Raw genomic sequence first — 72,089 nt, forward strand, 5'->3', positions numbered from 1 at the left:
CCACATTCGGGGAGTCATGCATGCAGCCTCTGAAAACCTTTCTCAGAAGACTAAAAAGGCGCAAAGAAGGTTATATGCACCAACTGTGCAGAAGCCATACCAACTTTCAGATGGGCAACAGAGGAAGAAAATGTTTGGCGCATCGAGAATGTCACAACCTGATCCATTGCATGCAGAGACACCACCATCAAAAAAGTTGAAGAAAAACTGATGATTTTTGGATAAATGCTCTTAAAATATTTTTTTTTGCAAACTGTTAGACCAAAGCTCAACATTTTTTACTGTGTTATTAATAATAATATGAATTTTTGGCATATATGAATTTCAGATTTAACCACATTTTATAAAGTATATAAGAGAATTTGGATAGTGCCAGGTGGATGGTTTAGATGCGCCATATCTGAACGGCTTAGAGGCGTCACACGCGTAATATACACGCTTCGAGATTAATTGGCGTGGATAAACATAACATAAAGACACATTAAGCAGATATAAATTGGCGTGGCTAAATATCATATAAAGCCACGCTATATGGCGTGTCTATAGGTTCTCCGATGAACGGCTCCCAACGTTACATGTGGACGGTCAACGTTACATCTGAACGGTCAATATTGCATCATCTTAAACGAGATCCAATGGTACCTAATACATCCACGTGGATGAAGTCAATTGTAAATTGGCGTGGCAAAATATCACATATAGCCACGCTATATGGCGTGTCTATAGGTTCTTCAATGAACGGCTCACAATGTTACATGTGGACGGCGTAGGATGCATATAATTTAACGGTCAATATTCCATCATCTAAAATGAGATCCAACGATTCCTAATACGGCCACGTGGATCAAGGTAATTGTAAATTGGCGTGGCTAAATATCACATATAGCCACGCTCTTTGGGGCGTGTCTATAGGAAATCAGTGAACGGCTCACATCGTTACATGTGGACGGTGAAGGATGCATATAATTGAACGGTCAATATTGCATCATCTTAAATGAGATCCAACAATTCCTAATACGGCCACGTGGATCAAGGTAATTGTAAATTGGCATGGCTAAATAGCACATATACCCACGCTATATGGGGCGTGTCTATAGGATATCCAATCAACGGCTCACAACATTACATCTGGACGGTGAAGGATGCATATAATTTAACGGTCAATATTGCATCATCTTAAATGAGATCCAACGATTCGTAATACGGCTACGTGAACCAAGGTAATTGGAAATTTGCGTGGCTAAATATCACATATAGTCATGCTCTATGGGGCGTGTCTATAGGATATCCAATGAACGGTTCACAACGTTACATGTGGATGGTATTCAACGGTTCCTAATGCAGCCACGTGGATGAAATTAAGTGAAATTGACATGGCTAAAACATAACGTATAACCACGTTAAACCTATATGGCGTGTCTATCGGATAACCAATGGCTACGCCAAAAAGCAATTTGCGTGTCTAAAATGAACCAAATAGGCACGCCAAAACAAAATTTGCATGTCTATAGTGAATCAAATAGCCACGCCAAAAGCAATTTCCGTGTCTAAAGTGAACCAAATAGCCACGCCAACAAGCAATTTGTGTGTCTAAAGTGAACCAAGTAGCCACACCAAAAAGCAATTTGCGTGTCTATAGTGAATCAAATAGCCACGCCAAAAGAAATTTGCGTATCTATAGTGAACCAAATAGCCACGCCAAAACAATAAATCGTGTGTCTATAGAGTACCAGTACTTAAGTTTTTGGGACCCTATATAGCAACGCCTATATGGCTCTGGCGTGTCTATTTCATGGAGAAATAGACACGCATCGCAGGCGTGGCTATAAGGAACCTAAAACCACGCCATTTTACCTAAAACCACGCAAGCAGAAGTCACGCCTAGTCCAAACCGAAGTGGTGTGACAAAACCCTTATGGAAACGCCAATTTGGCGTGGCAAAAGGGTCTCTGTGTACTAGTGTATCTCAAGCATGTTTGTCAATGTTAGTGATCAAAACTATGAGTCTTAATTTCTAGCCTACATAGCTAAGTCTCGGACTTGGATATAAAAGTGTAGTTGACCTCAAGGACTTCATGGAAATTCAACGACAACGACGAAGATCTACATAAGGAACCGTGGAACTTCATCAACAAAAAGGTATGTGGAGACTTGAACTTATATATCACTCAAAAGTCTATCTATTTTATCTCCTACTTGTTATGAGACAAAAGTCGTATGCTATATAGACTAGATCATACACATTTGACATTTCGAGCTGAGCATTCGTTGCTTATCTTTTATCTCAAAATCGTGTGTTGGTAAAGCGTTTCGTTTTGATCAAGTTTATCTTCACCTAGTGACGAAAGTCATGAAAAGTTTCAATCACTTTGAGAATTGCTCTGACGTGAATCGGTCTATGAATAACAGCTACATGGCGTCCTCTGAGAATGTCTCAATGATTAAAATGAGAGTTTAGATTACATAACCATGTATTCCTTGAACCGAAGTTTTCGAACTTTGATGATCAAGAGAAATCGGGAGGATTATGGAATTGTCTTGCCAAGTCCGCGAACCCAGTCCGCAGACTCAGTCCGCAAACTGTCGGAAGTTCTCGACCGAGAATTTTTGTTGGGTTTTCCAAAACTCGTTTATGTGCTAAGTCGGCGAACTTAGTCCGCGAACTGGCGGAAGTTCTCTTTCCGAGCGATTAAATTAAGTCCGCGAACTTGTTTGTGAACTTAAGAGGTTATGATCTAAAGATGTGCTCTGAACATGAAACATTAAAATTACTAAGGAATGCTTTATGCGAACCGTGGCTATAATGTTCATGAGCCGATTCAATCGAATCGAATCATCTTTGTTTCAATTGTGTCTTGTGTAGTTACATAAGATCTCATAGCAATTGAACAACTCTTTAACTAGTTCATTTGAGTCAATTGAACTAGTTATGGAGAAGAAGAACAAGGTTAATATGAAATTCTCATATGGTTAACCTTTTGGGTTACTATGTTGAACCAACATACACGTACACGTTTGGTCATGGTTTTCACAAACCCAGTAAACGTCTACCCAAGTGTGTGTGACAAGCTAAGTTTTCGATCTAACAGTTGAGAAATATTAGCTTGAATGTAAATCAGGTTTTCATCTAACGGTGAATAAGGATTGCTTTGTAACTAAGGCAAAACCCTGATTTGAAGGTTATATAAAGGAGACATCTAGCATTGTGCAAAACTAATCCCCACACGTTTTTGTGATACTATTGCGCTCGCTAGAGTCGATTCTCCTTTAACCTTTGGTTTTCTTCTCGAAAACCAGGTTAACGACTTAAAGACTTCGTTGGGATTGTGAAGCCAGACCGATACTACTTTTATCATAGTTGTGTGATCTGATCTTGCATCTTCTATCGTACGAGTACAATCTATTGATTGGCTTGAGATCGTGGGAGTTCTCCGATAGGCAAGATAAAGAAGTTACAAACATCTTCGTCTCACTGTTTGTGATTCCTCGACAATCCTCATGTGTAGTCAGGAAGGATTGTAGAGAGGTGATTGATTAATCTGGGCTGTTCTTCGGGAATATAAGACCGGATTATCAATTGGTTCCTGTTCACCTTGATTTTATATCTTAAGACGGAACAAAACCTAGGGTTTATCTGTGGGAGACAGATTTATCCTTTGATAGACTTTTCTGTGTGAGACAGATCTGTTTATTAGCAAGTCTGTGATTTTGGGTTACAACAACTCTTGGTTGTGGGTGAGATCAGCTAAGGGAATCAAGTGCGTAGTATCCTGCTGGGATCATTGGCGTAGGAGTAAAACTGTACCTTGGATCAGTGGGAGACTGATTGGGGTTCAACTATAGTCCAGTCCGAAGTTAGCTTGTAGTAGGCTAGTGTCTGTAGCGGCTTTATACAGTGTGTATTCAATCTGGACTAGGTCCCGGGGTTTTTCTGCATTTGCGGTTTCCTCGTTAACAAAATTTCTGGTGTATGTGTTATTTAGTTTTCGCATTATATTTTTATATATTGAAATAATACAGGTTGTGCGTTCGTGATCATCAATTGGAAATCCAACCTTTGCTTGTTGATTAATATTGATTGATCCTTGGACATTGGTCTTTGGTACCGTCCAAGTTATTCCTTGTATTTGATAAAGACTCGCTATTGTTTTTAGCTTGAGTAAAAATCAAATCAAGAGAGAGATATTAACTCCTTGAGATACTTTTATCTAGATTGAGTCTGACTGTATAGTTGATTCTCTAGCAAAGTATTTCGGAGTTAGTCCATACAGATTTCTAATCGAAATATTGGGTGGTGGTATTAGACCCCCGCTTTTTCAATTGGTATCAGAGCAGGCAAACACGGTAAAGACCTCAAAAGTCTGTGTTTGTGGCGATATGACTCTATGGAAAAGAGTACTATCTCTGATAAACGCGTCACCAGTAATAAAGTTTCTCTCTCATCTAAATCTATTAAAGAGAATAGTTCAATCTCGAATATAGAAAAACCTTGTGGTTCGACGAGACAGACAAACTATAACATGAGTGGTCATGATTACCCTTCAAAAGAGACCTTCTCCTCTAATGAATGGGATACAACTGAAGAGAGTAAACTGATTCTAAATCTTGTTAGAATTCAAGTTGTTAGAATGAAACACCATGTCAATGTTCTTATTGGAATTGTTAAAGATTGCAAATTCCATGGCAACGCTGAAGATCAGTCTTCATGCCTGACTCTTGAGGCCAGCTTCGAAAAGGATGCCTTGGAAATTGAACGCCGCTTGAATAAACTCTCCATTCAAGGACATTCAAATCAGTCTAATGTACCAAGAACTTATGATGCTTTATACTCAGAAGTCAATACAAATGTTCCTAATGTTTTCTCCAATCATGAATTTCGGACATTCTGTAAAAGAGACAACTCCTATGACGATGACATTAAGACTATGTCCTACAATCATTCTTATGATCAAAAGGTATGTCTTGTTTGTGAGACCAAGTATTCTGTTAGACAAAAGAGAAACTCCAATTTGAATAAAGACTCCTTAACTCAACTTCAACACATCCTAGATTTGATTCTCAAAGGTGTGACTGACATTTGTATGATTGAACCAATTGGTTTTCGTACCTATCCTGTGTATGCAACCAGGAAAGTCAGTACAGTGAGTTTCTCCAATGTTCAAGCGAAGAATAGACGTCTTAATAAAAATCGTCCAAAGGAAGTTCAATGCCTTGTATCTAAAAGCAACATTGTTCCTGTTGAGAAAGCCATTCTAGAAGATAGGAAGATTGATAAGATAAGAAAAGATATTAAAGAGATAATTGTAAGGTACAAAGAGCTTGTCAACATAATATCTTCTTCCTCATGTCAAGACACTTATGTTAAAAACTCCAACTATGTCTCTTATTTTGATGACAATAAATTTTATGATAATTTCTCATGTCAAACGGGATCCCTCTCTAAGACTAAGAGGAAAGACAAACTTAACCAAAGACATAAAGCTCGTAATGATCCTGTGGGTCGTACTTGTGCTAATTAATCACAAGGTTCGAGATCTTACTCATATAAAATCATGCTGAGTAAGTTGTGTTAAAAACAGGTATACTTGTTACTTGCATCTGTTAAGTTAAGCTGTTTTCTTATCGTCCATAGCTAAACTTGTGTTGACAGATCCGCTAAGATCAAGTATTGGTTAAGTCAAAAGAAGATGTTGCATACTGTCTTAAAACTTGTTTTTAGGTCCTATTTTCAAATTGTTTGAAGGACTTTATCTCTTGGGTATTCGTTGTACTCGAACGGATTTCGTTCTGTCCCGAGTCAATAGTTTTTTTGAAAACCTAAATTGTTTTCCCCAAGGATAAATATTCAACCTCTTAGGGTTACAAGTCACGTAAGTGTACTCCGGGTAGTTTTAGATTTTGGAGAATGTCGTCCTCCTCATCTTGCTATGGTGGCTTTGGAAAAGGTTGTGTCTGACCTTGGTCTCATAAAATCTCAAATCAAGGATCTTTGAAAAGAGAATCATCTCTCCATTGATGCAGAGAAGGTTGTAGATCACAAGCTCATTGATTTCATGTCTCGTGAGGATCTCGAACCTCCCGTGTTCCTGTTCGTTGTTGAGGATACAACGGAATCCGTTTAAGCGTGTCATCTATTTTTAAATCCTAGTATGTCTTCATTTGGATTAGTTGGAAGAATAACTAGTGCTTTGAATAGCGATGATTGTGACTACACAAAGCTATTTTTGTTTTCATCTTCTTATGTTTATGTTTTAGTTTTATTGGTTTTAAATTCTAAAAATATTTGGAGGATGATGTTATTGCAGTATTGATCTTTATGATTTTGTGATATTGCAATATGTTTATGGGATATGTATTGTTTATGTCCGTGAAATTAAACGTCCCATATTACGGTCAAAAGTAAAGTCATTCATGAATCGGTATTCGTATTGATGAAAGGACGAATTGACTTTTGACATTTACATAAGTTATGCCTATGCAGTCATGTATTTGATGGAAAATAAGATAGAATCTTTTGTTTGACAAGGATAAAGTCTATTATGTTGTTATGATGGAAAATAGAATAGATCCTTGTATGTTATCCACGGTATTGATCTTCATTGATCCATCTTTTTATGTTTTACCGTGAAGGCTCCATTGTGTATCTTATGTTGAGCACTATACATCTAAGTCGATTATTCTTATTGGCTTGTTGGTTGTTCCATAAGATGTTATACGTCGAGCATTAGGAACTAAGTTAATCAACCAGTTTGGTTATTTAGTTTGTACTCCATAAGTTCTCTTTCTTATGTCGAGTACATGTATGGTTAAGGTTGTCATATTCTATGATGAACTTAGTCGGGGTTCCATAAGTTCTCTTATGTTGAGCCCAAAATAATTAAATTGATTACCTCGGTGATTAGTTTGGTTGTTTGTATTCCAATTAGATTAATTATAGGTTCTCTTGTAATTAATCGAGTTGAGTTTTCATATATTCCACAAATTCTTGTGTTGAGTATATGAACGGCTATACTAATCATGTTCTATTGGTTAACGTAGTCGTATATTCCGTAAGGTATTTCCTTATGTTGAGTATGTGAACGATTAAGTTAGTCATCTCCGTATGATTACCTTAGTCGTAGCTCCGTAACTTTACTTATGTTGAGCACTTTAAATTAAATTGATCAATTTTGTGGTTTGATTTAGTTGCGTTTTCAATTGAATTAATCATGGGCTTTCTTGTGATTAATTTGGTTGAGCTTTGGATATAGAAAATCATTCCTATGGTTTTTAGTCCAATTTAAAAATCCTTCTTTTCCTTAGAAATTAAGGTCGCTCTTGTTGTTCTTTCGGGAATGACATCAAATGGGGGAGAGTTCTTTTGAGCTTGTGTTTAATGGTAATATCTTGCGGGGTGTGCGGCTGTGGAATTTTATAGGGGTTATCTTGTATCTTAAAACTCCTTGATGAATGCATTTAGCTTCGGCTTTATGATTGCATCTAAATTAAGTTGGTATGTATTTTTCTTTTAGTCTATGAAATGTCTCTTGTGGAAATTTCATTATGATCCTGTTCTTGTACCTTTGCCAATTTTATTGATAAAAAGGGGGAGAAATAATGTAGTTCACACTACAAATACATATGGTTTTCGGATCATTGTGTAAGGGGGAGTGGTTTCCATGATCGAGATGGAGTATTGACTAAGGGGGAGTGATACATATCACCGTAGTATTATTGTTAAAGTCGTGATACAATTGGACTTTGATATTACATAATAATACTAAGACACTATATAATAATGATCGAGAATCTCGATTTCTCTCATTGTTATAGCTACGGATCTTCAACAACGGTGATGCTAAATTTACAACCTTTGGGATCATTGGAGTACTTGGAAAGACGAAGATTTCAGGGAACGTTGAAGATTAGACTATGGAATAGGAGCCACTAAAGTTTATCTTTTTTGAATTCCATATGTATTAATAGTTTTGTCACTAAAATTGACAAAGGGGTAGATTGTTAGAGCATAGATCGGTCAGCCTCGCATGCATTGCTATCTCAAGAATGTTTGTCAATGTTAGTGATCAAAACTATGAGTCTTGATTTCTATCCTACATAGCTAAGTCTCGGACTAGGATAGAAAAGTGTAGTTGAGCTCAAGGACTTCATGGCAATTCAACGACAATGACGAAGATCTACACAAGGAACCGTGGAACTTCATCAACAAAATGGTATGTGGAGACTTGAACTTATCTATCACTCAAAAGTCTATCTATTCTATCTCCTACTTCTTATGAGACAAAAGTCGTATGCTATATAGACTAGATCATACACATTTGACATTTCGAGCTGAGCATTCATTGCTTATCTTTTATCTCGAAATCGTATGTTGGTAAAGCGTTTCCCTTTGATCAAGTTTATCTTCACCTAGTGACGAAAGTCATGAAAAGTTTCAATCACTTTAAGAATTGCTCTGACGTGAATCGGTCTGTGAATAACGGCTACATAGCGTCCTATGAGAATGTCTCAATGATTGAAATGAGAGTTTAGATTACATAACCATGTATTCCTTGAACCGAAGTTTTCGAACTTTGTTGATCAAGAGAAATCGGGAGGATTGTGGAATTGGCTTGCCAAGTCCGCGAACTCAGTACGCAGACTCAGTCCGCGAACTGTCGGAAGCTCTCGACCAAGAATTTCTGCTGGATTTTCCAAAACACGTTTGTGTGCTAAGTCCACGAACTGGCGGAAGTTCTCTTTCCGAGAATTTCTGCTGAGTTTGGAAAACACAACCGATTAACTTAAGTCCGCGAACTTGTTTGTGAACTTAAGAGGTTATGATCTAAAGATGTGCTCTGAACATGAAACATTAAATTACTAAGGAATGTTTTATGCAAAATTTGGCTATAATGTTCATGAGACGATTCAATCGAATCGAATCATCTTTGTTTCAATTGTGTCTTGTGTAGTTACATAAGATCTCATAGCAATTGAACAACTCTTTAACTAGTTCATTTGATTCAATGGAACTAGTTACGGTGAAGAAAAACAAGGTTAATACGAAATCCTCATATGGTTAACCTTTTGGGTTACTATGTTGAACCAACATACACGTACACGTTTGGGAATGGTTTTCACAAAACCAGTAAACCTCTACCCAAGTGTGTGTGAAAATATAAAGGAGACATCTAGCATTGTGCAAAACTAATCCCCACACGTTTTTGTGATACTAGTGCGCTCGCTAGAGTCGATTCTCCTTTAACCTTTGGTTTTCTTCTCGAAAACCAGGTTAACGACTTAAAGACTTCATTGGGATTGTGAAGCCAGACCGATACTACTTTTATCGTAGTTGTGTGATCTGATCTTGCATCTTCTATCGTACGAGTACAATCGATTGATTGGCTTGAGATCGTGAGAGTTCTCCGATAGGCAAGATAAAGAAGTCACAAACATCTTCGTCTCACTGTTTGTGATTCCTCGACAAACCTCATGTGTAGTCAGGAAGGATTGTAGAGAGGTGATTGATTAATCTAGGCTGTTCTTCAGGAATATAAGACCGGATTATCAATTGGTTCCTGTTCACCTTGATTTTATATCTTAAGACGGAACAAAACCTAGGGTTTATCTGTGGGAGACATATTTATCCTTTGATAGACTTTTCTGTGTCAGACATATATGTTTATTAGCAAGTCTGTGATTTTGGGTTACAACAACTCTTGGTTGTGGGTGAGATCAGCTAAGGGAATCAAGTGCGTAGTATCCTGCTGGGATCAGAGGCGTAGGAGTACAACTGTACCTTGGATCGGTGGTAGACTGATTGGGGTTCAACTATAGTCCAGTCCGAAGTTAGCTTGTAATAGGCTAGTGTCTGTAGCGGATTCATACAGTGTGTATTCAATCTGGACTAGGTCCCGGGGTTTTTTTGCATTTGCGGTTTCCTCGTTAACAAAATTTCTGGTGTATGTGTTATTTCTTTTCCGCATTATATTTTTATATATTGAAATAATACAGGTTGTGTGTTCGTGATCATCAATTGGAAATCCAACCTTTGGTTGTTGATTGATATTGATTGATCCTTGGACATTGGTCTTTGGTACCGTCCAAGTTATTCCTTGTATTTGATAAAGACTCGCTATTGTTTTTAGCTTGAGTAAAAATCAAATCAAGAGAGAGATATTAACTCCTTGAGATACTTTTATCTAGATGGAGTCTGAGTGTCTAGTTGATTCTCTAGCAAAGTATTTCGGAGTTAGTCCATTCAGATTGCTAATCGAAATATTGGGTGGTGTTGTTAGACCCCCGCTTTTCAGATCTCACCCACAACCAAGAGTTGCTGCAACCCAAAATCGCAGACTTGATAATAAACAAATCTGTCTCACACAGAAAAGTCTATCAAAGGATAAATATGTCTCCCACAGATAAACCCTAGGTTTTGTTCCGTCTTAAGATATGAAATCAAGGTGAACATGAACCAGTTGATAATCCGGTCTTATATTCCCGAAGAACAGCCTAGATTAATCAATTACCTCTCTACAATCCTTCCTGACTACACAGGCGGTTTGTCAAGGAATCACAAACAGTGAGACGAAGATGTTTGTGACTTCTTTATCTTGCCTATCGGATAACTCTCACGATCTCAAGCCAATAAAATATTGTACTCGTACGATAGAAGATGCAAGATCAGATCACACAACTACGATAAAGTAGTATCGGTCTGGCTTCACAATCCCAATAAAGTCTTTAAGTCGTTAACCTGGTTTTAGAGAAGAAAACCAAAGGTTAAAGGAGAATCGACTCAGCGAGCGCACTAGTATCACACAGACGTGTGGGGATTATTTTTTCACAATGCTAGATGTCTCCTTTATATAGCCTTCAAATCAGATTTTTGTCTTAGTTACAAAGAAATCCATATTCACCGTTAGATGAAAACCTGATTTAGATTCAAGCTAATATTTTTCAACAGTTAGATCGAAAACTTATCTTGTCACACACACTTGGGTAGAGGTTTACTGGTTTTGTGAAAACCATTCCCAAACGTGTACGTGTATGTTGGTTCAACATAGTAACCTAAAAGGTTAACCATATGAGCATTTCATATTAACCTTGTTCTTCTTCACCATAACTAGTTCAATTGACTCAAATGAACTAGTTAAAGAGTTGTCCAATTGCTATGAGATCTTATGTAACTACACAAGACACAATTGAAACAAAGATGATTCGATTCGATTGAATCGGCTCATGAACTTTATAGCCACGGTTCGCATAAATCATTCCTTAGTAATTTAAGTTTCATGTACATAGCACATCTTTAGATCATAACCTCTCAAGCTCACAAACAAGTTCGCGGACTTAAGACAACCGGTGGAGTTCTCCAGACTCAGCAGAAAATCTCGGCAAAGAGACTTTCTCCAGTTCGCGGACTTACACGCAAACGAGTTTTTGGAAAATCCCAGTAGAAATTCTCGGTACAAGAACTTCCGTCAGTTCGCGGACTGAGTTCGCGGACTGGGTTCGCGGACTTGGCAAAGCCAATTCCTCCGGTTTCTCTCAATTAACAAAGTTCGAAAACTTCGGATTAAGGAATACATGGTTATGTAATCTAAACTCTCATTCCAATCATTGAGACATTCTCAGAGGACGTTATATAGCCGTTATTCACAGGCCGTTTCGCATCAGAGAAATTCTCAATGTAATTGAAACTTTTCATGACTTTCGTCACTAGGTGAAGATAAACTTGATCTAAGCGAAACGCTTTACCAACACATGATTTCGAGATATAGATAGGCGAGATATACTCGGCTCAAAATATCAAATGTGTATGATCCAGTCTATATAGCATACGACTTTTGTCTCATAAGAAGTAGGAGATAGAAGAGATAGACTTTTGAGTGATAGATAAGTTCAAGTCTCCACATACCTTTTTGTTGATGAAGTTCCACGGTTGCTTGAGTATATCTTCGTCGTTGTATGATGAATCGCCATGAAGTCCTTGAGCTCAACTACACTTTTCTATCCTAGTCCGAGACTTAGCTATGTAGGCTAGAAATCAAGACTCATAGTTTTGATCACTAACATTGACAAACATGCTTGAGATAGCAATGCATGCGAGGTCGACCGAGCTATGCTTTAACAATCTCCCCCTTTGTCAATTTTATTGACAAAACTATTAATACATATGGAATATAAAAAAGATAAACTTTAGTGGCTCCTATTCCATAGTATAATCTTCAATTTTCCCTGAAATATTCTTCCTTCCAAGTACTCCAATGATCCCAAAGGTAGTAAGTTTAGCATCACCATTGTTGAAGATCCGTAGCTATAATAATGAGAGAGATCGAGATTCTCGATCATTATTATACAGTGTCATAGTATTATTATGTAACATCAAAGTCCAATTGTATCACGACTTTAACAATAATACTATGGTGATATGTAACACTCCCCCTTAGTCAATACTCCATCTCGATCATGGAAATCACTCCCCCTTACACAATGATCCAAAAACCATATGTATTTGTAGTGTGAACTATAATATTTCTCCCCCTTTTTGTCAATAAAATTGGCAAAGGTACAAGAACGGGATCATAATAAAATTTCCACAAGAGACATTTCATAGACTAAAACAAAAATACATACCAACTTAATTTAGATGCAATCATAAAGCCGAAGCTAAATGCATTTATCAAGGAAATTTTAAGATACAAGATATCCCCTATAAAATTCCACAGCCGGACACCCCGCAAGATATTACCATTAAGCACAAGTTCAAAAGAACTCTCCCCCATTTGATGTCATTCCCGAAAGAACAACAAGAGCGACCTTAATTTCGCAGAAACCTTCTATCCCACTTCATGAGACGCCCTTAGTAGCAGAGGCAGGGACCATTCTTAGTTGTATTAAATCTTTCCCTAAGGGTACGTCGTGTGGCAAGGATGTCCTTCGTGCACAACACCTTTTGGATGATTTTTGTGGGGAGGGGTCGATTGTTGCTGCAGATTTAGTCGTGGCTATAACATTGGTTGTTAATTTGTGGCTTTGTGGGAGATGTACACTCAAGCTTGCGGAGTTCATTGCATCATCTCCTTTAACACCCCTTCTTAAGCCAGACAACAACATTCGTCCCATCGTTGTTGGGACGATTTGGCGTCGTCTTGTATCCAAAGTGGCTATGAAAGGGGTAGGCAAGGACATGGATGAATACCTACAGGACTATAAGTTCGGGTAGGTGTTTCTGGGGGCACAGAGGCAATCCTTCATGCTGTGAACAGGTTTGTATACAAACACCACATGAATGATAAGCTTATTATGTTAACAGTGGACTTCACAAATGATTTCAACCTTGTTGACCGCACGGCTATGTTTCTTGAGGTGCGTAAGTCATGCCCGTCCATATTACCATGGGTTGAATACTTATATGGGCAGCCCGCTAGACTGTATGTGGGGGATTACTACATCTTTTCCTCGGCGGGGTACAACAGGGTGACCTATTGGGGCCGTTGTTATTTTCTCTAGTGCTCCACCGGCTTGTGAGAAAAATAAACGTGGAATGTACATTATCTCTACAGGCTTGGTACCTCGACGATGGCACTATTATTGGTGACACAGCAGAAGTAGCGAAAGCTCTTACGATTGTTCAGACGGAAGGGCCGGCATTAGGGCTTATTTTGAACATTAAGAAAACGGAAATTTTCTGGCCTTCTTGTGATGGACATAAGGTAAGAGATTGGATGTTCCCTGCTGAAATTTCAAGACCAAAAAATGGTGTTAAATTATTGGAAGGAGCAGTCAGCTTAGATGATGTGTTTGTGAAAGGCCTTGCCATCAAGAAAGCAGAGAAAGCAGTAAAAACTAATGCAGGTTTTATCCAAGCTTCGCGATCCTCAATGTGAATTACTACTTTTACGTGCATGTATGGGTATTTCCAAGTTGCTTTTTGGTCTTCGTATTTGCCAGCCAGAATTTATTATGGAGGCAGTGGACATTTTTGATAATGGCTTGAGAGAGGTGATTGAGGGCATAGTGGTTTGTGGGGGTCCGTTTTTTTGGGATTTACAATGGAGGTCATCTACATTGCCAATTAGATACGGAGGTTTGGGCATATATACTGCTAGGGAGGCGTCCAATATGCCTTCCTAGCATCACGTGTTCAAACTTGTGGGTTGCTGGATCATATATTAAGGAGTGGGGAGGTGGAATACATGGATGACAACTTCAACAAAGCTTTGATGACGTTACAGGAAACTCTCCCTGATTTTGACTTTAGCAGTTTTACCAGCAAAGACACCGCCCCCCTAAAACCCAGAGTACTTTGGCGTCTGCTCTTTTTGGTAAAGCAGTTAAAGACATGGATAGGGTTTACGAGTTGTCAGGTATACAAAAAGCAGTTTTAGGTTGTATGCAAGCCGGGCATGCTCAGGATTTCCTACTCGCTATTCCAATTGAGGGCCTTGGGCAGAAAACGTCACCTATGGAGTACCGTACTATCCTTAAATACAGATTGATGATTCCTTTATACCCATCAGACACTCGGTGTCCTTCTTGTATCACTGGATGTTTGGACGCTTATGGGGAACATGCAGTTCACTGTAAGGTGAACCCTGGTTTTAAATATAGACATGATCACGTGAGGGATATTTTATATGATATACTGTGGAGAGCTGGTATTTCTGCAAAGAAAGAAGCGTCTGTCAACTTTTTGACTGATCTACTCGAGGGGAGATCGACGCTCAGGCCAGCAGATGTTTTAAATTTTGGGTGGGCTAACGGAAAACATGCATGTGTGGATATTACTGGGGTTTCTCTGTTAGTAGGAATCAGACATGGTGCGTTTACAGTCGGGCAAGCGGCGTTGAGGGCTGCCTCAGGTAAGATAGCAAAACATGAGAAAGTGTGTCTTGATAATGGGCATGCCTTTATTCCTTTTGCTTTTGATACTTTTGGTTTTTTAGCTTCAGAGGCGGTTGGACTCCTCAAAAGAGTCCAGAAAGTCATGCACAATAATGTCATGACTCCTGGTTCGAGGGAGCTTATTTTCCATAGGTTAGGATTTGCAATTCAAAAAGGACTTGCGGCGCAGCTTGTTGCGCGTTTGCCTAGTTCGTCGATGTAATGATTTCGAAAGAAAAGAAGGATTTTTAAATTGGACACCAAAAAACCATAGAAATTATTTTCTATATCCAAAACTCAACCAAATTAATCACAAGTAAACCCATGATTAATTTAATCGGAATACAAAACTAAATCAAACCACAAAAGTGATCAATTTAATTGATTGTTCTCAACATAAGAAAACTCATGGAGCTACGCCTAAGATAACCACACGGAGATGACTACCTTAATCGTTCAAATACTCAACATAAGGAAAACCTTACGGAATATACGACTATATCAACCAATAGAACATGATTAGTATAGCCGTTCATATACTCAACACAAGAACTTGTGGAATATATGAAAAACTCAACTAAATTAATTAAAAGGGAACCTATAATTAATCTAATTGGAATACACAACCAAACTAATCACCGAAGCAATCAATTTAATTGTCAAAAGATTTGCTCGACAAAAGAAGACTTTCGGAGCAAATAACTAAATAACCAACCAAGATGATTAATTTAGTTCATAATGCTGAACATATAGCATCTTATGGAACAACCAACAAAGACAATAAGAATAATCGACTTAGTTGTATCGTGATCAACATAAGACACACAATGGAGCCTTCACGGTAAAACATAACAAAATGGATCAATGAAGATCAATATCGTGGATAACATACAAGGATCTATTTTATTTTCCATCATAACGACATAATAGACTTTATCCTTGTCAAACAAAATATTTTATCCTATTTTCCATCAAATACATGACTGCATAAGCATAACTTTTGTAATTGTCAAAAGTCCATTCGTCCTTTCATTAATACGAATATCAATTCATGAACGACTTTACTTTTGACAACATATGGGACCTTTAAGTTCAAGGACGCAAACAATACATATCCCATAATCAAATTGCAATATCACAAAATCATAACGATCAATACTGCAATATCATCATCCTCCAAATATTTTTAGAATTTAAAAACCAATAAACCTAAAAAATAACATAAGAAGATGAAAACAAAAATAGCTATGTGTAATCACAATCATCGCTATTGAAAGCAGTAGTTATTCTTCCAACTAATCCAAAAAGAAGATATACTAGGAAACAATTCCTTTGATAAATTCTTTATCATTCCCGAACTCCTTGTTATCGACAACCATCGGGACATAAGGTTCACGGAGATAAGTGTCAATACCCACGAACTGTCTTGGCTGAAGAGGTCGAATTAGGGTCCTCCGAATTTCCAAAGATTTAGATACGAACGTATTTATTTCATAAATCTCCCTTCTTATTTCCTTTAACTCATCAAGAACATCGGAAAACTTCTGAGAGTTAGAAGGAACAACCCTGGTTTTTCTTGTATTCCTTCTTTTTCTTTTCAGGGACTTAGAGACAGGAGATTTTTCTTTTTCCTTGATTGAAGACTTAACAATCTTGTTGACATCCTTTCCATCTGACGACATAGTGCTTTGAGAACAGTTATAAACAACTGGATTTGTGTGATTGAATCACTTAACTCAACAAGCAGTCTTATATAGGATGTCAAGAGGAAAAAGGAATGTAGGGTTCGAAACCTATTGACAGGTTCGTATACGCCCAACTCTAAAACCCTATAAAGAGTAGAATTGTCGATAATAACCCTTTCTTTTATTTGATAGACAAAAATAACAAAACTAAGAAAATAAGGAAAAACTCTTCTGAAGCATGGATCATCACTCAATCTTGTCTCTTTTCGAACATGCACATGAGACAAGATTTTCCCAACAACACAATCAAGTTGTGTTGCGATGAACAATGATTTGTCCATCTTTTTCCTCATGGGAGAATCCTATGATCTTTGTCTATTAAAACGATTTGACCATATTTTCTTTTCAAATGGTCTTATTCTATCCTTGGAAACCAACTTCTTAGACGAAGATAAGATCCTACATACCTCGACGGTCTTCTGAGCAAGTTTCAGCTTCCTTGCTAATCGATCTGCTCTTCGTTGAAGTTTGCTGACGTGCCTTATTTGGTGCTTTTATTTGTAACACCTTGATAGTGCGTGTCCCTTAATCGAACAAAATGAGCACGTCAAACTTGGATAGTATTCAGGCATCTGAGATGTGCAAGCAGACAAACATACAGTTGATCCTGAAACATCATTGACAGGTTTTCCAGTTATCGTATTCAAAGAATCTTCCAGGTTGATTGGGTTTCCCTCTTCTCTGAACCCATTGAGGTTGATATATGTATTGCTACAAGTATCAAAATCGATGTTTTCACAAGAAATCCCTACACTTGATTTCCTATATTCATCGGAATCATAGGTTTCAGACATTTCATCAAGTGTTACAGTTAGACCTTTGTTCCCAGTGTATTTTCTACGATTTGGGAATTCGTTAGCAAAATGGCCAAAACCCTTACACTTAAAGCACTGAGGCATGTCCTCGTCATCAGCCTCGTCAGCATCCTTGTTTTTAGGTGGTACGCGACCGTGAGGTTTGTCTGATGACTCAGGTTTGTCTCCTGAAAACCGTTTACTTCTCTTCAACAGAATATCCCTAAACTGTCTTGTGATCAAGGAGACTGATCTGTCAAGATCTTCATCCGAAAAATCATCCTCAGACTGATCATCCTCAGAGACATGAACACTCTTACCTTTGACCAGTAATTTAGTGTTCTTCTGTGCTTTAAAGGCAACATCCTTACCGACTTTGGATGTATGCTCATGGTCAAAGATCTTAAGCTTTCCAACCAAGGTGTTTCTGGAAAGATTATCGAGGTTATTCCCCTCAACGAAGGCATGCTTCTTAGACTCGTATCTAGATGGCAGCGATCTGAGAATTTTCATCACAATGTCCTTTTCAGGAATAGTCTTACCCAATGCAAAAGATGCATTAACAATTCCAGACACTTTGTGATTAAACTCATCAAATGTTTCTTCATCTGCCATACGAAGGTTCTCCCAATCGGATTTAAGGTTTTGAAGCCTAGCATCCTTTTCACTGGAGTTGCCTTCAAATACAGTTTCTAAGATATCCCAAGCATCTTAAGATCTAGTGCAGTTTTTCACATGATGCTGAAGATTTGGGGTAATGGCATGTATGATAGCATTCAAACCGTCGGAATTTTGCTTTGCAGCAGATATCTCAACAGCGGTGTATTCACCAATAGATTTGGGAACGTTTACATCACCGACTGCCACAACAGGAGTATCATAGCCATTAACCACATATACCCATGATTGAAAATCATGCGATTGAAGAAAAGCTCGCATAGCAATTTTTCACCATAATTAATTGGAGCCATCGAAGACTAGTGGTACGTTAATAGAGATAGTACCTCTGTCCATAGAGTCAGATCGCTACAAACACAGACTTGTTAGGTCTTAAACGTGTTTGCCTATTCTGATACCAATTGAAAAAGCGGGGGTCTAACAACACCACCCAATATTTCGCTTAGCAATTTTTATGGACTAACTCCGAAATACTTTGCTAGAGAATCAACTAGACAGTCAGACTCAATCTAGATAAAAGTATCTCAAGGAGTTAATATCTCTCTCTTGATTTGATTTTTACTCAAGCTAAAATCAATAGCGAGTCTATATCAAATACAAGGAATAACTTGGACGGTACCGAAGACCAATGTCCAAGGATCAACCAATATCAATCAACAACCAAAGGTTGTATTTCCAATTGATGATCACGAATGCACAACCTGTATTATTTCAATTATATAAAATATAATGCGGAAAAGAAATAACACAGACACCAGAAATTTTGTTAACGAGGAAACCGCAAATGCAGAAAAACCCTGGGACCTAGTCCAGATTGAATATACACTGTATTAAGCCGCTACAGACACTAGCCTACTCCAAGCTAACTTCGGACTGGACTATAGTTGAATCCCAATCAGTCTCACCGATCCAATAAGTACTCCTACGCCTCTGATCCCAGCAGGATACTGCGCACTTGATTCCCTTATCTGATCTCACCCACAACCAAAAGTTGCTGCAACCCAAAATCGCAGACTTGATAATAAACAAATCTGTCTCACACAGAAAAGTCTATCAAAGGATAAATCTGTCTCCCACAGATAAACCCTAGGTTTTGTTCCGTCTTAAGATATGAAATAAAGGTGAACATGAACCAATTGATAATCCGGTCTTATATTCCTGAAGAACATCCTAGATTAATCAATAACCTCTCTACAATCCTTCCTGACTACACAGGCGGTTTGTCGATGAATCACAAATAGTGAGACGAAGATGTTTGTGACTTATTTATCTTGCATATCGGAGAACTCTCACGATCTCAAGACAATCAAAGATTGTACTCGTACGATAGAAGATGCAAGATCAGATCACACAACTACGATAAAAGTAGTATCGGTCTGGATTCACAATCCCAATGAAGTCTTTAAGTCGTTAACCTGGTTTTAGAGAAGAAAACCAAAGGGTAAAGGAGAATCGACTCTAGCGAGCGCACTAGTATCACACAGACGTGTGGGGATTAGTTTTACACAATGCTAGATGTCTCCTTTAAATAGCCTTCAAATCAGGGTTTTGCCTTAGTTACAAAGCAATCCATATTCATCATTAGATGAAAACCTGATTTAGATTCAAGCTAATATTTTTCAACCATTAGATCGAAAACTTAGCTTGTCACACACACTTGGGTAGACGTTTACTGGGTTTGTGAAAACCATGCCCAAACGTGTACGTGTATGTTGGTTGAACGTAGTAACCCAAAAGGTTAACCATATGAGAATTTCATATTAACCTTGTTCTTCTTCACCATAACTAGTTCAATTGACTCAAATGAACTAGTTAAAGAGTTGTTCAATTGCTATGATATCTTATGTAACTATACAAGACACAATTGAAACAAAGATGATTCAATTCGATTGAATCGGCTCATGAACTTTATAGCCGCGGTTTGCATAAAGCATTCCTTTGTAATTTAAGTTTCATGTTCAGAGCACATATTTAGATCATAACCTCTTAAGCTCACAAACAAGTTCGCGGACTTAAGACAACCGGTGGAGTTTTCCACACTCAGCTGAAAATCTCGGCAAAGAGACTTTCGCCAGTTCGCGGACTAGGTTCGCCGACTGAGTTCGCGGACTTACACGCAAACGAGTTTTTGGAAAATCCCAGCAGAAATTCTCGGTACAAGAACTTCCGTCAGTTCGCGGACTGGGTTCGCGGACTTGGCAAAGTCAATTCCTCCGGTTTCTCTCAATCAACAAAGTTCGAAAACTTCGGATTAAGGAATACATGGTTATGTAATCTAAACTCTCATTCCAATTATTGAGACATTCTCAGAGGACGTTATATAGCCGTTATTCACAGACCATTTCGTGTCAGAGCAATTCTCAAAGTAATTGAAACTTTTCATGACTTTCGTCACTAGGTGAAGATAAACTTGATCAAAGCGAAACGCTTTGCCAACACATGATTTCGAGATATAGATAGGCGAGATATACTCGGCTCGAAATATAGCATACAACTTTTGTCTCATAAGAAGTAGGAGATAGAAGAGATAGACTTTTGAGTGATAGATAAGTTCAAGTCTCATCATACCTTTTTGTTGATGAAGTTCCACGGTTCCTTGAGTAGATCTTCGTCGTTGTATGATGAATCGCCATGAAGTTCTTGAGCTCAACTACACTTTTCTATCCTAGTCCGAGACTTAGCTATGTAGGCTAGAAATTAAGACTCATAGTTTTGTCACTAACATTGACAAACATGCTTGAGATAGCAACGCATGCGAGGTCGACCGAGCTATGCTCTAAAAGTTCCAGACTTGATTCGGTCACAAAGTGAAGTAGAAGGGTTGGTCTTAGGGAGGGAAGCGAAGAGAGTGTTCAAATCAGAATAGTTGATTCTGGAAGAGTAGTTGTTTGACGACTTGTATCAGAAAGTGAAACGCTAGCAGATTGGGAAGCTAACAAGTGATTTTTGAGTGTGGTATGTTCCTGACCAAAAAACTTGTCCTTTGGTGGAAATAGGTGAGACATTTGATTGGGAAGCTAACAAGTTAAACCTATTTATACAAGTCATAACAAAACGTACCCTTGGTCTCGTAAGAAGTGGAAACGGTTTGATTAATGGAGGAGAATGGTAATGGGTAACGCCTGGAATTGATGTTTCCATAATGAAGAATACGTTCACCATTATTTCTTGCCATTACTAACCACTTCACTTTTATGAAACTTTCTTATAACAGGCGTATTGCACGTCGCACGTTGTAAACCGCCAGACCAATACCCTGATGAGCATCCCCCAGTTTGTGACATGTTTTGATGTCTCGAATGTTTTTGTGTAACATGTTGTTATTGGTTGGAAAGTTAAGATTGGGAGGCTTGCCGGCTCGGTGGTCACCTTCGACGGTCGAGATTTTGCATCTTGAGAGGAAAGGTAGCCGTTGATTGTTGCAACCTTCCGTTTCGCAGCCAGTGGTATGTTTTAGGCGCGACCAAATTGGGGGTTTTGGCATAAACCGTGGAATTTGGCATTGGTCCAGAAGTTGCCATGCGTTTGGTGGCGAACTTGTATGGCTGAGATTTACATCTCAGGAGGAAGGGTGGCCGTTGATTGTTGCAACCTTTCGTTTGGCAGCCAGTGGCATGGAGGCGGGGCCGGCATGCTCATGCATGCTTTAGGCGCGACCAAAAATTTGGGTTTGCTACAAACCATGTAGTTTTGGCATTGGGCCAGAAGTTTCCACGCGTTTGGTGGCGAACTTGTACGGATGAGATTTGTATCTCATAAGGAAGGATAGCCGTCGATTGTTGCAACCCTTCGTTTGGCAGCCAGCGACATGGAGGCATGGCAGGCATGACTTTTGGGTGCAGCCAAGTTAGGATTTTGACATAGTTTAGGCGCGACCAAAATTAGGGTCTTGGCATAGTTTGAGCGCGACCAAAATTAGGGTTTGGTGCCGTGACCAAAGAATTGGCATCGTAGCCAAGTTGGTGTCGTGACCAAAAGTTGCCACAAGTTTGGTGGTGAACTTGTACGGCTGAGATCTTGCATCTCAGGAGGAAGGATAGTCGTTGATCGTGGCTACCTTTCGTTTGGCGGCCAACAACATGGTGGCATGGTCGACATGCTCGTGCATGCTTTAGGTGCGGCCAAAAATTAGGGTTTGGCATAGTTTAGGCGCGGTCAAAATTAGGGTTTTTGGCATTGGGCCAGAAATTGCCACGCATTTGATGGCGAACTTGTACGGCTAAGATTTGCATCTCAGAAGGAAGGGTAGTCGTCGATTGTTGCAACACTTCGTTTGGAAGCCAGCGGCTTGGAGGTATGGATGGCATGCCTTTGGCGTGGATGGTAGGGCTGGCATGCCATTGGCACGTTGGTGCGGCTGGCATGGTTGGCATGCCTTTGGCGCGGAGGTGCGGCTGGCATGGTTGGCATGCCTTTGGCGCGTGTCTGGCATGGTATGCCATTGGCACGGTGGTGCGGCTGGCACGGTTGGCATACCTTTGGTGCGGAGACGTGGCTGGCATGGCATGCCATTGGCGCGGAGACGTGGCTGGCATGGCATGCCATTGGCGCGGTGGTATGGATGGCATGGTTCGCATGCCTTTGGTGCGGAGACGTGGATGGCATGGAATGTCATTGGTACGGTGGTGCGGCTAGCATGGTTGGCATGCCTTTGGCGCGGAGACATGGCTGGCATGGCATGTCATTGGCACGGTGGTGCGGCTGGCATGATTGGCATGCCTTTGGCGCTGAGACGTGGCTGGCATGTCTTTGGCGCGGAGATGTGGATGGCATGGCATGGCATGCCATTGGCACGGTGGTGCGGCTGGCATGGTTGGCATGCCTTTGGGGTGGAGACGTGGTTGGCATGTCTTTGGCGCGGAAACATGGCTGGCATGGCATGCCAATGGCACGGTGATGCGGCTGGCATGGTTGGCATACCTTTGGCGCGGAGATGATGCTAGTCAGCACTGAAGGCTCTGCCGTGGAGAATAGTATAAAAAAAAGGTGCACTAGTAATTTTCTCTTAGAAGTATTGAAAATCTCAATAAATGCGCTAGTGGAGTGTTTGATACTCATGGATCCGTTTCTTTGTAGAGTGACGTCATGTTAGATTAAGGATTTACAATTTTAACCCTAAGATAAAAACCACCATCAACAATATGTAATAAAGAATAGTGGGTTACTCGGATCAATTTTGTAAATTTGGTCTTTAGTTATGAATACTAGGGAAATTTTTATGGCAATGTCCAAATAATTTTTTTTGTTGAGCAAGGTGGATGGACAAATAGGTTTTCCACTATGATAAATGCACTATGCAGACTAACATTTGACGCGCGGATTAAGTACAACCGCTGGCGGGCGTACGTAATCCGCTGGCGGGTTTTCTCGGACCGCGAACGTCTACTTTTTAACGGTCACTGGAACAGAAAGTTTTTCTACCCTAATAAATACTACTCGAGCTTGATCTCCCAATAATCTTTCATCCAATCAATCTTTTCGAAATTTCAATTGTTTTTAATTTTCAACCATGAATCCTAATTTTGTTTCTTCTGAGGATGATATGGAGATGGATGAAACCTTATATGAAGAAGATGAAGAAATTTAATAGAGATTTTGAGTTAAATGGATGAAAACGCAATTCAAGATAGAAGGAGGCGTAATTTTATGTTGAGACGCGCATCTCATGTCGGTCCGCAGTGTACAAACCACCAAATTTGTTGATTTAACCACCCGTTTTTCATGTTTGCTGAGTCCATAGTGGGAGCAAAATGAACAAACTTTTAAATTTGTTCATTTAATAGAATTGCTCTTACAAATACATGATTTCTGAACACTGGGTCCCTTCCGAGTGCGTCATATATAAAGCATTTGGCTGGAAGAAAAATAATTTAAATGAATTCAAAACAAATTAGAGATATTATACACAAAATAAATAAGAACAGTATTGTTACAACACGAGTTACTTCTTGTTATATTACATTTACAAATAATTTTGTAGCATGTTTATTTTCGTTATTTGTCGTATCACTAGCATTTTAATATTACAACTTACCAAATACCCCCTCCATCCCAAATTAGATGAGCTAATTGTAGTTCGCACAATTCTTAAGACAAGGAGGAAAGGAGAGTATGTTTAAGTATTTTTTACAATTATACCCTTATGGATAATAACTAGTAAAACTTAGATTTATCTCTTAAACTATACCACGTTTTTTTGTAAACTTTATACCGTTGAAAAGCGTTTTAAAACACCTACCTAACGAATATAAAGATGACTATCAAATTGTACATATTTGTTATAGTAACAATAATATCAATTAAAAGGGTAGTTTTAAAAATATCCACTTGATTAGAAATATAACTCATCTATTTATGGGACTAAATTTAATACCAATTAGCTCATCTAATTTGGGACGGAGGGAGTAAAACTTATCCTTTTGTTATTTCACAGCACTTTACATATTATCGCCTAGTCAAACTGTTTTATTCTCGTAACAAACATAGCAAAACACAATCCAGCACGCAGAATAAAGAAAATATTATTCTAACACTCACGGCAAAGCAAACGGACCTTTATATCCAGGGAAATAACTAAACTAAAAGAAAAGTCGGCCCACAAAAAATGTGATTACAAATAAAAATGAATGTTTTGCATAAATCCTCAGGACATGGTAGCAACAGCTCTATAATGACCCGTGTCCTCCTTATTAGAATGTATAAATCCGTAAGACATGGTAACAATAGCTCTATAATGATCTGTCCTTCTCCTTATTAGCGCAGCAAAACCGAACCCCTTGCAGACTGTGCATGCCCAGTATGCAAGAAAAAATTCTCCGGAATTTATATCTATCCTAACCCTCAGCACTGGCTTTCTTAACAGAAGTGAACATAACTTGAGGACACAATAGTGAGGATCATAGTTCAACCTTAAATGAGTCGTACCGGAGAAATAACTCCACCACCAAAATCCTTGAGAGCAACACCACAAGATCCTTCCTTCCATGCACACAGTTTGCTGTCCACAGTTGGACCTTCAGTCTCAAGTCCATTAGACCACACCACATACTTTAAAGAGCTTCTCTCCCTCAGCTCCTACAAACTTGTCTGCTACAAATTCTTCAGCTCTCTCGAAGACCTTAGGATCTTTGGTCACGATTGGCTGATAGCCAAACAATATCTCCCCTTGTTTAACTTCAAACGATGATTCATGGCTTTCTATCACCAAGTCTTTTTTGGCTTTAGCATACTGGTACGGCACTGCTGGATCTATCCTCATAACTTCATAAATCACTGACTTCACCAGTGGCATCTCTTCCATGGCTTTCATCGTCACGTTTCCGTCACTGGACTTTACTGCTGATCTTATCTCGTCTATTAACTACTTTTATACCTTTGCATCTAAGCGACTGATCAATTTTATGATGCTTGGGAAAAGGACCTTCATTCCTCTGAAGGCATTAAAGCACACAATAAAAAGAATATTATGGCAGACTTCGTCTATTTTTAAACCCAGCTTCCCACCTTCATCGAGAAACCCAACTGCACTTTTATAGAATAAATTGTATAGCTTCTGATAACAACACTTTATCAAACATGGAGGAAGACGAATGATGTGGAAAAGTGGATCTTCCACAAAACAAGGTAAGCCTACTGAAACAATTGGATAGGTTGTGAAAAAACCATGAAAGAATTTTCAATGCTGCACCGTCACTACCGATATTTATGTTAACTGGGTTTGTTGAGAGAAAGGAACGAGCTAGGAAGTTAAAACATGCAGTTTCATTTGGACCACCAGTTGGAGCACCAAGTGCTTAATTCACTATTCATGGCCGTAGGCAAGGCCGAGTCTCGTGATGCGCCATGGTGGTGCATTATCGAGTTCTGGTTAGTAGGCTAACTTGGATGTTATGCCATGATGGCGCTACTTTCCTTTAAGCCAGCCACTCAACTAGCGTGATGCACAATGGTGATAAAAAATTGGACCTACGCCAATATAGCTTATGCAATGTGCCATAGTGGCGCGATATTGACTCTAGGCCAATGTAACCATGTATGTACCATAGTGGTGCATTATTAGGCCTAAGACAATGTTCCTATTAATACGCAAGTAAGCTTGAGATGAAGCTTCGTCTTAAGCCAATGACGCATCTTTGAGCATATGAAAGTGTGGGTGCTACAATATTTACCCATTTAAAGAATTTCGTCCACGAAATTCAAAACAAAACTATTGTGGACAACTTCTTCATTTGGATTTCCTGAGAATATGTCGCATACCATGATGCTCAAAAATCGCACCAGGTTACTTTAGCTTGTTATGAACAAAAATTAAGACCTCCTGAACAATTGCCTCATACCGCATACCTAAGAATCCAAAAGGAGACCATAATAACGTTACCGAGAATATTGTTCGTCTCATACTAGATATTTAGGATTGCTAGAAGTATATCTCAGCCACATGATATCAGTGTATGTCCCCTTACTACAACACTCAATCAACCCCGAAGTTCACAGGTTGCCAAGGGTCATCGAATTTGACAATCAATTTTTAGCACATTACTGCGAGGACCCAACTCTAATGCCAGTATAGTCGGATGCAAGCCATCGTCCCATGCATATTTCCAGTTACCCATTGTAATGAGTTTCTAGAAAACATAACAAGCACACCTCGAACGGCTTGATAGGAAGTACCCAAGTACGGAAGCAATTATTTCCATTATCACATCGCGATCCAGATGATATATCACCCCACAATTTGATGATATGAGCGACAAGGTGTTGGACCATCAATGTTGAAACTCATTGTGCTTGCCTATGAACCCTACAGACAAGGGATCAAGCAATGATTGTAGTTCATCCTCATCGGGACAAGCAACTAAAGCCAGCTCGTGTTGTTAGGCTAAGCCAAGTAAATGCCTAGTACGTATAGGCCAAAGGGTCCTTTGAAAATAATGCGCAAGAATGTGCATCATTGGCCTTTCCTTAATGTTGGTGGCGTAAAATTAATTCTGCACGTCGCAACGATAATGCCTAAGCATCATGAATCTCTCTCGACAAAGCCACGCGCCATAATAATGCCTTATCATCATTTGGGCTTTATCGGCTGATCTATATAGCTTATTAGTGCATCTTCGTTATGCACCTTCAACCAACTACCCCTTCTTATGTATGTCTTATTGACATTTCTGCAGGGAAGCACTTTGACACTCACCAAGTGCTTGATTCACTATTCATGGACGTTGACATAGTAAAGTCTCGTGATGCGCCATGGTGGTAGGTTATCGAGTTCTAGCCTATTATTGCGCCATGCTGACGTTACTTTTCTCTAGGTCAGCTACCCAACTGGCGCGGCGCACCATTGTCCCTAGGCCAATGTTGCCTACGCACTGCGCCATAGTTGCGCGATATTGACTCTAGGCCAATGTAACCTACGTAATGCACCACCGTGGTGCATTATTGGACCTAGTTAATGTTCATCTTAATAAGCAATGTAAGCCAAGCTAATAACGCATCTTTGAGTATGCGCCACGCGAGAAGCGCGAGTGTTACAGTAATTCAGGCTAAGCTATGGCTCTAAAGAACAATCTCAATCTAATTTCTTATCTCTCTTATTCTTAAAGAACCCCACCTTCTTCATATCTTAGCCTGATAATATAGATGAAAGTGTTTATAAAATTAAGTCATAGATTTAAACGCATACACACAAGTTGTTTTGTTCTCGGCGAGAGGTGCAGAACGAACTCTCTAGTTTGTTGTTCCCGAAATTCTTCTTGTAGCTCCCGATATCTTTCCTGTCCCGACACGAAATGTAGGTTGTGTTGCAAGTCTTCACATTTTCGGGGCCCACCTTGTTCTGATCTTCTGGTCACTTCAGGGTGCTTATCAATGAGATTAAATGCCTGGTCTTCCCTTACAAACTCGACGGTTTCTTTGTTACTTTCACGTGTCGCACTTATGGACGGATGTGGTAGATATCTTGGTTATCGTGTTAGACTTCATGGCCATTACTTGGTACTTCGCTCTTATCCTACTTCAGTAGGTCGCCTTCTCAAATGCTTCCACGTGGCTATACACGTTTACCATTATATTTTTGCGCCTTTCTTTCTATATTTACCAAGGATACAATGGGAATATACCCTTCGTCTTCTCTGCAACCGCCTCCAAGTCATAAAATGTCTACCACGTCACTCACTTTCCTTCGGTTTATGACTTAAAACTGTCAGTTCCCCTTCTTTCTCGAAACTCCCCCCTTTTATAAGGAGGATTGGCAATCGACTTCATTATTTCCTTTAGTATTCTCTGTAACCTTCTGTTTCTTCACCATTAAACCCTTGAAACATTCTCTGCATTACCTTTAACATTTTCGGCTTTATCTTTTTGACTTCTCCTATTTTTCATTTTTACAAGTATTAATAATTATTTATTAGTATTACTTTTTTATTTAAACATCATCGAAACTAAAAATTGTATTATTAGATAATAATATTTTAAGGACCAATGGATGGACAATATTTTGAAAGACATATATTACAACCAACATCTCTATCTCATCTTATGTATAAACAGTCGACAATTGTAAGATTTGTAACCACTTATCATTATGAATTTACTTAAACAATCATCAAATGAATTACGCGTTGTTACACAACATAAGGTCAATTTTGTACTTCCTCATTAAAACCTAATGAAAATAAAGTTTGTATTTAATTGCTTCTGTTGCAAGTTGAATTACGGATACAACCCTTATAATTTGATTGTATGTTTTAAGTTGAACTAGGTTAATAAAGTAATTTTACCAAAGTGGCAAAATATTAACCACCATAAAAACCTATTAAAACTATAGTGAATGGGTCAATTTCCCAAGTATCCTTGAAATATGGTTTTAATGGACAAGTAAATATTAGAAATGGACACCAAAAATTCTAGACAATTATATCCATCATCTTTATGTTTTTCTTTTTTTTTTTTATCCTTTCTCTCTCCAATATTAAAAACAAATCACAAAAAAATCATAACATCCAAAATATATATCCAATTTTAATAAAACGTGTATTTTCGAAAGAATTTTGGATGATCTACAAAAAAAGATCCATTGTTGGCAGTAAATTCAGAAGTTTTTTTTTCGAAAAAAGATAGCTATGATGAAAATGGTTGCATCCTGGCTTAAATTAATATACAAAAAATTATTCGAAAATAGCTTGGATGAAACTGGATGCGTCCTAACTGAATCTAAGAAAAAAATAAATTATTTAAAAAACTTCTAGGATGAAACTCATTGCATCCCGATTTAAAAAAGATAGGAAAATTATTCGAAAATAGCTAAGATGAATTTGGTTGCATCCTATTTTGAATTTGTTTCATCTATATTTAAACTAGTATCATCATGTTTTAGTTCAGTTGAACTTATTTTTATCCATGTTTAAACTAGTTTGAAAACAGTTTCATCTTATTTTAAATTATGTTGAATATATTTTTATTTATGTTTAAACTAATATGTGACTAGTTTCCTCCAGATTTCATCTGTAATTTATACTCAGATGAAACTAGTTCCATCTGAGTTTAAACTAGGATTAATTTCATTGGGATTAAAGCGAGGGAGCCTAAACCCTTGTATTAACGGTTGTTTTTCATTTAGTTCGTATCGCTGGGTATCTACATGTGCTGCCAAGACTCCTAACCAAACCAAATAAGTGTTTACCAAAGCCCAATCTGAAATAATTTTCTGAACTTCGACAACGGACTTTGACCTTCCATTTTCTGTTCCAAGAATTTTCTCCAGCGAATTGCAAAACCTTCCCAGAATCGAGCATAACAAATCCCACGCAATACCCATATGGACAAACACATACACTAGTGTCGAAATTAGAATCGAAATGCAAAGACCTCAGAATCACATCAAAACCCCCCAAAGTCCACTAGTGTCGTCGTTGTTTTAAGATGCTGTAAAACGAGAATCGACTGGATACTAATGTAATACTAACAATTAGTATCTCCATCAAGCTTGATAGTCATCTCTTTTAATCTCTGAATTCTCAAAATTTGGCACCATTATTTCACGACAAGTTTTGGTAAAAACACATCACTGCTAGCCACCATCTAAAGAATTAGGTTCAAGGATTGAATGGCGGCTCCGAATCAATATTTCAAAGTTTGTACGCATAAACAATTAGGTTTAAGGATATTTTAGATAAAAATATTTATTTTATTTAAATTTTTCTGGGCAGAATATCCAAAATGGATAAAAAAATGTACCCTTTTAATCTATGGTTATTTAAATAGTATCAAACTTTACTCGTCTTTTATACCCAGAATTTTTCATTTTAGGGTTAATTAACCAATTCGTTAAAACTATGAAAAAATACCTACGCTATAACTTCTTTAAATTAATAATTTTTCTAAAATAATAAAATATCCTGGTCCCATCAAGGGGCTTTTGGGTGCTAAAAATAATAATTTCAATAATTTAACATATTTTTATAAGTTGGTTGAAAATCATTATCATAAGATTTTATTTGTTCCATAAATTTTTAACATCAGTTTTCCTTGAAAAGTAGTTGTGGTTTACTCGCATCAGCTTTATGAATTCAACCTTAATTACGCATAATACCAATACAGATTTGGGCTCCCTTCCGAATACATCATCCTTAAAACTTTTTGATGGAAAAAAAAACGTAATTCAAACGAATTCAAAATAATTTAGAGATATTGTACATAAAATAAATGAAGACAGTGTCATTTTTTAAGTTTAAGTCAGGATGAATCCAGTTTCATCCTTTCTATTTTTCTGGTGTCCATTTCACCCATAATAATTTTTACTCGTCTATTTGAACCATGTTTTAAAAATATTTGGACAAATGACCCATTTTCTGAAGAAAAAAAAAACGTAATTTAAACGAATTCAAAATAATTTAGAGATATTACTCAAAAAATAAATGAAGACAATGTCATCATTGCATTAGTGCTTACTTAAAAATAATATTCCCAACTTGTTTATTATTTCGTTATTAATCATACCAAATAGCATTTCAATAATACAATTTACCAAACATCAGTTTAGCATTTTCACAATACTTTACATATTATCGTTTACCCTTTACCAAACGTCAAACTGTTTATTTCCAGAACAAACACAGCAAAACATGCCTTTATATTTAGGGAAAGAACTATAAAGCAAAGCCAGCCATAAAGATAAGCCACAAAAATATGAAAAATGCCGTCCCACCAAGAATGCGATTACAAACAAAGCAAATATGGCATAAACCCGTAAGACATGGTAACGACAGCTCTATAATGATCTGTCCTCCTCCTTATTAGCGCAGCAAAACGGAACCCCTTGCAGACTGTGCATGCCCAGTAGGCAAGAAAAAGTTCTCTGTATTTTGCTTCTATCCTAACCCTCAGAACTAGCTTTCTTAAGAGAAGTGAACGTAACTTGAGGACACAGTAGTGAGGATCCTAGTTCAACCTTAAATGAGTCATACCGGAGAAATAACTCCACCACTAAAAGCCTTGAGAACAACACCACTAGATCCTTCCCTGCACACTGTTTGTTGTCCACCGTTGGACCTTCAGTCTCAGGTCCATTAGACCACACCACATACTTCAAGAGCTTCTCTCCCTCGGCTCCTACAAACCTGTCTGCTACAAATTCTTCAGCTCTCTCGAAGATCTTAGGATCTTTGGTCACGATTGGCTGATACCCAAACAACATCTCCCCTTGTTTAACTTCAAACGATGATTCATGGCTTTCTATCACCAAGTCTTTTTTGGCTTTAGCATACTGGTACGGCACTGCTGGATCTATCCTCATAACTTCATAAATCACTGACTTCACCAGTGGCATCTCTTCAATGGCTTTCATCGTCACGTTTCCGTCACTGGACTTTACTGCTGATCTTATCTCGTCTATTAACTGCTTCTGTACCTTTGCATCTAAGCGACTGACCCATTTTATGATGTTTGGGAAATGGACCTTCATTCCGCTGAAGGCATTAAAGCACACAATAAAAAGAATATTATGGCAGACTTCGTCTCTTTTCATACCCATCTTCTCACCTTCATCGAGAAACCCACTAGCATGTTTGTAGAAGAAATTGTATAGCTTCTGATAACAGCACTTTATCATACATGGAGGCAGACGAATGATGTGGAAAAGTGGATCTTCTATAAAACAAGGTAAGCCAACTGAAACAATTGGATGGATTGTGAAAAAAAGCCATATAAGGGATCTCAATGCTGCACCGCCACTACCGAGCTCTGTTTCATCGGGGTTTGTTGAGAGCAAGGAACGAGCTAGGAAGTTAAAACATGTCTTCTCATTTAGACCACCAGTTGGAGCATCAAAGTTGGCCTTACCTTTGGCAGCAATATTACTGTCAAGAGTATCGAACAACTCACCGAAACTTTTTCTAAACTCTGGAATTATAAACTCCCTACGTGAATGAATAAGGGAGAGCAGTAGCTGTTTAAGCTTGGAATGATTCGGTTCAGACGGATCGAGATATGCAAGGACTCTGTAACCACCGGTTAGTTTGGTGGAAGGTATGTACGTACCAGTGAAAACATCTTTCTTCTCTACCTTAGAGACATCGAAAAGGATTGGAAAGCTCTTGGAATCAAGAAGGGAAATCACCTTAGAGTTTGATGAAATGAAGGGACCTGGTGGCATATTGGCTCGAAGTACGGTGGATTGATATTTCTGAATTCGAGACTTGAAGTATTTTTCTTGACCTTGACAGTAGAAAAAGCAAAGTCGATCGAATAAAGGACCAAAAAAAGGGAGTCCATAATCACCTGGGATCTTTCGCAATGGAAGACCACCACCAGCTTCTTGGCCAGTGCTCCTACTGGATGATGTTGGAGGGTCTTCAAGGAGAGGGGATTCAGACATGGATGGACAGCTTAATCTAACAAAGAGTCGGAGGATAAATGAGTATACTGAGTTTGCAAAGTGATTGAATAACCAGTGGTAATCGAGTGCATAATTAGCACAATGGATGCCATTATGTTTGTCCTTATATAGAGTGTAACTATATTTAATTATTCTTTTTCTATGGTTCTAGAATTTTTTGGGATCACATAATCATCTAGATGCGCTCTAACTAACAGACTAATAAGAGTTGTTTGCAACTAACAGCAAGCAAAAAATTCCCTTTTCGGTTTAACAGCAAGCAACATTTCATATATGTCACTGAAGTTCAGTTGGAGAGTAGTCCCAGGATACCCCATTTTCTTTGTTGTCACCAGCGTTCCCGCTAGAGAACGGCTGGACAATCTACGGGGTGAGATATCTGAAAGGCCCGAGTAACCATCCAGACCGGCCCGTTTCTTGTAAAATGTAGCTCGTCTTGTGTTTTAATTAACCCACATACACACGGCAATACAGCATCCATAATCTGCGCCTCTGGTGCTAACAGAAAAAAGGGGTTTAGGGTTTAAGTCCGCAAGTGGTCGGAAGTGTTGGAGAACCGACAACAATGGAGTTACAGTCCGTTTGTAGTTTGCGTCCCATTTCGAACCCTAAAAGATTATCCATTAATCCTTTCTTTTCTCACTCGATTAACAACCATCAACGAATTCGATTAGATACAAAAACATATAACCCAATTTCATTATCCAAATCGAGATTATTGAGAGTTGTCACTAAAGCATCGAATTCTGATAACAAATTGACGACGAATGGTTCAATAATTGGAACGAGTAGTAAATTTGATGATAAACCAGAACCATATAGTGGTAAATCTGGTTCAATTTCATTTTATGGGTTAACTCATCAGTCTGTTGAAGAAGGGAAATTGGTTTCATCTCCTTTTAAAGATGATATTGGTTCTTCGTTTCTATGGGTTTTAGCTCCAGTTGCCTTGATTTCTTCTTTAGTGCTTCCACAGTTTTTTCTAAGCGGTTTCTTTGATGCTCTTCTTAAGGATGAGATACTTGCAGGTACTTCTGAACCCTCAGTAAATTATTAACTTTTATTTTTTTGTTTATTATGTATGATTCATGGTTGGAAATGTTTTTAATTTACTGTAATGTAGCTTAATAGTTAATACTTGTCAAATATTGCTTTGTATCACTACTGATAAACCTAATATTCATGTAATTCTTAAGGCTTCTAGTGCTTACTGTTTAGTGTGCCAATGATTTAGAACAAGATTGTGTCACTCTTTTTTTCTCTGTGCATAACTATCACGAAAATGCTGGAACTCGACTTGAACTTGGAAGTAGGAGGTTTAAAGATGAATGTTTCGTTTGGGATTTTCTTTTGCTTCTGCACTTCTTCTGGGTGCTAATCTGTAACCATCAATAAAAATTCTGGAATTTGGCTGAGGAAACCTTAAAATGACCAGTGTATTCATTCTCGAGAAAAAAATATGTATGGGTGGATTATTTTATTTTCTTCTAAAGCTCTAGCCATCACAAAATTGTAGAATTTCAGTCAGATATCTCAGAATGACTATTCTGTTGGATACTCGAAAACAGATAGAATAGTTTTCAGAGTTTTTGCTGTTTCTGTTTGGTCTTAGTGCTAAAATAATGTGAGTAAGATACTGTAAACTCTAACAAAAAAATGTAATTTTATTTTGGGAGGTATTGACGGTCTTCGTGGAAATCGACTCAAAATCATATACAATGTGTTGCTTGATGTAGCAGAGATTAGTTAGTATCTAGTGATCTCAGAACGCTCACCAAAATTCAAATTTAGTATCCCGTTCTCCAGGATTGTTAGCAAGATTATAATCACCATTAACATCAATTATGCTTTCATCCGCATTATAGTTTATGGTCAACCTACTTAGGTTCTCTGTTTTCTCAATGCAATTAATATGCATGTGTCATTTAACCAGTTGTATCATAATGATTTTGGATCGGGAAATGCAGTAAGCAAGTTCGTGGTTTTTAACTTCGACTTGTTTCATCTTTCTATGACAACCGCAGAAATCGTGATATCTTTTTCATCGGAGGCCATGTTTTATACTGGTTTCGGCGCATTTCTTTTCATAACTGATCAAGTCAAGAAGCCATATCTACAATTTAGTCCAAAACGATGGGGTCTTATTACAGGACTCAGAGGATACTTAACTTCTGCTTTCTTAACCATGGGACTAAAGGTGTTCGCTCCCCTGTTAACCGTGTTTGTAACTTGGCCAGTGCTAGGCTTGCCAGCCTTGGTTGCAGTGCTTCCATTTCTAGTCGGCTGTGCTGCTCAGTTCGCATTTGAAACACATTTAGACAAGCAGGGGTCGTCTTCTTGGCCTCTGGTTCCTATTATTTTTGAGGTACATTTGAGCTTTTCTGGAATTTTCCCAGTTTGCGAAACCGAAGTAGCAATTGTATTGATTTCTTGAGTTTAAGCTTATGCAGATATACAGACTTTATCAATTGAGCAAAGCCGCTCATTTTGTTGAGAGGTTGATGTTCTCAATGAGGGGAGCTGCTGCATCCCCTGAATTACTGGAGAGAAGTGGCGCCTTGGTTGCAATGTTGGTTTGTTTCCAAGTTCTTGGTGTGCTTTGCCTGTGGTCTTTGATAACGTTTCTCCTCAGGCTTTTCCCATCTAGACCTGTTGCCGATAAATATTGAACTTGTAAGCTTTACTGTACATCTGTTTCCAGTAATTTATGAACTCGATTTTTTTAATTTTTTGTAATCCTTTCCTACAGAGAAATAGTGAGAGATACCTTTATGTTTGTGTAAGGCAATATCTAAGGCAAAATGATGACCAAATCCTAGGTTATTGTTGTAGGTGGGTGCATGTGAATCCATGATAATATTAGATCGTACCTACATGTCCTGACTAATGAAAGGCCATCCTTTGGCAGCATTTTATTTTCTAATGACAATTAAAATTGGATACAACTTTAATCAGGAATATGCAGAATTTGACAACTTATATGATCCTTGGTCATTCATATCCGTTCCCCAATTTGCAATAAAGGGGAGCCAGAATGGAAATGTTCTCTCAAATCTTTCTTCCATCAGGGAGTGTCCTCCCATGCCCCCATGTTGTTGGCTTTGGTAGCTTCACCCTCACGAAATTTGCATATGCTCAGAATTCATGTCAGATTTTGAGCTTCGAGGCACCTAGTTCTAAACAGATCTAGTCAGTTTGGCCAGTCCCAATCTTCTGTGTTCCGCACTTCGGAAAGTAATGTAAAACATATTCAGTAGGAAAACTGTGATAACAAGTTTTGCTACTGAAAGTTTGAGCAAAAACGAGAGTAAATCAGAACGTTAATGAAGTCGAAGCCAAAAAAAAAAACTATAGTAACAACTTGATGTCTTTAGTTCAAGAAAAAAATAAAATTCAAAGCAAATAATTTTAGTTTCTTGTACACTTTTGCATGTATGTAAACAACAGATGTTAATAACAATTACTAAGGTACCACCAAGACTTCTCTCATGTATATTAATGCTCGAGAGGAGTCACAACAGAAAGAATATCTCCCAAGTGAGTATATGTAATTACAACATGGGACCAGATCTCATTGAGAAAGCACAATATCGAGATGAAACACATGGCATGTATCCTCCAAGGCCAGCAAACTACAATCAGCAGCTGAATTCCCAAAGAATCGATCATCAACCTGCAGAAAAGACATTTAAGTAGAGACCCCAACTTTGCTGAATTCACAAGCCCTAGAGAGAGAGAGACAGAGAGGCATAGTATTAGTACCTTTATACATGTAATCACCCGCAACAGGAATGCCTAAGGCTAGTATTCCGTTTAACCATGGCTTCTAGGATCAGCAATTCGATGCACCTTCCTTGCTTCAGCACTAGAGAACTGTCCTACAGCCCTAGCATGGGGTATTGAAGCTTCCCCTTTAGCAAGAGCATCAACATTGTCAACCAAATATTGTCTTGGTAGCTTTCCCACAACATTGCCCTCTTCATTTCCATTTCTATCCAAAAATGCAAAATGGGGAATACCCTCAACCCCAAACTCGTCTAGCTCCTGTTCCCATTTAGTGTTATCCACATTCAACATAACAAAATTTACACGATCCCTGTACAGAAACGATACCATGTTAACATCTAAAGCAGTACTCCATCCACAACTTCGTCCTAAAAATTAGTAACTCATCCACAGGTTTGTCTGCAGAGCATTATAACCAAATGCTTTAAGAGGCAACACCATTTGATTTTCAAAATAAAAACAGTAAGGATATTAGTTCCTAGAAATTACACGAGTTAGAAGCACATTACTTGTACTGCTGCTCAACTTTGTACACATCTGGAGCTAGTTCTCTGCAGACTTCACACCAATCAGCATAGAACTCCACAACCGTAGGCATCCCGTTCGTGATAGCCTAGAAAACAAGTCAACAAATTGATAACCCTCATTTGCAATCATATATGCAAACCTACTGATGCTTCGCCAAGAAATCACGATAAATTTGCAGCTGCTTAAGAACTCTCATCTAACTCATATGTTGCAAAATTCCGATAGTAGCAAACTAACCTAATCTTAACTCAACAGCACAACAACAATAAAACTGCAATAAGCTAAAATGAGTTCACAATAAATGTTTTATTCAACTGAGAATGATTAACTAACCGTTTCATAAGGTATGGCAGCCTTTGAAAGGTCCTTTAAGGTGCCAGCACCACCAACATCTAGTCTTCCTGATACAAAAAATCCCAGTGCTGCAACACTAGTCACTGCAGCTATCCGTCTATTAATCCCCTTATTTGGAAATTCAACAGAACCTGAATTTTCAGCTTGCGAGCTCGTCGCTTCGCTGACTTTACTCTCCTCCACTGATTTCGGCTCATCAATTGGATTTTCCTACATAGAAATAAACATAATTATTATGACTACAAAAAATGGTTGCAATAGATTACGCAGTTCTTGGCAGAAAACTAACCGATTCGACTGGATTAGGGTTTGGATTTTTCTGACAAGCTAATCTTCGAAGTTCACGAGTGTGATTTGTGGTATTAGATTGTAGATGAAGAAAGTTGTTTCGCTGTAGAGTTGCTTGAGATGATGTGGGCTGTACTTGATAAAATGGGCGGGTTCTGTTAAGTCCGATTGGATTTGCTGCTAAACGAATCGCCATGAATGATTATTTTCAAATTTAAGATTTTTTTCTTTTTCTTTTTGCAGATAAGAAAGACTGCAGCAGGAGGAGGAAAATAGAACTCTTCCCAAGTCTACTGAGTTATGAGTTCCATATTGACTCGGAGTCTCGTACTAATCTTTTGTTTCCAATTACTAGTTCCAACTTCCAATTAGAAACGTTATTGGGTAGTTATGAGTTGGTTATGGGGTTAGGTGTTATAATCTAGTTAGATGTTATAATCTAGTTAGACCAAGCACTATGGGAGAGTGCATCCCTTCCCTATCCCTCAAATAAAGGGAAGGGATAACACAAGGAAGGCAACCTCACTATGGTGTCCTGTTTTCCCTTCCCTGCATGATACGGCTACTCAGTAGTCGTATGAATAGTGCTAAACGGCAACTGAGTAGCCGTATCAGTCAACTCGTTGACTTGACCAGTACGACAACTGAATAGCCGTGTTATAGGTTTAAGTCATCAGAAACTTGCTCGGGTTTTCCACTTCTTCTTCTTCTCTAGTTTTTCATCCTCTCAAAACCCTATCACATCCCTTTTATTCCCTTTCGATTTTTATATTAATTCATTGCGATTCGTTGGCTTAAATTAAAAGGGTTTGATCATTACTCCAAGGTGAAACAAATCCATTCTTCAATTTCGAATTTCATCCAAAAAATCATCTAAGGTGAGTGATTCTAATTTTAGGGTTTCAAATTAATTTGATTTTGATGAAATTGTTGATATTAGGTTGGTTAGGTATGCAGTATGCAATTAAATAATATAATTAAAACATATATTTAGTGAAAAATCCATGATTAATTGTTATGTGTCTTGATTTATGTTGAATGAAATGTTTGTAAACTACCATATCGATGTATAAAATTGATTGACTTGTATTTATGTATGGTATACACAAATTGATACTGTGTTTGTTGTTTGCTAAGGTACATAATGAGTCTAATACGTGCTTATGTGAGAGTTAAATATAGAATCTAGTTGGATACCTCTAGTGATGAAGAAAGAAAGCTTTGCTAATGTTTACACAACTATGTTTGGATGAACGATTGCGTATTATTAGACAACCGGTACCCAGGGAGGTAAAGATACGTAGTGTAATAACGCGTGATCGAGTGTGGCATGATGCCAAAATGATGAATGATTATTTCACGCCTGGAACTGGTTATTGAAAAAGCGGGGGTCTAACAACACCACCCAATATTTCGCTTAGCAATCTGTAGGTCTGTCAATGGATACCGATTTTCCGACATCCGATACCGATAATCTGTAATCCTTTACTGCTGCCATCCGACATAGCGGTAAAAGGATATCCGATACCGATGAGCTAACAGATAATCTCCTCTTAACGTAACGGTGGTGGAACCATTATTTCCGTTAGGTTAACATCCGATATCCGGAAACGTGCATACTGCACGTGCAAATTCTTGTACCTAGGGTTTATTCGTCGAATGGATCTCATTCAGTCATTCATCAGTTCATTCTTCACTTCAGTTTTATCGACACAACAGAGAGAAAAAGAGACAAAACCTAAAATCATCGACTTCTCTGCCTTAAAAATCATCGTCTTCTCAATAGAAATCATGTGTGACTACTGATTAGAAACTAGGGTTTTCTTCTTCAATTTCCTTTGAGTTTAATTTCAATCTTCAAAACTCAATTTTCAATTTAGGGTTTCTGAAATTAGGGTTCACAATTTAAGATTTGTGAAATTAATCATGTCCCAAAACGAAAGAGGAGCATCAAACCATGTTGAGTAAGAAACAAGTAAATAGGAGAGAGAAAGTCTAGAGCAGAGATCATTCTTTATTTCTTTATCTTTTCTTGTAAGAACCTTCAAAGATTGATCAATAAAATTAAAAGTGTAAACCTAAAAATGAGTTGATTAATAATGAAATCATATGAAGGGTGTGGTGTAGGATTTCTTGCAACTACATCATGGCACTAGAAACAGGGATATTGAAGATCGAAAGTTGAAGATTGTTGTTGAGAATATTCAAATCAAGAAAGTGATTAAATAAATCAGTGAATCAGTTAGAAGAAAGATGAATAGAGTTAATGAAGATGACAAAAGATTGGTGTATAATATGATAACAAAAACGATGGTTAATGAATTCCATGAAAACATTAAAGGAAGAATACATAAACGAAATTTTGAAGGAATGAAAGTTATGGCGGTAGAAAAGACATCACCCTTGAAAGATTGGGAAAAGCAAAAAATTACATTCATGGCGGCAGAAATACCAAAAGAAAATTTGAACCACACATCTCCGTTGGTTATCACAGTGCCTATTACACGAAAAGAGAAGGAGACAACGACAAAATCCACAGGAGAATGGATATTGAACAGAACTTTAATCGATACAGGAAGTTCAGTTGATATAATATTTTATCACGCATTCCGGGGAATGGGATTTAAAGATGAAGAAATGTCAAGTTCAACATATTTTGTTCACGACTTTGGAAAATCCACAACAAAACCTAAAGGAGAGATAGTGGTACGAATTCCACTTGGAGAAATCGAAACACATGTAACGTTGTGCGTGGTGGATATGGAATCGCCATATAATATGTTATTAGGAAGATCATGGATACATGCGATAAAAGCTGTGGTATCAACGTTGCATCAATGTATTAAATTCCCCACACCAAATGGAATAGGTGAAATCAGAGGAGATGTTGACAATGCGAAATTATGTCATCAAATTGAAGTAAAGCATTATGAAGGACAAGCAAAAAAGAAACAATTTTGCAGAAAGTTGGCAAAGGAAGCAAAGAAAGAAGAAGAATTTAGAGTATATATGATAAGAGAAAAATAAGTCAAAGGAATACCCAGCAAAATTTCAGAAGAAGGAGAAGGACCTATGAAAACAATAAAAGAACCAACACCAATGGGAGAACCTAAACCCAGTTACATTGCCGCAGAACCAACAAAAGAAATAAACGTTGGGACTATAGAGGAACCTCTAATGTTGAGAATTGGAACCAAAATGGATATGGAAGAAGAAGAAAGAACTGTTAACTTGTTGCGAGAATATAAAGATGTTTTCGCAGGAAGCATGGATGAGATACCGAGAATAGATCCATCAATTGCATGCCACAAGTTGGAGATTAAAAAAAATGTGAGACCATTTAAACAGAGAATAAGAAAAATTGCAACAACTTACCATTCCCAAATAGAATAAGAACTACAGAAAATGCTTGAGGCAGGAATCATAAGAGAAGCTAAATACCCATAATGGATAGAGAATATGGTCATTGTCCCAAAGAAAAACAAAGGAATCAGGATTTGCATAGATTTCACTGATTTAAACAAAGCTTGCCCCAAAGATAGTTTTTCGTTACCAGATATTCCTCAAATGGTGGAATCCGCGGCGGGAAATGATAGGGTATCATCTTTAGATGGGTACAAAGGGTATAACCAAATCCCTCTCGCTGAAGAAGATCAAGAACATACTGCTTTCTTTGCCCCTAGAGGTTTATATTGTTACACGAAAATGCCATTTGGTTTGCGAAACGAGGGAGCGACATACCAAAGAATGGTAGAGAAGGTGTTCGCAAAATGGATACACAAAACATTAGAAGTATACGTGGATGACATGTTAGTAAAGAGTAAAGAAGCTAAAGACCATGTACAAGACCTGAGAGAGATTTTTGAACAAATGCGGCAGTATAACATTAAATTAAATCCTGAGAAGTGTACTATTGGAGTTGCATCGGGAAAAAATTTAGGCTACATTGTATCAAAGGAAGGAATACAGGTTGATCCAGAAAAAGTGCAAGCAGTTCGTGACATGCCAACACCAGCAACAATAAAAGATGTACAGAAGTTGAATGGGCTTCTAGCTTCGCTGGGGAGATTCATTTCGCGATCATCAGACAAATGCAAATATTTTTTCGATATACTCAAGAAGGGTGCGAAATTTAAATGGACTGATGAATGTGAAAAAGCTTTTCAAGAATCAAAGAACATCTTATGAATACAACTATTTTACAAAAAGCAGAATCAGGAGAAGAATTATTGATCTATCTTGCGACGACGTCGCATGCATTAAGTGTTGTGTTATTGCGAGTAGACGCAGGAGTGGAGAAACCCATTTATTACATTAGCAAAACTTTTAATACTGCCGAGAAGAATTACTCAAAGATTGAAAAGTTAATCTTAGCATTAGTTTATGCATCATTTAAGCTCCGCATATACTTTCAAGCACACGAGATAAAGGTATTAACAAAGGTACCAATTGAATCAGTGATGAAGAATTCTAAAAGATCAGGAAGAGTGGAGAGATGGAATGCACAAGTAGGCCACTTTGATATTAAATATGAAATTTTTTCTTCACGAAAATCACAAGTTGTTGCAGATTTCTTGGCAGAATTTCCTTTAGAAGAAGATGAAGCAGTAGAAGAAATGATGGAGGTAGAAGAAGAACATGGAGATCCAAAAGATTTATTAACAGAACCAAATAGATGGGAGATATTGGTAGATGGATCATCAAATGGAGAAGGAAATGGAGTTGGAATTGTTTTAATTTCGCCAGAAGGAATAAAAATGGCTTTTTCATTCAGATTGGAATTTGTATCCACTAATAATGAAACAGAATATGAAGTTGTGATACATGCCTTAAAATTCACAATAGAAATGAAACTAGAAAATGCCAGGATCACTAGTTATTCGCCAAATAAAGGGAGAGTATACTACAAATGAACCATCCTTGAAGAAATACAAGAAGCTGGTTGAAGAATTATCAGCGAAAATCCCAAAAATAAAATGGAGGCACATTTTAAGAAAGGATAACAGACTCGCAGACGCTTTTGCTTTCATCTCAAGCATGATGATAAATCACTCTGCGAGATGCATAAAAATACAAACACTTCTGTCACCATCAATCAATAAAGAAGAAGAAGATGTGGACGTGATGATAATAGACAATGAAGAAGAAGAACAAATGAACAATATCACAGACTGGAGAATGGAACTTCATGCATATTTGGCAAAAGGAGAAACACCAAGAAATAGATTGGAAACACACAAGTTAAAAAGCCGTGCAACGAATTATGAATTAAGAGATGGGTTGATATACCGAAAATCCTTTAATGGACCATCACTCAGATGTTTGACACGAGAGGAAGGAGAAAAGGTGCTAAAAATGTTATATAGTGGGGATGCTGGCAATCATAGTGGAGGAAGATCTTTGGCACATAGAGCAAAAATGCAAGGTTATTACTGGCCATATATGCATGAAGATAAAAAACAAATATCAAGACGTTGCGAAGATTTTCAGCGGCATGGAAAGAAAATACATGCACCTGGAGCACCATTGTCATCTTCAACCAGTGTGTGGCCTTTTGGAAAGTGGGGCTTAGATATTGTGGGGCCATTTTTACCAGGATCTGGACAAAGAAGATACTTAATAGTCGCAATAGATTATTTCACAAAATGGACAGAAGTGAAAGCAGTACAGCATATTCGCGACAAAGATATCTTTACATTCATATTCGAAAATATCATTTGCAGATTCGGAATTCCTGCACAGTTGGTATCTGATAATGGGAAACAATTTGAAGGACAGAATATAGAAATGCTACTTAATGCATTCAAGATAAAATGTGGAAAGTCTACTCCTTTGTATCCACAAGCTAATGGGCAAGTAGAAGCAACAAACAAAACAATTGAAAATATATTAAAGAAGAAATTGGAAGGACATCACAGAGCATGGTGCGAACAAGTACATAATGCAGTATGGGATTATAATACAACTAGAAGAGAAGCTACTGGAATGTCACCTTTTTGTTTAACATACAGAGTTGAAGCGGTGTTACCAACAGAAGTCGTTATTCCGACAACAAAAAGAGAAGCTTGGGAGAAAAATCTTAGTGCGGCTTGATTTTAAATAAACTTGATGAATTAGAAGAAAGAAGAGAAAAAGCTTTACAACATATGGAGAATTATCAGCGAAGATTAGCCCGAGAATATAATAAACGTGTCAAAATACGCGAATTTCAACCAGGAGATTTAGTTCTGCAAGAAACACCAATATATCATCGAGAAAATGGTGGAAAATTAGCGAAAAAATGGGATGGACCTTACATCATTAAGGAAATAGTTGGAACAGGAGCTTATAGATTAATGGATCCAGAAGGAAGAGATGTTGATCATAGATTAGACAGACCATGGAACAGGTTGTACTTAAAAAGATATTATCCGTAAGAAGCTTTGAGAAATTATGGATTCTGAAAGAATAATTACAAGATTACTCATATCAAAACAAGATCATGATGTGCGAAATTTTCGCAGAGATAATCACAGAACAATGACATAAAAGAAAGGGGCGAACCTTTATGGCGTACACCTTAGTTCGCGAATAAAATTTCGCAAGAGGCAAATGTAAGACCTAAAGTACGTCATATTAGGGGGTACCTGTTGCATGGATCAGGGAAAGGCTACACCGCCACCGGAACCTAAGTCATGGAGATTTGAGGTCAATAAAGCCCATCCGGGAGAGACACCTTGGATTCTCAGCTTAAGCATATGACTTGGGTTGGGCGACCAAGGAGTGCAGATCTGATCAAGGCGCTGATGTACACGGTTGAGTCAAGAGTGCCAGAGACGTTTTAAGCGTACCTTGCCATTCTTGACAAGTCTTGGCTTATACTGCACTCGGCCTGAAGAAAACCCCACTTAGGGTGCAGTCTCATAACCATAAACCCTATAGGTAAAAGGGATAAGAGGCTGCGAAAACAACTGGTTGTTGTTAAGACTGGATGGGAGGAGCTAACCTTGTATGGTAGAAGTACGCCTCCTTGAAGGGGAAACCAGGGGGAGATAAGGGCGGCACCCTCCATTAGGGAGCTGATAAGTGTCTTAAGATGCAAATGTCATGAGGCTTTTTATTCGCAAGGATATTAAGGCTTGTCATATTTGTGCAACAATCCTGAAGAGGCAATAATACAAAAGAAAAGGATAAGACGAGATCAATGGGTTTTCGCATGAAAGTGCGAAGACGTCCTGCGATTTCGTCGCAAGAAGGCAATGTCATGGGGCTTTATTTTCGCAAAAATATTTAGGCCTGTCATATTGTCGCAACATTCCTGAAGAGGCTATAATACAAAAGAAAAAGTTAAGGCAAGATCAATGGGTTTTTGCATGAAAGTGCAAGTACGTCCTGCGATTTTGTCGCAATGACAAGAGGTGGCATAATAAGACCTTTAATTAGGAAGGCAAAATAAGACCACATGATAAAACAAAATATTTATAAGTATTTGTAATAGATTATTTTTTGCAAGAAAGATAATGAGAGGCAAGTATGGGAATCAATAAACAATAAGCATTATCTTTCTTATCAACAAAATACTAAAAAGAAAAGTTGATTCCAAAGTTGGTTGATTCGCAAAAGTGATAAAAATAAGACAGTTCAAGAAGACAAACTAGATAAGAAGCTCAAGCTTCAGTATTAATTCAGTAGCAGGAGATAACAGAAATTCTTCGCCAATTTCTCATTATCGCAAGCCTCTCCTTCATTTCGGTTTGATCTTCGCCTTGACTAGCATCTTGATTATCGCCAGCAATTACTTCTTCAGGAGATTTCTTTCTCATTTGATTAACACCAGCAGATGCTTCTTTAGAAGGAATTTCTTCTTCATCTTCCAAGAAATTATCCTCTGCACCGCTTTCGTAATCATAATCACTATCAGCAGGACGAGGAACTTCATCATCATCTACTTCTAAAGGTCAATTGATGTAGGAGGAAGAGATTGGACAATAAAATCATTTACAAGGACTTCAGCCCGGAGATGAACTTGACGAAGAAGCTCTCTGATGATTCCTATCTTGAATATCCTTAAAATAAGCAAGATAATCAAGTCTTCTTTCTGCTCGGTCGCGAGAACCAGTAAGGGTAGAGCAATGCATTTTCTTTGCGAATTTTGGCATATTTAGCCTCCAAAACAGAAATGGAGAATGAAGATTCTTCTCAGACTCTGCGAAAATAGAATACAAAATTTCATTAAGATGAAGAATCAGAAAGATATGACAAAGAAAAGATAATTAAGGCAGTCAAACTATTATGACTACCTTCCTTTTGCGAAATAAGGTGTTGAATCAAGGACAGACAACTATTCTCCCAACGGTCCATTGCGTCATCAAATTTATCTCCAACTAAACCTTTAAGTCGAGACTGAAGATTTTTCTCTTTAGAAATAAGAAAGGCATTTTTCTTCGCAAGAGAAGAATAAGATTCTTCTAATTTGGAATATTGTTCTTTAAGTGATTCGCCTTTACACTTAAAGCTATTCTACCTTGAATGAGTGTATCTCTTTCAGCGATAGATGACTCTGTTACTTCTTTAAAGTTCATTTCTCAAAGAGCGAAGAGATTGCTCTTGGTCATCACATACTTTTTGAAGAATATTAAGTTGTTGCGAAGATATCGCCATCTTGTTTAAATAAGTTCTCTTCTCTAAGGATAAGGTTTTATTCTCATCTGATAAAGTTTCCATCCCTAAATTATCTTTAGTTAAAGAATAAGAAAGACGAGATACTTCATTACTTAATAAATTTTGTCTTTGAACTAATTGGGTATTTTCATTGGTAAGATTATTTATATGATCAAGAGAATACGAATAGAGGTTATCTAATTGGTTATATTTATCCATCAAGATTTCTTTATCAACACGAGCTTCTTCAACAGCAGATTCAAATTGATATCTCTCCATTATTCGTTTCTGGTTTAAAGCTTAACATGCGAAAGAGGGATTTCAAGGATAATTAAATATGGGAAGGATAAAACCATTAAAAAGGAAAACTAAAGACACATATAAGAAAATCATACCTCTCAATTCATCGTTCTTCTTGCGAAGATTGTCAAGATCCAGCAAAACATTCTGAAGCTTATGATTTTCGAGACGAAGAGCATTACATTCTTTTTCCAAAGCTGTCTGCGAAGCAGCTCTGTCAGAACCCAAATGCTTGCTCGGAATTTCGAAAACATTAGACTTGATAGGATCAATAGAAGACTTCTTAACATCATCCAGAACTTCAGATAAAACTTTGAAAGCAATATCTATCCCTTCCATGGTTTCTTTCGAAAGAAGAAGAGACTTAGGTAGAGAACTGGTAGAGATAGAAGGTTGAGAAACATTCTCAATGGGAAGAGAAGAGGTTTCATTCACAACAAGATCAACAAGGGGAGTTTCAATCATTGAAAGGTCAGCTGAAGAAATGAAGTCTGAGGAAGCTTTTCGTGAATTGGAGATAAAGGTTTATCTTGCGAAGATGTCGCAGGAGATTTAGGAGAGATGAGTAAGTGGAAGGGAACAGAAGTTGGAACAGTTTTAAGGTGGAGAGATTTCTTGAGAGGTTTATTAACATCTTTATCACCCTGCGAATTACAATCCAGATAAGAAACAGAGGCAACAATATTGTTATTAGAAAAGGATAGTGTTTCTTACTACCTTCTCATTCGCAGAATTTCTTTTATGTGCAATAACCTTATGCTGCGATTTGGGAATATTAGGGTTTTGAACTGTAAATCTAGTGTTGGAGGCGCTTTTGCTGAAATAACAAGAGTATGGGAATCACATAAACAACATCAAATAAGGCAATAAACAAGATCAATTTCAGTAAAACTCATAAAGAAGAAAAAAGAAAACTAACCTTGATGAATCCATGGAAGACAATAGCAGGGAGATTATTTCGAAGAAAATTACAAACTATGAAGATCTGTAGAAGAAATAGTATGAAGATGAAGAAGAACTTAAAAAGATTGAAAAGGAAAGAAGAAAAGTTGCAATAATGGAATTTGCAGAAGAACGATGAAGTTGCAGAGAAAATAAAAAGAAAGAAAAAGAGAGTGAGAAGGAATATATATAGAGGGAATTTCTCGTCGAGAAAATAAACACGATTAATACGGAAAGATATAAGCGGTTAAAAAGCAACGGTTACAAAAGACGTGTCGAGAAATAAATGGAAGAAAGAATATGTGTGATAAATGCATAATATGAAGAGGAGAACAGCTGCGACATTTCTCATATCATTCTCTACTTCGCAGAAAAAGAGATTCAGTCCACAGTAATAGCAATAGCCAAACCACGATACCAAACTTCAGTACTTGACCGGGAGACTGTACGTTGCTTACGAGAACTCCAAGAAATAATATTATAACCAAAATAAAAACAATATCCACTTGTAGAACGACAATCAAGATCGTCACTCGCGCAATCAGCATCAGTATATGCCGAGAAACTAAGTTGAGGATTTTGTTCGGGGTGAAGAAGAATGCCAAAGGTAGAAGTATGGTGTGAATAACGAAGTATGCGTTTAACAAGAACCAAATGAGCTTCGGTAGGTTTATGCATAAATTAATTGACATACCTTATTAACTGCAAAATCAATGTCCGGCCTTGTCATAGAGAGATACTGAAGACCCCCAACCAAACTCATGTACATAGTAACATCATACAACAATGGACTATTAGCCGGATGTAACTCTGTGATGTGCTAAAAGGAGTAGTGACTGGTTTGGCCCCTTGCATATTTGCACGAACAAGAAGATCTTCAATGTAACGACGTTGTGAAAGAAACAATCCACTAAAGACTTGTGTGACCTCTATGCCAAGAAAATATGAAATAGTGCCAAGATCCTTAGAGAGAAATCTCATTATGAAGATTATGCATAAGGGATTGTAGACATGTCATAGAAGATCCCGTTACAATTATGTCATCAAGATAAACCAAAAGAAATGTAATACCCTCAGTTGATCGACGAATGAACAAAGAAGTACCAGAAACCGAAATAACGAAACGAAGTTTCTGAAGAAAAACGATGAGACGAGTATACCATGCACGAGAGCCTGTTTAAGGACATAAATTGATCGATGCAACTTGCAAACATAATCAGGAAACTGAGGATCTATATAACCAGGGGGTTGTTTCATGTAGACTTCCTCGTTTAGAATGCCATTAATAAAGGCATTTTGAACATCAAGTTGACGAATAGGATAATTGTAAGACAAGTCCAGCGTCAATATAATACGAATAATGCACGTCTTAATTTTGGACTAAAAGTCTCACCATAATCAATTAATACCTTCTTGTTGATTAAAACCCTTGGCAACTAGACGAACTTTCCGATGCTCAATGGTACCATCAACTCGTCTTTTAAAATGATATACTCATTTGCAACCAATTATATTTTGGTTAGGAGGAGGTGAAACTACGAACCAAGTCACATTCTTAGAAGCACATAAATTTCCAAATCCATAGGAGGACGCCATTTGGGATCGTTTTTGGCCTGAGAATAACAAAAGCGCTCAAACAAGTCGTCAGTAATTTTAGCATGTTTAGAAGCTATAAGAACCTTCTTTTTTAGAAATGGCATCTTTCCCTCGTATCACCATTGGATGGTCATTATGCGTGGTTGCAGAGTAGGAATAAGTGACTGATCAGGAGACATAGTCACAGCTGCTGGGAATTGCGAACTGGATTGCATCCTATTAGAGGCAATTGGTCCTACAGATGTACATGGAGTAGGAGACAGAACGATGTGCCAATCAACTGGTGCTTCAGACGCACGGGGAGTAGAAAACAAGATGTTGAGCTACTGATCGATTGGTGCTGTTGTAGTGGGGGACAGACACGCTGAGTCGTCAGCAGGCATAAATGAGGCTGCAGGATGGGATCTGTTAGATGTTTGTGGTGCTTTCGGACTATCAGAACTGGTCCGAAATTTCTGTAGAGTTTCAGTTTGCTGCGACGTGGAGCATGTTGTGGTGCTTGGTGCAGGTGCAACTATTATTTGGTGTTGTGTTGTTCTATCAGCATAACTGAAAGTTGGTGCAGCGGAAAACATACCAGTCGGTAAGTGGGTCGCAGAAGCAGATGCTGAACTAGGTAGGCCTGGTACACAGCCAACAGTAACCAGAGAAGAAATCTGGACGGAATTTAGACTTGCAGCTGGAGTGCATACTTGTAGAAATTCTTGTGGGGTGGTTACAATAGAAACTGTAGAGTCTAAGTAAGACAAAACAGTTGGAAAAACATGGGATGAAGATAGTGAAGAAAATACCTTTGATGGCGACCGAGAATGCGGTAGCTTGAGGGGCAGCAACAAACGGAAATTTGTCTTCGACAAAGACAGTGTTAGTCCTCAAGGGAGTTGGGGGAGTTGGGTGTAGTTTGGTTTTTTCCTGTTAGTCGTGGGGGAGTTCAAAGGAGTCTCTCGAAATCTCTGTTAGTCGTGGGAGAGTTTAGAAGAGTCTCCCGAACTCCCTAAAAAACCCTGTTAGTCGTGGGGGAGTTTGAAAGAAACTCTCAAACTCCCTGTTAGTCGTTAAAATTAGAATGCTAGGGAGTTGGTGTTTTTGGGGGAGTTCTGGGGAGTTCTAGGGAGTTTATAGTGTATTTTTTCCTCACTCCAAATCTCTCAAAAAAGTAGAGATTTCTGGAGAGTCTCTCAAACTCCCCACACTCAAAACACCAAACTTTCTCAAACTCCCCACACTCTCTTACACTCCCTCAAAATCCCCAAGATTCAAAATACATTAAACTCCCCCAAACTCACTCGTGGACTAACCCCCTGAACATCACGAGATTAATAAAATCAACCAGTGGGTAACTAAAGGCATTTGTACCCTTTTTGATGAACATTATATCCTAGAAAAACACAAGGAGAGGAGCGTGAACCCGATTTTGTGCGACCATACGGTTGAATATGAGGAAAACAAAGGCGACCAAACGTGCGTAAGGATAAATAATCAGGCACACAATTAAAGAGAAAATCATATGGAGATTTTATACCAGTTGGAGCTGAAGATACTTTATTCATAAGAAATGTAGCTGTAAAGAATACATCGTACCAAAAAGATAACGGAACGTGAAAAGGGGGGGGGGTCTAACAACCACACCCAATATTTCGCTTAGCAATTTGTATGGACAAACTCCAATATACTTTCAAGAGAATCAACTAGACAGTCAGACTCAATCTTTAAAAAAGTATATCAAAGAGTTTATATCTCAATTTCTCAATTCAATCTGCAATCAAATAAATAGGAATTTGCGATCCCTGTTGAATAAGAGAAATAACTTGGACGGTATCACAAACCAATATCCAAGTGTCAATCAATTCAATCAACAACCCTAAGGGCCGGATTCAAGAACTGATTGAACTTAACGCACAAACTGTGATATTTCAATTATATAAACAAATATAATGCAGATTAGAAATAACACAGACACCAGAAATTTTGTTAACGAGGAAACCTCAAATGCAGAAAACCCCCGGGACCTAGTCCAGCTTTGAACACCACACTGTATTAAGCCGCTACAGACACTAGTCTACTACCAACGAACTTCAGACTGGAATGTAGTTGAGCCCTAACCAATCTCACACTGATCAAGATACAGTTGCGCTTCTTACGTCTCTGAACCCCAGCAGGATTCTACGCACTTGATTCCCTTAGCTAATCTCACCCATAACTAAGAGTTGCTATGACCCAAAGTCGAAGACTTGATAAAAAAAATTGTCTCACACAAAAAAGTCTATTGAGATAGATAAATCTATCTCCCACAGAAATACCTATAAGTTTTGTTCCATCTTTTGATAAATCAAGGTGAATAGGAACCAATTGATAAACCGGACCTATATTCTTGAAGAACAGCCTAGTATTATCAATCACCTCACAATAATATTAATCGTATGGTAGTGAAACAAGATATTGTGAAATCACAAACGATGAGATGAAGATGTTTGTGACTACTTTTTATCTTGCCTATCGGAGATTAAATCTGGATCAAATCGTAGAGAAGATAGTACTCAATCATGATAGAAAACAACAAGATCAGAACATGCAACTACAGAGAAAATAGTTGGGTTTGGCTTCACAATCCCAATGAAGTCTTCAAGTCGTTAACCTACAGGGTTTTGGAAAAACCTAAGGTTAAAGGAGAATCAACTCTAGTCGCAACTAGTATCACAAGGAGGTGTGGGGATTAGGTTTCCCAGTTGATAGAGTTCTCCCCTATATAGTCTTCAAATTAGGGTTTGATAGCTTTGGAACAACGCAATCAATATCCACCGTTAAATGAAACCTGATTTAAGAGCCAAGCTAAGTTTTCTTGAAACCAAAGCAATATCTCTCCACCGTTATTTGAACTTAACTTGTTACACACAAATGAAATGTACCTTCATTTAGATATGGATAACCGTACCTAAACGTGTACACTAGGTTGGCTCAACAATAGTTAACCGAATTTAGCCATATGAACACTTTCATATCAACCTTATTCATCTTAATCACAACTAGTTCAAATGACTCAAATGAAACTAGTTATAGAGTTGTTCAGTTGCTATATTCTCATAGAAGTATACAATAACACAATTGAAGTAAAATCGGTTTGATTCACTCGAATCAATTCATAAAAATTATAGCCACGGTTTGCAAGTGATTAATTCCTTATTACATAAATGTATTAGTTCATGTTACAACCGATTCTAGAACTTTAACCCACTCAAGTATGCAAACGGGTATGCAGACTTAAGTAGCCAGACTTGGACTGTATCCGACAGTACGCGTACGTGTACGCATACTACCACATATCCAAACAACAATTGAATTAGTACGCGTATGGGTACGCATACAATAGTTCCCGGACTTCAACTGAGTTCGCCAATATGCGTACCCGTACGCATACATAGGCTCCTGGACTTCGCCTGACCTCGCCAGTATGCATACGGGTATGCATACCAAACCGGTCTTGGATCACCATATATGCAAGTACGCATACTATGTCTATAACCCAATTGTAGTTAAGTGTTCTAAACTCTATTTCAATCACTGAAACATTCTTAGAAGATGACAATAGTTGTTTTCGCGAATATAACATCAAAGCAATTTTCAACTTATTGAAATAATCATTACGAAACATTTCAAGTCTACTTCAAATGACTGTATCAAACAAATCATGTAAAATATTACTAGGCAATTTTCACATGATCATCTTTTCACTTTCGTCAAGAATATAAGATGAACTTGGTTGAAGCGAAAGCTTACCAACACATATTTCGAGAAATGTGCAAGCGAGTTAAACTCAGCTCGAAATATCAAATGTGTATAATCGAATACTATATAGCAATATGACTTTCGTCTCAATATAGGAGATAGAGTAGAAATAGACTTTCCGAGTGATAGATGAGTTTCAGTCTCCACATACCTTTTGTTGATGAAGTTCCACAAGCTATCCTTAGTAGTTTTTCGTCTTCAATTGATGAACGCCGTGAAGTCTAAAGCTCAACTACACAATTTATCCTAGTCTGAGACATAGCTATAAGTAGACTAGAAATCAATACTTATAGTTATGATCACTAACATTGACAAACTAGCTTGAGATAGCAACGCTTGCGAGTTTGACCGAGCAGTGCTCTAACAGAATGGATGCGAGAGACAGTAAAGTAAGACCATTTTCGACAACATGACGATTTCTACGTTCTACTAAATCATTTTGGGAAGAAGTATGTAGGCAAGAGAAACGATGATGAGTGTCATTGGATTGTAAAACTTTAGTGAACTTCGATATTCACCATCATTATCAGACTGAAACACCTTGATTTTGGTATTAAAAAGATTTTTAACATGTTTAGAGAATGTAATGAAAAATTTCAACGCATCAAATTTAACATGCATAGGAAATATCCATGTAAATCGACTAAAAGCATCAACAAACATGATATAATAACGATAACCTTCATTAGATAAAATAGGAGTAGGTCCTCAAACACCTGACACAACCAAATCTAAAGGATGATCATAAACCATATTACTAGACTTAAAAGGTAATATAAGACTCTTATTCTCTAAACATTAGGATAAAAACGAAAATTTAGAACTAGAAACAGGAAGACAATGATGCATGACTAAACTTTGAACAGTACGAAGCATTGGATGACCTAAACGTTGATGTCAGGTTTTGATAAAAGCACGTACACCAACAAAAACCTTAGGGGTGGCATGCTGAAGAGTGTATAACCATCATGGAGCTGACCTTGAAGTGGTACCTCCCTCGTATGTCGATCCTTAACAAGGAAAAAATCATCACAAAATTCAAAAACCACATCATTGTCACTAAAAAATTGAGAAATTTATAGAAGATTGTGAGAAAGGTGTGGAACATGAAGGACATTAGAAAGTATAAACTTACGGGTGGAGTTTCTAAAACAACATTACCAGTATGAGATATAGAGAGATTTGCACCACTAGAAGTTTTAACCTGATCTGGACCGGTATACTCAATCGGAGTCTGAAGATTACCCAAGGTATGTGTCATATGATTAGTCGCGCCACTGTCTGGTAGCCATTCATATGTATAAACAGGGTTATGATTATCCATATATGCAGCACGGTTTCCAGGGGGTAGATGAATGTTTGCCTCCTCTTTTGTTTGCATTTCTTGGTGGGGGACGCCATGGAGGAAAGTAATTCTGATCAAATCTCTTCTAACAATTGCGAGCATCATGATAAGGTTGAATAAAAATTTGACAAACAATTGTTGGAGTCCATTTTTGGTAAGGGGGACGTCAGAGGCATGAACAGTATTGACAAGGTTGACTTGATGAGGAACAAGGTTGATCAGACTGATCAATGTTGATCAGACTCATAGTTATGATGAGAGAACTAACAATACTCTCATACGCCGATCAAAACCTCTGAGTACATAATGAAAAAAATTTGCATCTGAAATTTCATGACCACTAGCAGCTAGGGAATCAACAATATTTCGAACAGATTGAATATAATCAACCATTGATAAACTGCCATTGGTGACAGTTCATAGAGAAGACTTCAAAGGAATAAGTGTTGCATCAGTTTAAGATGTTTGACAAGATTTTACCTTTACTAAAATAGGTGATGTTAAAGACGACAAAATCCAGCCAAGTAATAGCTTATCAGTGTGATTCCAGGTAAGAAAATTAGGAGTAGGAGAACCATCAATGTTCTTGATAGGTGTATGTTTTGTGGAACCATTAACAAAACCTTCAAGATCATAACCTTGTAAATAGGGTAAAATTGTGCCTTCCAAAGAACAAAATTGTGACATGTGAGCTTAATTTTCTGAGATAGTTCCATGAAATCGAGAAAAAGGGACATTTGTCCATGAAGAAGAGTCCAAAATTGGTGTCTCACCATTAGAGGATTCAGATTAAAGAGTTATGGTGACCTATAATAAAATCAGAGTTGAAAAATAACTAAAACTAGAAAACACATGCCCTTGGAAACCAAGGTGATACCAAGTTAAAGCTCGAAAATACCTTGTTCTCAAGACGAGAGGCACAAAGGAAATCAATTATATTTATAATATCATAGGGTTACAAAATTTCTCATACAATACATAAGATATTCTAGATATTCTATATAATACAAAATATGTGAGGATATTTACTTATATGACAAGAATTTTAACAAGGAAAAGTTATTAAAGCCGTGACTAATTAAGTCACGTCCATTATATGTCTAACATATTTTACTTTGTTTATATTGGACTTGGGCTTCATTTAGGGTGGGCAAAAACTCATATTTTTTGATATAGGTTTAAATTATATATTGCTGCTGGAGAAATCTGGGAGGCAAGGTAGCCAATTACTTGTATTGTATGCATGCTATCATTCTATTGTAAATTTCAATAATGAATTTCCTTTATCTTAACACTCATTATAAGTGGAGATCATTTCCTTTATAACGTATCCACAAAAGATTTAGCCCTTTTGAAGAAAAATTGACGTGTTACCTTAAATTGAACGTTACAACACAGAAAAAATAACCGTGTCAGGCATTTTTTTACTTATTGACCCAATATCAGCCTCATACTATAAAGTGATCTTGTATCCCAAAGTTTGGACTTGCAACATGTTATTTGTCAACCTAGATTTGCAATATGGCTGGAAATCTATCCCGTGACATAAAATATATCACATGACCAAAATTTTTCTTAGTCTTTCGAATTCTAACTCGTTGCCTAAATATTGTTTTGTGACCTAAAACTAACATTTTGACTTGAAATTTGTCATTGTCACCCAAAATTTATCTCGTGACTAAATTTTTAATGATCCAAAATCTATATAATTATCCATGATATGTCATTATAACTTAAAATTGGTCATGTCACCTAAGTTATCCATGATATGTTGTTATAACATAAAATTAGTCACGTCACCTAAGTACGATTAATAGCCCAAACCCTGCTACGTTGCACATAATTGTTGAACTCAAAATGTATATGATGACCCTAAGTGAAAACGCGGGGGTATAACAACCACACCTAATATTTCATTCGGAAATTTGTATGGACTAAACTTTAATATAGTCCCTAGAGCACCAACTTAAAAGTGATCTCAATCAAGAAAGATATTAAAGAGCTTTATCTATTTCTGAATCCAATCAGTAAATCAAAATCTGTGAGATTGATTGATAGAGAATAACTTGGACGGTACCAAAGACCAATGCCCAAGTGTCAATCAAGTTATATCCAACAAACAAGGTCGGGTTTATCAACTGTGATTGAAGTACACACAACTTGTGTTATTTTAATTATATAAACAATGCGGAAAAGAAATAACACAGCCACCAGAAATTTTGTTAAGGAGGAAACCGCAAATGCAGAAAAACCCCGGGACCTAGTCCAGCTTTGAACACCACACTGTATTAAGCCGCTACAGACTCTAGCCTACTACAAGTTAACCTCGGACTGAAATGTAGTTGAGCCCTAACTAAGTCTCACACCGATTAAGGTACAGTCGCATTCCTTACGTACGCCTCTTGAATTCCAGCAGGTTTCTACACACTTAATTCCCTTAGCTTATCTCACCCACAACTAATAGTTGCTACGACCCAAAGTCAGAGACTTATAAACAAATCTGTATCCCACAGATAAGTTTATTCTGGTTGTTGTTTCTGTCTTTAGATAAACTAAGGTTAACAGGAAACTCAACTAATACCCCAGACTTATACTCCCGAAGAGAAGCCTAGAAATATCAGTCACCTCACAATAAACCAACTGATTAACAAAAAAAGTTATTGCAGAATCACAAAAGTCTAAGATGAAGAACTGTTGTGATTACTTTTTATATCTTACCTATCGGAGATAAATCTCGAGTAAATTTTAGAGAAGATAAAACTCAATATGATAGAAAAATAATATCATAGTATGCAACTACAGAGAAAATAGTTGGATCTGGCTTCACGAATCCCAAATGAAATCTTCAAGTCCTCAACCTAATAATGGTTTTGGAAAACCCTAGGTTAATGGAGAATCGACTCTAGTTTGTAACTAGGACACACAGAAATGTCGAGATTAGGTTTCCCAGATGCTAGAGTTCTCCCTTATATAGTCTTTCAAACTAGGGTTGCTTACAATCAAAGCTAAGATAGATTGGTAACAAAGCAATTGATATTCACCGTTAGATGAAGTCCTGATTTAAGATTCAAGCTAAGTCTGCTTAGAACTAAGCAATCAATCTCCACTGTTAGATGGTATTAGCTTGATAAACACAAATGAAATATACCTATATTTAGATACGGATAAACCGTACCCAAACAAGTATACCTTGTTGGCTCAATAATAGTTAACTGAAGTTAGCCATATTAACACTTATAACTTAGCCATATTCATCTAACACTTCTAGACCAAATATGATGATCAATCAATCATGATATATAATCAAATGAATCTAAATGTGTTTCAAGAGAGTTGTTCAAATGTTCATCATCTTATAGGAATATTCATATGAACCATTTGAAACAAAATCGGTTTGGTTTGTAATTATACAAAGTACTTTGATAGGTGTCATAAACGCCTTAACATTTATCTATTGTTTATGCTTTCTTTGTGAGTTTTCGTGTGAATTATGTATCTTATGTTTACTTTTAAGTGTTTTAGGTATTTTGGAGCCATTTGAGCAAAAGAAGGAGCAATAGGCGCAAAAAAGGCAAAGACATGAGCTAAAGTCCAGTAAAGTGTAAAAGGCAGACGAACATTCACTCAGGGCAGCCACAGTAGTTTATAACCATTCAGAATCACACAAATTGTCTCGGACCCTAGTCCATTCCGCTGCTGCTAAGAGTTCGAGTCGGCAAGCTATTCTGGTGGGTTTTCTCGAGGGTCCGAGATTGAAGCAGTGATTGAGTTATGCCGGGAAATGAAGGAACTGATGGGGGTTATGGTTGCAGAGAAGGAATTAATTGATGTGAATCTGAAGATTGTGGAGGAAATTGATGAAGAAACCGATGGGTAAAATGGGTTTGTTGTTGCTGTTGATTTGTTGAGAGAAGATGGTGGTCGACGCCATGATCGTGACAAGGAAATGAAGAATTAGGAATTAGAGAATCTGTTTGTGAGAACTGATAAAGGATGAAGATGGCGATTGCTGCTGATATTAGAAGATGAATTTGATGAATTAGGGTTCTACAACAATTGATGAAGCGGAGAAGACAAAAATGAAGAGAGAATCAAACAGGAAATTGGGGGTTCGATTGGAGATTAATCAGGTCTTTAAACAAATGGTTTGTGTTGGATTTGAAGAATACACAGAAGAAGAGAAAATTGAGCTGTTGGTGTTGTTTCAATGAGGTGATTGTGGATTGAATCTGGTGATGATTATTGGCTAAACTGCCAGAAAAGTCGAAGTTCGGAGGCTGGAAAATCATCTCAATTCAATGCTGTGCGAGTGATGGTCATTGAACCCAAGAACAGGGAGGAATCGGTGATGGATTACAAATGGGTATGATGTTGTATGGATTTGGTTCGAGTGCGAAAGTGGGTTTGCTGTGTTCATTTTTCTGATGATGTTGGTGACAGTAACGCAGGAGATGCAAAGGTGGAGTTATAGTTGGATGGCATTGGTGCTGCAATGTGCTAGGATGGTGGTGAGCTGATTACAGAGAAGAAGACCTAGATGAATGTTAGGTTTTGCAGGTTATGGCAATGGCACTGGGGTGATTGCAGTTGGTATTGAAATGACAGAATTGCAGGCAAGGAAGAAATACAGTGTATACGTGTTGATGCAGGTGGTCTTTTTTGTGACAAGAGATTGCAGGTGTTGAGTCTGTTGGCCTATGCAATGGATGGAGATTGCACTCAACTGTGATGCTGTTAAATGGAGGTCTTGCTGGTCTGATATTGCAGGTGGTGGAATGTATGTCACCTATGGCGGAGGATAAGAAGATTGAGAAGATGGTTTTGCATTGTGCTTGAAATTGAAGTGTTGCTGCAGGAGAACTGGTGCTGAGCAGCTGAGAAGGTGTGAAGTTGAGTTGCGGCTGTGTTGCATGGAGGTGAAGAGTTTTGTGTTGCCATGAGCTGCAGGTGATGGGATTGACAGGTTTAAGTATGAGGCAATGATGCAGATAAATACACAGCAAATGCATTTGAGCAAGAACAACAGATGTCCAGGTAGTATGGTTCACCAGTTGGAGCTTTGTGCTGTTAATGGAGTTTGCCTGAGATGGAAGAATTGGAGCAGTAAGAGCATCTGGTGCTGTTGGTTTGAAGGTCGTTTGCCAGGGAATGTGTAGATGGGTTAAGACTGACAATGTTAGAGAGTTTGTGGCATGAGCTGTGAATTAGATGCCGCAACCAGAAATGCAGAAACTGTGCAGAAACGCAACGAGAATGGTGAGCCGCTGGTACTTGTTCCGGTTGCCGGATTTCGGAATTTGAAGTATGAATCATAATATTCCAGTGAATCATAAAGGTAGAATGTGTTGGATGCAAGAGTTGGCTGCGGGACATATGAGTTCGGAGTCACGCTTTTGGGCATGTTTTCGCAACAACAAGGAATTGGCTCAAGTATGCTGGTGATGTTTCAATGGGACTCTTGGCTGCTGAATGATGTGCGTGTTTTACTGGTAGTGTAAAGATTTGCAGGGAAAGAGAGTGAATCATGCCGTTTCCTAGTGAAACTAGAACATGCTTCAATTGCCTTGTCAGTCTCACAAAACTGACAGGCATACCAAGTTAATGGGTTGTATTTGAGGCCTGTTATAGCTGTGAGTATGGGCTAGACGGATTTGAATGGGAGTGTGGCGAGATTTGGAAAGGTTGGATTTTGGTGATATAAAGGAAACCCTTGTCACATAAAAGGACAATATACTCTTCTACTTTTATTCTAGGGTTTAGACATGGAAACTCTTCTCTTTATTCTTGTTATGAACTCCATGAGCATGAGTACTTAATTTTCTTTTGGTTATGGATTAATTGGATTTCACATAACATGATTCTTTGATTCAATATATTAGTTTTGTCTCATATTTATCGTTCATGATTCTCTGAAAATATAGTTGTATGATTGACGTATTACAACATGATTGATTGTTTGTTTTGTCAAGTTGTAAATTGGTAGAACTTGTAATCACATCTATTGCTAGTTTAGGGTTAATCATCGAGCGATAATACTTGAACACAAGTAGCATAAATATGGTTATAGCTTGTAGTGATGCATCCATGTAATCATATGTGAACCATGACCCTTGTTCGAATTGTTTGCGCAATGTATTTCAATTGCATCGATTAGCCTAACTTCGTGAATCTTAATGCTTCGTGGGAATTGAACTTGATTAGCGCAAGGTGTTAGGTTATTATTTTGGTAGAATTCATACTTGCATCGTTCTACATGTATGTGTGATGAAATCAGGAAACTGCGGGATATTCTTTCGACTAGGTATCTTAGGGCTTTTGATAATGAGAGATTAAATATGAATTCTAGTTATTAAGACAAGAACATGTTAGTGAATGAAAACGAAATCCTTGACCAACATCTTTACATCTTGATTTGCATGTTTATTTCTTTGTTTGCTTTTATATTATTTTAGTTTATAAAAATCAGAAAATCCCTCCATTGTTTTATATAGGAAACCGAAACTTATTGACAACCCAACACCTCTCTGTGGGAACGATCCTTTCTTGCCCTTGCTATATTATATATTTTGAGTAGTGAGAAAGTAATTATTTTTGACGCATACGACAACAATCAAATTTTTGGCGTCGCTGCCGGGCAGGCAGCGGGTTGTTATTTGTTTTTGGTTTCTTATTTTTGTTTTGTTTTTGTTTTATGTTTCTTATTTTCTGATTTTTGACATAGTTTTGAGAACTCTTGTTTCAGGTACTTATTATGGCAGGAGCATATTGGATCAATTGATACGGTTTTCAACCTCCTCAACACTATGACAATTACCCACCATCTATGGGATACAATCAAAAGAAATTTATTGGCTATGATGCATATCCTAGAGAACCTTACGGTGATTTTCATACATACCAACAACAACCTTGTAGTGGGTATGTAAGTCAAGCACCAAGGTGGGATAATTCTACTTCCAATTGGCTTCATTCGAGTTGTATGCAGATTTTTAATGGATTACAAGACATACAACAAAGACTAGACCAACTTGACCGTAATAGAGAGAACGTCGCACAAACCAATTTCTGTAACACTTTTTCTTACTCGACTCCGGATCGTAGTTATGATCATTCACCCATTCAAGGGAAGAGTCATGGGAAAGAGAACCCATTGTAGCCAACGGTGGTAAAGGTTGGGAAATTAGTAGGACCATTCACATGGAGCTTAAACGGCGTCGTGATAAAGGTTGGGAAACTGATGACGATTCCTATTATGGTGAGTCTGAAAATGAAGATGATTGTGTTGAAAAGGATCAACCTTTGGATATATTTGATGACATTAGTGTAGTTGACTCAACTCTTGATCTTTATAATGATCAAACACCTATTCAAAAGGTACATGAGGATGATGAAACTAGTGTTTTACAGAACTTCTTTGCAACAAGGTTTGAGCCTAATGATGACGAGTCTGTTGAGAATGTGACCGATTTGACCAATATTGTGGAAGACCCAATTGAGCTTGCAAAGAATTGTAATGATGATATTTATGTCGAGACTTTGGTTAAGGAAGAAACGGATGAAGAATGGTTGCAAGGTTTGATAGAGGACCATGATATAAAAGAGGTGAGTAATTCACTTGAGTTTTTCAAGGATGAAGAGAATTATGTGATACAAGAGATTGTGCAAGGTTTGTGTAACCCTTTGCATATTGTTTCTTCTCCTTTACCTCTTATTGGTTTGAATGTATGTGCTTCGAGAATATTGTTGAATAACTTTGTTTTTCGATTTCCGCCATTATAGATGCTTGATTCTCAAACTATGCAGGTTTTGTAACAAGAAACCGTGGTAGTCCCTGACTTCTATATTCTTTATACAGTTCCAAGTGTGGAAAACAATAAGTGTGGGGGAAACTTTTATCGGTTAGTATCTTCATTTCTGTTTTATATTACTAATATTTGTGTGAAGCTCGTGTTTGCAAAACAAGTTTTATGGGAGGATCCTCGACTTTTCAGATTATTGGTGTATGGGGAATTCAACTTGCAAATCAGGCTGACGACTTTAAATCAAGCGCTAAATGGGAGGCAACCCATATGATGAGTGTTTCTTGTCTTGTTTCTATCTTTTTCTTGTCTTGCATTTACTTTTTCTGATTTCTTGTCGCATTTCATTATATGATTTCCCACCTTGACTTTCTTTGGACGATTCAATTTACATTGAGGACAATGTAAAGTTTAAGTATGGGGGAGTGGTTAGTTTAAGCATTTGCATTGTAAATTTTTCAATTTTTGTATCAACTTTTGTGTAATTAGTGAACGAAAATAACTCCAACTTGTAGTTAGTTTAGAGTCACATAGTATACGTGTCGCTAAGATTACACCAGGATTCTCATAAGAGTGACTGAACTTAGAGATGACAGAGACGTGATCGGATTTCTTACTTGTTTGAGAGTTAAAGTTGGATTTAACCATGCCAGTGTCAAATGAGGTGCAGACTGAATTCGATATTAGAGTTGTGATCCCCTATAGTGGAGACTACCCATGTTACATCATGAGAGGCACCGACCTTCACTTCTTTGTACGTGTCTAAATATGTGCTTTTAGAGTGTGTGTCACCGTACGTAAACTCTGGGTAGAATGGTGAGCTACCCAACCTCCCACCAATAGAAGCACTACTTTGATCTCTTGAGTGTTATTTTATCAATCATGATGGTGACATCGAATTGCTAACTTACATACCACTTGTAATCTTGTTCGCAGTTAGCACCATCCACTTTATCTCTCTCTACACCAACAGGTCCATAGAAACACCATCATCATCAACAAGAGGAGCATCACAAATTCGAAGGAAATTTGAAGAGTTCAAGGTTTACAAGCAACGGTACAAAAATGAGCAGATTTCAGATTCAAGTAAAGCAACAAGACAAGGAGCAGAATTTTTACAAGTTGAAGACTATTGTACAAGAGCGAAGATTATCAAGATGAGAATTCAAGAAGTTTATGATATCGAGACATACAAGTTGTGAAGAATCAAGCGGTAAAGTACTTACACTATGGCCTTTGTACTTGTATTTTTATTTTATCTTATTTGTTGATTTGTATTTTTTTTCTCTTGTCTTAAAAAAAAGAAACTTGGGACATGGTCATCATTATGCTAGGTTCCTTGTCAAAAAAAAAAAATTGAAAAAGAAAAAAATGAGACAAGAGAAAATTTTGTTTGGTTCATTGTAAGTTTTCTTATTTAGTTTAGTTTTGTTTTTATTTTGTATTTGTTTTATTTTTCTTGTCTCAATAAAATAAAAAAAAATAAGAAGAAAAAGAAAAAGGAAAAAAAGAGACAAGAAAAATGTGTTGTATCATATTTGGGTTTGTTTTTAGTTTTATGTTCTTTGAATAAAGCCAATGGAAAGAAGGAATATCCATAACGAAGTTTCAAGCAATAAGGAATTGGAGGAAAGAATCATATTGTCAAGATTCTACGAAGTTCAAGAGTTATCATCAAGAGTTGAAGACCGAAGACGAAGATGAAGACAAGGATTGAAGACCGAAGACGTTTCTATGGATGCTGTGAGAGTGGTGCTAACTGCACGCCGAACGGATAACGAGGTAAATAAGCATATTCCCACCTTCGTTAAGTGGTTGATTTCCTTTCTTAGAGATCGTCAGAAAAAGGGTTTTCAAAATGAATAAAAGATGTGGTTTTTCAAAACAACTCGGAGGGTTTGGCCTTCCTACTATTCAACGTGTCACAGGATTCTCTCTTCATTCCTACCTGGACACATGTGTGACCCATAAAAAGTTATTTATTATTGAGAGCAACTTCATAAAACCCTTTCTTGTGAGGCAGAGTCGAGACTTTCGATCACTCCGAACCCGAATTTCTTTCGATAAGGAATGGTTTGTAGTTGCAGGAAATCCTACACTAAACCCCTCATATGATTTCATTATTAATCAACTCATTTTTAGGTTTACACTCTCAATTTTATTGATCAACCTTTGAATATTCTTACAAGAAAAGATAAAGAAATCAAGAATGATCCCTGCTATAGACTTTCTCTCTCCTATTTACTTGTTTCTTACTCAAAAAAGATCTCTCTCTCTTTACAACTTGAATGACTATTTATAAGGAAATACATAGTGGGTGACAGCTAATTTGTCCTTTATTTTCGGGTATGGTCTGCGACATTCTCGTAACCTTACAAATGTTTATTTCGCAAGCTCTCTAATTTTCGCAGGACTATCACATCTTTCTCGTGATCCTAACTGACGTCGTTTATCGTATCATTTCTGAAATTATTCTGCGACGCTGTTGTGCTGTGTCATTGATAATTTCGCCGAAACATTGTCATTGCGAGATTCTGATCCTACATCTTGCCTTTTCTCATATATTCTCTGCAAAGTAGAGAATGATGTGAGAAATGCCGCAGCTGTTCATCTTTTCATATTCTGCATTTATCACACGTATTCTTTCTTCCATTTGTTTCTTGACACGTCTTCTGTAACCGCTGCTTTTCAACCGCTCACGTATTTTCGTCTTAATGGTGTTTATTTCTTCGAGTAAAAAAATCTCCCTTTATATACTCTTCTTTCCACCTTTCTTTTTTACTTTCTCTTCTATTTTTATTCTCTCATCTCTGCAACTCTGTTATTCTTCTGCAAGTTCTGCTGCTGTAATTTTTTCCTCCTTCAATCCTCTTACTTTTTATTCATTCCCATACTTTATATTCAAATATGGCTCCAAGTGGTCATAGATATGAGAAGAATTTACAAGATGTCCAAAAAGATCTTGCTGATAAAGGTTTCACACTCTCCACCATTCCTGGTGAAAATGCCAAATCAATTCTTTCTGTCAAACTTTTCTCTGATCAGTATTGTGATGATCAATCAATCATAATTTCGCTAGGTCAGATTCTCGCAGGTCTCCCTGTTCCTCTTTATAACCCAGATCTTCCTTTATTTTATGAAATTCTCGCTCACTCGGGATTTTCGCGAGCTATCTTCCAACTGAGTAGGGACTGCATCCTTCTGATGCTAGAGTTCGCTAACCGTGGTGCTGGTAGAGGATCTCTGTACTCTGAATAACTTAGGGATCCTAAATTCGCAAACCTAGAGATAATTGCTGAGAAATACATAGTAGCGAATTTCTTTGAGGACTATGAACTTATCTCCATGAAGAAAGAGAATACTCGCTGGGGTATTCGCTTAAAAAGGAAAGATAACATTGATGAAGCCAAAATTCTCATGCAAGATATTGACTGGCATTCTGGTAAAAACACAACTCCTCGCCAATCCAAAGATGATAAATGGTGTGTTTTTCCTTTAATGCTAAAAGGACCCTACATTGCTGGGTCAAATGTTCTTCCTGCGAATCTCGCTGCTTATCAACCTTGGGTTTTCTCTTGGACCGAGAAGGAGAAAGAGGTATGTTTCTTCCCATTTAACTCACTTTATATTTCTTTATTGATTTTTATTATTCTGTTCGCTAACTCTTGCGACATTCCGCAGATCCAAAAACTGAAAGATAGTTATAAGAGGACTGGGAAAGCTAGTACTCTGTTAGCTCTTCGCTCATACACAGATGAGGTAAGAAATTTTCTCTTATGATTTTAAATTTTCTTCAATTTTCTCTTATGATTTTAAACAGTATACTGTTGCTTCCATGCTTCCATTTCTTATTTCTATCTGTGTGTGAAGATTATTGCTGAAGTAGAAGAATCTGCCGATGTTGCGAATACTGGTGATAAAGGTAAAGGTGCTCTTCGCAGGGAAAAATCAACTGGTCCTCCTCCAAAGAAAAGGAAAGTTCGTTCTTCTTCTCCTTCAAATATTCCTCCTCAGGAAAATTCCGAAAGTGACAAGGGTGATGAGGACAATGATGATCTTGCTGCAAGTGAAGATTCTCCACCTGAATCTTCTATGGCTAAGCTCTCTGGCATATTTTCTGATTCTCTACAAGGAATGGGAGATAGCCAATTCGCAAATACCTGCAAAGCTCTCGCTACCCTTTTTGATGTCCCTTTACTGGATGGTGATAGCTCTCTTCATGGAGTTTCTAGATCAGTGACTCCTGACTTCTTGCATTCTCTCAATAGTCCGGTATACTTTTATCCTTTTAATTCTTCATTGTTATAACTCAAAATTTCTTTATATATTAATATTTTTTATATTTTCTCGCAGGATGGAAAAGCTTCTTTTGTTGTTGCCTCAGATCTAGAGAGAAGGCGCGAAAATCTTGAAAAGAAGAATCTTCAATTTCGCAAAAAGAATGAAGAATTGGAAGCTGGAGTTAAAGGTCTTCGCGAGAAAAATAGACAATTAGAAATTGATTCTTATTCGTATAAGAACAAGATCTCTAGTCTTCATCAAGCTAATAATCAGCTTTACGGTATGTTACTTTTCTCTTTTCCCTTTATTCATTCAACATGTTGTTTTATCTTATTTAAATGATCCTTTTTGAAGACATTTATGGTCTTTCTGATGAAGCTACCCTTCTTCATTCATTTCCTAATGCCTTGGATAATGATACCCTTCTTGAGCGTCTTAACAATTCCTTAAATAACTTCTCAAATGATAGAATTTCATTTCTTTCTCTAAATGAGCTTAGATCTAAATTTCGCCTCTTAGAAATTGACCATAGATCTAGTTTAGGCTTAGCTAACCGATTTAAGCGTATCCTTCTTGATTCTTAAGAGAAAACCAATGAGTTAAGAACCAAAATTAGCGGTCTCATAGATGATAAGGATCGCATCTCTGATCAAGGTGCCAAGGCTTCGGCGAAATTCCAAGAGGCTCTTCTTGAAGTTCAACTTGAACGAGATGAAGCTAACCGAAAGAACATCGAACTCTAAGAGAAAATCAAATTCGTTCTCGTCTTCTTATAAGTAGTGAGGATGAATTTGTTTGGGCTGCGAAAATCTTAGATGATGCTAGAAAAAAATTAGGTGTAACTGTTAGTCTCCAAGTTGAGTATACAGCCTTGATTAGAGATATGATTTCTGAAAGAGAAGGTTACTAACTGCTCTTCTTTACTAATCTTTTGCTTCTTATGAATTCTTATCAAGTTAATAATTGATTGTCTTTTGCTCGCAGATTCTGAAAATAGATATCGTGAAAAGATTGAAGAACTCGAAGCGCAAAGAATCTTTCTTCTCGCAACGACAAGTATTCTAGATTAAAGAATCAAATCAAGATCACTGTTGCAAATTTTAAGAATGATGCTATGCATTTTCACAATCAAACTATCCAAATGGTTTGTGACGATCACAATATCCCATATTCTGATTATCCTTGTCTCTTGGAAGAAATCCCACAGAATACTCCCAGTTTGATTATCTCTGATAACGAAGCTGAAAATGAAGAATCTGATAGTGATGGAGGTTCTGATGGTGATCAAGATTCTGACGTAGACGAAGAAGGGAACAAGTCTGATGAAGATAATGAAGGATTAACTAAGAAGTAGTCTTTATTTCTTTCTTTGATTCTTTGTAATACTTGTACATTTATTTTTTTTTTCCTTATATTTGTGTTTCTTTCATTTTGACCTGCATTCATTAGAACAACTCTTCTTTGCAATATAGTTAATCAATATAATCATTAACTCTTGAATCTTTGAGAAAATCTATCATATGAAGACAAATAACATTTTCTAATTTCATACATTCCCATACTTGCCTCTGTTATTTGAATCCAAATGAGATATTTCATAAATTTTTTCTTATTTTATGTCTCAATTTCGCGGTTAATTATGTATAACTTCGCAATCTTATGCGAAGTGAATTTTAATTCTTTTCAAAATCTCATTCCTGTGTGGTCTTATTTTGCCTTCCTAATTAAAGGTCTTATTATGCCACCTCTTGTCATTGCGACAAAATCGCAAGACGTCCTTGCACTTTCATGCAAAAACCCATTGATCTTGCCTTAACTTTTTCTTTTGTATTATGGCCTCTTCAGGAATGTTGTGATAATATGACAGGCCTAAATATTCTTGGGAAAATGAAGACCCATGACATTTCCGTCTTGCGACGAAATCGCGGGATGTCTTCGCACTTTCATGCGAAAACCCATTGATCTCGTCTTATCCTTTTCTTTTGTATTATTGCCTCTTCAGGATTGTTGCACAAATATGACAAGCCTTAATATCCTTGCGAATAAAAAGCCTCATGACATTTGTGTCTTAAGACACTTATCAGCTCCCTAATGGAGGGTGCCTCCCTTATCTCCCCCCTGATTGCCCCTTTAAGGAGGCGTACTTCTACCATACAAGGTTAGATCCTCCCATCCAGTCTTAACAACAACCAGTTGTTTTCGCAACCTCTTATCCCTTTTACCTATAGGGCTTATGGTTACGAGACTGCACCCTAAGTGGGGTTTTCTTCAGGCCGAGTGCAGTATAAGCCAAGACTTGTCAAGAATGGCAAAGTACGCTTCAAACGTCTCTGGCACTCTTGACTCAACCGTGTACCTCGGCGCCTTGATCAGATCTGCACTCCTTGGGAGAGTCCTTATTACCTTAGTCGCCCAACCTAAGTCATATGCTTAAGCTGAGAATCCAAGGTGCCTCTCCCGGATGGGCTTCATTGACCCCAAATCTCCATGACTCAGGTTCCGGTGGCGGTGTAGCCTTTCCCTGATCCATGCAACAGGTACCTGATTAAGGATTTTTCGTGGGTTGTAGTAATGAGGTTCAAACTCTCGGACTTGTGAAGGATAATTTTTTAGACTTAATAGAAAATAAATATATACAAAAAAATATTAACAATGGTGAGAGGATCTGGGACTAATGATTCGGCCAATCTTCATAAAATAGGGCTCAATGAATTATTCTCGACAATAATCGCTCAAAACATAAGTTATATGAACTCTTATTTTTCCAAAGTAGATTCTCAAAAAATTGATTGTAAATGTTAAGCATGGAACATCAAATCACCTAAGCTAAGCATGACCCATCTAATCAAATAACACCCAGTTTAATCAAATCATATTTCAATTAATTTTTAATGCAAAAGTCTTAAAAAGAATTAATTAAATTACCCATGTATGAAGTTCGGCCTCCTCCGTCGTCCCAGTGTTGGGGTTTAACTCATCATAGTAAAAATTCTCTCAAAATAATTATTCATGGCTCAAAAATGGTTCACAGTGATGAAATAAGAGAAAATGATGAAAATCGGGTGTTTGCAACGTTTATAATTGTTGCAAACACCGTTACAAAGAACGATAAAAGAATACTGTTGTTGCCTGCGAATCTGACTACGACCCACAGGAACTGGTCGTTGTCACTGTTGAAGAACGACGGTTTTTGGCTGTCTGTTCTTCGTGTTCTTCATCTTCATCAATGGCAGCAGCAGCAACAGAGAAAAATGGTGGATTCTTCCTCTGCAGCGCTCTCCTCTCTACTCCCAACTCTCGACACTTTCTCTGACCTCCAAGGACTCTATTTAAACCCGAAGCATGCATCGAATCTCCTCCATAACTCCACAAATCCTCGGCAGTGAAAGAAAATATTTTCGGATATTTTCTTTCCTGTTTTAGCTTTTCACGCGTTTTCTCTGGTCCATCACGCTCCAATTCGATTACACATGCTCCAACAGGTTGCTCGATGCATGAAACACGAGAAGAACACACGCAAAATCTTCCAGAAGTCGTAGAGAAACTCTTCTGCATGTGTTTTACCTGTTTTGAGCCCGTGAATTGGCTAGCCAATTCTAGCCAAATTTGAGCTAAGATAAAACTCACAACAACTTTTCCATGTTAAATCACAACTTCTCAACAATTTTCAGCGATTGAATCGCACTATAACACCTTCATTTTGCTGATTGAAAATCTGTCAGGAGTGAAAATGGTTTTCCCGCCAAAACACGAATTTGAATGTTGAAGATGATATGCCCCCTATCCTGAACTGGGGTGCGAATAGCAGATGCCTGGGGGTGACCTGGGGGTGCCCCTTAGTAATTAGGTTACCCCTTATCCAAAAGCGAGAGTCCGAATAACACTTGTCCTCCGGGTGCCAAAATCAACTTTTCGAGCCGAATTTTCCAAAAATGTTTATTTCCTAAAAATACATAAAAACACAATATTAGTACAAAAATAGAGTTCCAACAATACAGACATTGAGGACAAAGTAGACACAAAAATGTGTCTATCAAATACCCCCAAACCTATTATTTGCTAGTCCTCGAGCAAATCTAATCCAAAAAGTAAAATGACTACACTTAGCACGTGCAGCAAGCCGTTAAACCACTAGGTGGCCCTAGTGGCGGAGTGTTGTCTCCGGAGGGTTTACCAGAGGTGTACCCACAAAACCATTACTCCAGACCCTAGCTATCTATGTCGAACCTTGGAAGGCACTAAAGAATCTCCTTGGTTGGCTTACAATCACTGACTACAGGAGGAAGTACCCTGATGCGAAATTCCAATTGTTGTACACGAGTTTACACTCAAGCATACTAAAATTCATATAAAGTGACAGAGCTCTACTCAGATAGTTGCACTATGGACATCATGTTCGGAGTCAAACTAATCATATGAATAGAAAAAGGAGATGGAAATAGAAAAATGTAGATGGTTTTGATGTTAACCACATGATCGACGTTTCACATATCTGTCTGAAGGCCACTGCCAGAATGAACCTATCCTAATGGACTGAGATACCGGTCTGACTAATATCAACACAACTGGCATATACAAGGGAACCAGTGATCAATAACTTAAATCTAGATCAACAAACTGGAAAATACAAGGGAACCAGCAGTTGACTAAACAGAACAATAACCATTTTTTTTTAACTTAACGACATGAATAGATCTTATTGATCCAAGCGCATGCTTCTTGTCAGCAGATTACACGATAGTTCCCACGGGTCCTGCATTCCACGCTTGCTTAGGCGACGGAAACAGGGAGAACACACGCATATTGCTATCCAAGTGTTAATAATTATTCCGATTGGTCTAACTGGTCCGGTCTTTTTTTTTTTTTTTTTTAGTAACTCAGTCACTCTAATTCACCCTAGCAGTGGTAACAACTTGAATCGTGTGCCCCACCTAATCACTTAGAGAAACATAGTTTAAAATAAAAAAATAAAAAAGAAATGAAAAGGACTCAACGAGATATGGTGCAACTATCATGTTATTTCTAACACCCGAGCTCTGTGCTTTTATGAATAGACTCTTTCGATGTTTCCATCTAATCAGATTGGTTCCTCAACTCCTATAACCAAGATGTTCCCATCCACTTAGATTGGTTGGTGCAAACCTTAATAGGCATAAATTTCTAGGCTCTGTAGTTTAATAATTGCAACTAAAAAGTTCCTCCCATACCCCCAAACTTAAATCTAACATTGTCCTCAATGTTCTAAAGATGAAACTAAAAGCATGAACAAGGAGAAACTGTTACCATTTAAAGCGAAAGAGTTAAGGAAAGATATTACCGTGTTGCATGAGCATGAGATACCTCCCAAGAAGTGCTAAGTTTAAAGTCTTCATCCAGACTTAGGAAAGGATTAGTCAACTCGAACCACAAAGTAACAGTCGAAATAACTGTGGGTCTTCAAAACTAAATAGAGCTGACCAAAGGAAACTGCAATGA

General features: G+C 37.7%; 3 protein-coding genes and 1 pseudogene across 3 annotated transcripts; 1 reads left to right on the forward strand and 3 right to left on the reverse strand.

Moving 5' to 3' along the window:
• Positions 1–24,978: 24,978 nt before the first annotated feature.
• Positions 24,979–25,730, reverse strand: LOC113347624 (annotated as a pseudogene).
• A 5,297-nt stretch (positions 25,731–31,027) lies between these two features.
• On the reverse strand, positions 31,028–33,062 carry LOC113294602 (allene oxide synthase 1, chloroplastic-like). Its single transcript, XM_026542990.1, has one exon. It carries the CDS (start codon positions 32,949–32,951, stop codon positions 31,452–31,454), a length of 1,500 nt encoding a protein of 499 aa, XP_026398775.1. The 5' UTR covers positions 32,952–33,062; the 3' UTR covers positions 31,028–31,451.
• A 401-nt stretch (positions 33,063–33,463) lies between these two features.
• Positions 33,464–35,803, forward strand: LOC113294608. Its single transcript, XM_026542995.1, has 3 exons — positions 33,464–34,000; positions 34,997–35,337; positions 35,423–35,803. The coding sequence occupies exons 1-3, from the start codon at positions 33,538–33,540 to the stop codon at positions 35,639–35,641; spliced, it is 1,023 nt and encodes a 340-aa protein (XP_026398780.1). The 5' UTR covers positions 33,464–33,537; the 3' UTR covers positions 35,642–35,803.
• Positions 35,804–36,309: 506 nt separating this feature from the next.
• LOC113294613 (thioredoxin-like protein HCF164, chloroplastic) lies at positions 36,310–38,255 on the reverse strand. Its single transcript, XM_026543001.1, has 5 exons — positions 37,930–38,255; positions 37,620–37,850; positions 37,268–37,371; positions 36,735–37,068; positions 36,310–36,645 (listed from the first exon to the last, which is right to left on the reverse strand). Exons 1-4 carry the CDS (start codon positions 38,122–38,124, stop codon positions 36,786–36,788), a joined length of 813 nt encoding a protein of 270 aa, XP_026398786.1. The 5' UTR covers positions 38,125–38,255; the 3' UTR covers positions 36,310–36,645; positions 36,735–36,785.
• Between the last annotated feature and the right edge of the window lie 33,834 nt (positions 38,256–72,089).

The sequence above is a fragment of the Papaver somniferum genome, chromosome 1 (genome assembly GCF_003573695.1).
Source record: "Papaver somniferum cultivar HN1 chromosome 1, ASM357369v1, whole genome shotgun sequence".
Classification (NCBI taxonomy): domain Eukaryota; kingdom Viridiplantae; phylum Streptophyta; class Magnoliopsida; order Ranunculales; family Papaveraceae; genus Papaver; species Papaver somniferum.

What these genes read in the sequence shown, in the direction of transcription:
- LOC113294602 (XM_026542990.1), bottom strand. Translation starts at nt 32,951, where the DNA reads ATGTCTGAATCCCCTCTCCTTGAAGACCCTCCAACATCATCCAGTAGG.
- LOC113294608 (XM_026542995.1), top strand. Translation starts at nt 33,538, where the DNA reads ATGGAGTTACAGTCCGTTTGTAGTTTGCGTCCCATTTCGAACCCTAAA. An exon ending in TAAGGATGAGATACTTGCAG is followed by an intron (nt 34,001 to 34,996) that starts GTACTTCTGAAC and finishes TGACAACCGCAG; the next exon opens with AAATCGTGATATCTTTTTCA. An exon ending in TGGTTCCTATTATTTTTGAG is followed by an intron (nt 35,338 to 35,422) that starts GTACATTTGAGC and finishes AAGCTTATGCAG; the next exon opens with ATATACAGACTTTATCAATT.
- LOC113294613 (XM_026543001.1), bottom strand. Translation starts at nt 38,124, where the DNA reads ATGGCGATTCGTTTAGCAGCAAATCCAATCGGACTTAACAGAACCCGC. An exon ending in ACCCTAATCCAGTCGAATCG is followed by an intron (nt 37,851 to 37,929) that starts GTTAGTTTTCTG and finishes ATTTCTATGTAG; the next exon opens with GAAAATCCAATTGATGAGCC. An exon ending in AAAGTTGAGCAGCAGTACAA is followed by an intron (nt 37,069 to 37,267) that starts GTAATGTGCTTC and finishes GTTTCTGTACAG; the next exon opens with GGATCGTGTAAATTTTGTTA.